At 49.5% G+C, this 54,764-nt stretch overlaps 1 protein-coding gene across 3 annotated transcripts; it reads left to right on the top strand.

Moving 5' to 3' along the window:
• Positions 1–9,275: 9,275 nt before the first annotated feature.
• Positions 9,276–51,031, top strand: THOC1 (THO complex 1). 3 transcript variants are annotated; one of them, XM_029066509.1, is made up of 21 exons: positions 9,276–9,393; positions 12,938–13,011; positions 13,107–13,167; positions 16,525–16,591; positions 18,912–19,030; positions 20,073–20,121; positions 20,907–21,002; positions 23,029–23,111; positions 24,086–24,159; positions 26,078–26,186; positions 28,075–28,206; positions 29,785–29,885; positions 36,650–36,716; positions 38,173–38,223; positions 38,314–38,384; positions 39,272–39,367; positions 39,948–40,013; positions 40,734–40,817; positions 42,535–42,682; positions 48,096–48,174; positions 50,520–51,031. In XM_029066509.1, the coding sequence occupies exons 1-21, from the start codon at positions 9,340–9,342 to the stop codon at positions 50,813–50,815; spliced, it is 1,977 nt and encodes a 658-aa protein (XP_028922342.1). In that variant the 5' UTR covers positions 9,276–9,339; the 3' UTR covers positions 50,816–51,031. The 3 variants fall into 3 exon arrangements, with proteins under 3 accessions (XP_028922342.1, XP_028922343.1, XP_028922344.1); XM_029066510.1 differs by lacking the exon at positions 38,173–38,223; XM_029066511.1 differs by lacking the exons at positions 36,650–36,716; positions 38,173–38,223; positions 38,314–38,384.
• The last annotated feature ends 3,733 nt before the right edge of the window (positions 51,032–54,764 follow it).

Genomic DNA, 54,764 nt, shown 5'->3' with positions numbered 1-54,764 from the left:
ACGGTCCAGAGGGGAAGATAATCAACGTCTCCTGGAGGAAACGTCGTTTTAGGAGAGTTTTGAAGGTGGGGAGAGGGATGGACTGTTAGATACGAAGGAGGAGGTGATTCGCTGCCATTATTCAGTCGGCCCTAAATCCTCCCCGACGCTTGCTGTCCACCCAAACAGCCAACCCATCTAGTGCAGGGACTTGGCATATCCCGGTTCGATTGCCGAATCCACCTCCTCACTAGTCTCCGGTCCTCTAGGCCTCCAGGATCTCTCCCCTCGAGTCCATATCATTTCACCCCGCTACCCGAACCATTTTTCCATAACAACATTCTGCCTACGTCTCGGAAAGCAGCAGGGCGTAGTGGATAGAGCCCCAGCCTGGGAGTCAGAAGGTCATGGGTTCTAATCCCGGCCTCCGCCGCTTGTCGGCTGTGTGACCTTGGCAAGTTGCTTTACTTCTCTGTGCCCCGGTTACCTCGTCTGTCAAATTCATTCGTTCGGTCGTATCTATTGAGCGCTTACCGTGTGCAGGACACTGTCAAATAGGGATTGGGACTGTGAGCCCCACGTGGGACGGGGACCGTGTCCAGCCCGATTTGCTCGGGTCCGCCCCCGCACTTAGTACCGAGCCTGGCACATAGTAAGTCCTTAACAAATACCACAATTCATTAATAATAATGATGATGTTGGTATTCGTTAAGCGCTTCCCATGTGCCGAGCACTGTTCTAAGCGCCGGGGTGGACACGGGGGGAATCAGGATGTCCCACGTGGGGCTCACGGTCTTAATCCCCATTTTACAGATGAGGGAACTGAGGCACAGAGAAGTTAAGGGACTTGCCCACAGTCACACAGCTGACAAGCGTTCATTCGTTAATATCTCCCCGCTCCTCAAAATCCTCCAGTGGTAAGCCGGGTCTTCTCCATGTCAAACAAAACCTCCACGTAAATCAATCCCTTCAAGTGGGTGGGGGACGATCGGATGGGGGGCCCGGGCCTATCTGCGATCGAATCTAACGCAGTTTAGGCAAATTACACCCCTCTCGCATACACCCCTCAAACATACCCCTCTCGATTATTGACTTTAAAGCAGTCCACCGGCCCTCTCTCCCTTCCTTAACCACTGTCTTCTTCTACGCTCCAGTCGGCATCCTCTGCTCCTCTCAAACCAACCTACTCACTGTGTCTCCATCCACAGCGGCACGCGAAGCAGCGTGGCGCGGTGGGTAGAGCGCGGGCCTGGGAGACAGAAGGTCTTGGGTTCCAATTCCGACTCCGCCGCTTGTCTGCCGCGTGACCCCGGGCAGGGCGCTTCACTTCTCTGGGCCTCGGTTCCCTCATCTGTAAAAGGGGGATTGAGATTCTGAGCCCCACCCGGGGTCAGGGACCGTGATCGAGCCGATTACTGGCGTAATGATGCCGGTGTTCGTTAAGCGCTTACTGTGTGCCGAGCCCTGTTCTAAGCGCTGAGGTAGGTACAGGGTAATCAAGTCGTCCCACGTGAGGCTCACAGTTAATCCCCATTTTACAGATGAGGGAACTTGGGCCCAGAGAAGTTAATAATAATGCCGGTATTTGTTAAGCGCTTACTATGTGCCGAGCACTGTTCTAAGCGCTGGGATAATACAGGGTAATCAGGTTGTCCCACATGAGGCTGACCGTCTTCATCCCCATTTGACAGATGAGGTCACTGAGGCCCAGAGAAGTGAAGTGACTCGCCCACAGTCACCCAGCTGACAAGCGGCGGAGCTGGGGTTCGAACCCCTGACCTCTGACTCCCAAGCTTGGGCTCTTTCCACCGAGCCACGGGCATCCACCCCGGGGCTCAGTACAGCGTCCGGCACATAGTAAGCGCTTAACAGATACCACAGTCATCATTATTATTATCTTGTCTCTGCTGCCTCTAACCCTTTGCTCACACCCTCTCTCCTGTCTGAAACTCCCTCCCTCTTCAAAGCTTCTAGATGACAGCTCTCCCCATCTTCAAAGTTCTTCTGAAATCACATCTCCAGGTGGCCTTGAGCGATTAATTACTTTTGTCCCCCCTTCATATTATCCTATCATCTCTGCATTTCTGTTCCAACTATCATTCCAACAATTGTACTTACTGAGCACTTACCGGGTACGGAGAGCCCTTGGGAGAGTGCGATATAACGATAAAACAGACACATTCCCTGCCCATAATCTAGTTTACGGTCTGAAAGGGGAGGTGGACATAAATATAAATTAATAAATTATGGATATGTACATAAGCGCTGCGGGGCCGGGAATGGGGGTGAATAAAGGGAGGAAGGGCGACACGGAAGGGAATGGAAGAAGAGGAGAGGAGGGCTTAGTCGGGGAAGGCCTCTTGGAGGAGATGGGCCTTCACCGAGGCTTTGAAGCCGAGGAGAACGATTGTCTGTTGGAAATGAAGAGGGAGGGGGTTCCAGGCCAGAAGTGAGACGTGGGTGAGAGATGGGTGGCGAGATAGATAAGATCTAGGTACGGTGAAAAGGTTGGCAGCAGAGGAGAGACGTGAGAGGGTTGGGTTGTAGCGGGAGATCAGCCATGTCAGGTAATAATAATAATAATAATGTTGGTATCTGTTAAGCGCTTACTAGGTGCGGAGCACTATTCCAAGCGCTGGGGTAGATACGGGGTCATCAGGTTGTCCCACGCGAGGCTCACGGTCTTCATCCCCATTTTACAGATGAGGTAACTGAGGCACCGAGAAGTCACACAGCTGACAAGTGGCAGAGCCGGGGTTCGAACCCGTGACCTTTCATTCAATAGTATTTATTGAGCGCTTACTATGTGCAGAGCACTGTACTAAGCCCTCGGAACGAACAAGTCGGCAACAGACAGAGACGGTCCCTGCCGTTTGACGGGCTCACGGTCGAATCGGGGGAGACGGGCAGACGAGGACGATGGCGATAAATAGAGTCGAGGGGAAGAACGTCTCGTAAAAACAATGGCGACTAAATAGAATCGAGGCGACGTACATTTCACTGACAAAATAACGGGGACCTCTGACTCCCAAGCCCGTGGTCAAGCGGCGGGCCGATCGAATGCTTTAAAACCGATGGCAAGGAGTTTCTGCCTGATGTTGGGGTAGATGGGCAACCCACAGTTCGTGGGCAAACACGGACTGAATGGTTTTTGGAGAAAAATGACCCGAGCAGCAGAGTGAAGTATGAACTGGAGTGGGGAGAGACAGGAGGCGGGGAGGTCATCAAGGAGGCTGATACGGTCAGCGAGGCGGGAGAGGAGAAATGATTGGATCGACGAGGTAACAGTTTGGATGGAGAAGAAAGGGTGGAGCTTAGCAACCACGTGAATGTTGGACCGACAGGCCAGGGTGACAGACCGAATACGTGGGTCGGACGAGAAAGATGAGTGGAGGATAACACGGAGATTACGGGCTTGTGAAGCCGGAAGGATGGGAGTGATGTCTACAGCGATGGGAAAATCAGGGGACGACAAGGTTTCTGTGGGAGGATGAGGAGTTCCATACAGCTATGCACTTACACGAGCCCATGGAACGTACGTATATATTGGCTCATGAACCCTACTAGTGAAACGTTTCTCTGCCTCGTACCCATTTTTCCTTTCTCTTCTATCCGCAAATTAAGTTGTAGCTGTTTCCCCCACTGTACTGTAAGCTCCTTGAGAGTAATAACAATGGCGGCATTTGTTAAGCGCAAACTATTCGTTCCATAGTGTTTATTGAGCGCTTAGTATGTGCAGAGCGCTGTACTAAGCCCTTGGAATGGACAACTCGGTAACAGATAGAGACGGTCCCTGCCCTTGGCCGGGCTTACGGTCTAAGCGGGGGAGACGGGCAGGCAAGAACAAGGGCAGTAAATAGAATCGAGGGGAAGAACATCTCATTAAAACAGTGGCAAATAAATAGAATCAAACTATATGCAAAGCACTGTTCTAAGCACTGGGCCGGGGGGGGATACAAGGTGATCAGGTTGTCCCACTTGGAGCGCCCAGTCTTCATCCCCATTTGACAGATGAGGTCACTGAGGCCCAGAGAAGTGAAGTGACTCGCCCATAGTCACACAGCTGACAAGCGGTGGAGCCGGGATTAGAACCCATCACCTCTGACTCCCAAACCCGGGCTCTTTCCACTGAGCCACGCACAATAATAAAAATAAGAATCAAAATAATGGTATTTGATAAGTGCAAGCTTACTGTGCTTATCGTGCTGCCTCTGTGCAAGCACTGTACTGAGACTCGAGATCCAAAGGGTTTCGTTCTGAGATGCAGCAAGGCGTAGTGGATAGAGCACGGGCCTGGGAGGCAGAAGGGCGTGGGTTCTAGTCCCGGCTCCCCCACTCTTCTGCCGTGTGACCTTGAGCAAGTCACTTCACTTCTCTGGGCCTCAGTTATCTCATCTGGAAAATGGCAATGGAGACTGTGAGCCCCATGTGGAAGCAGCGTGGCTCAGTGGAAAAAGCCCGGGCTCTGGAGTCAGAGGTCATGAGTTCAAATCCCAGCTCTGCCGCTTGTCAGCCGTGTGACTGTGGGCAAGTCACTTCACTTCTCTGGGCCTCAGTGACCTCATCTATAAAATGGGGATTAAGACTGTGAGCCCCACGTGGGACAACCCGATTCCCCTGTGTCTACCCCAGCGCTTAGAACAGTGCTCTGCACATAGTAAGCGCTTAACAGATACCAACATTATTATTATTATTATTATTATTCTTAACCGGGCCTGTTTCCAACGTGATTTGCTTGTATCCACCCCAGCAGTTAGTACAGTGCCTCACACATAGTAAGTGCTTAACAAATACCTTAATTATTATTACTAAGCCATGGGGTTGACGTAGATAATCAGGTTGGGCGCAGTATCTGCCCCACGTGGGGCTCACAGTCTAAGAGGAAGAACCGGTATCGAATCACCATTTAGCCCGGGTTTGGGAGTCAGGGGTCACGGGTTCGAAACCCAGCTCTGCCGCTTGTCAGCTGGGCGACTGTGGGCAAGTCACTTCACTTCTCTGGGCCTCAGTGACCCCATCTGGAAGATGGGGATTAAGACCGTGAGCCTCACGTGGGACCCCCTGATTACCCCGTATCTCCCCCAGCGCTTAGAACGGTGCTCTGCACCTAGTAAGCGCTTAACAAATACAAATACCATTATTACCATTAGTATTGTTATTTTACAAATGAGGAAATTGAGGTACAGAGAAGTTAAGTGACTTGCCCAAGGTCACACAGAAGGCAAGTGGGTATCATTTTTTCTCACTCTACTGCACTCTCCCAAACGCTTAGTATAGTCCTCCGCACACAGTAAGCGCTGAGTAAATACTATTGACAGATCGATGATTACGTGGCTTAGTGGAGAGAGCGTGGGGTTGGGAGTCAGAAGTCGTGGGTTCTAATCCCACCTTTGCCACCCGACAGCTGTGTTCCTTTGGACAAGTCACTTAACTTCTCTGTGCTTCAGTTAACTCATCTGTTCAATGGGGATTAAGACTGTGAGCCCCACGTGGGACAACCCGATTGCCTTGTATCCACCCCAGTGCTTAGAACAGTGCTTGGCACGTAGGAAGTGCTTAACACATACCATCGTCAACATCATTACTATTATCGTTATTGGTACAGATAAACTTTAGTTAATCTAGGACACGGGCTATTTTGTTAACAGTCAGGACTAGTTTCTAAACACTCTCCTAAACGGTTCGAGAGCTATTTTTCGATTAATTTCCGTTTGGGGGCTTCAGAGTAAAGTGATTTTCTATGAAAGGGCTGTCCTCTAGTGGTACGTGAAATAAGCATCACCAGGCTGGTTTTTCCAGGAGTTTAACCAAATGAAACGTCAGCGGCGTTAAAACCAATAATGGAAGAATGGGCAGGGATAAATAAAATGCTACATTCATTCATTCATTCATTCAATAGTATTTATTGAGCGCTTACTATGTGCAGAGCACCGTACTAAGCGCTTGGAATGGACAAATCGGCCACAGATAGAGACGATCCCTGCCCAACGACGGGCTCACAGTCTAATCGGGGGAGACGGACGGACAAAAACAAGACAACTTAATCAAGATAAATAGAATCAAGGGGATGGACACCACATTAACAAAATCAATAGGGTCCAGAGGAGTTTCCTTAAAAGCTGACGTACCATGTCAGAACGGAAGGTTGGACTGGTGAGAATCATGCCCATTCCAAGCGCTTAGTACAGTGCTCTGCACAAAGTAAGCGCTCAGTAATACTATCGAATGAATGAATGAACGCCCCCTGAGGTTACGGTCCGGCCTAGAGAAATCCTACAAAAATCAGAGCTGGGCAATCCTACTGAATTCTGTGATAGAGGCCCTCGAGCTAGTTGATGTCAAGAGAGAAAACCGAATCAAGAAGACCAGCACGTCCTTGTGAGACTGGCTGTGTTGGTGGTGGTGGTGATGATGGTGATGGCCCCAGTTGTACTTTCCCAGGGCTTAGTACAGCGCTCTGCACACAGTAGGTGCTCAGGACCAGCGGCGTGGCTCAGTGGAAAGAGCCCGGGCTTGGGAGCCCTATTTATTTTGTTAATGAGATGTACATCACCTTGATTCTATTTATTTGCTATTGTTTTAATGAGACGTTCATCCCCTCGATTCTACTTATTGCCATCGCTCTCGTCCGTCCGTCTCCCCCGATTAGACCGTAAGCCCGTCAGAGGGCAGGGACCGTCTCTATCTGTTACCCGTTTGTACATTCCAAGCGCTTAGTACGGTGCTCTGCACATAGTAAGCGCTCAATGGATACTATTGAATGAATGAATGAATGGAGTCCGAGGTCATGGGTTCGAATCCCAGCTCTGCCACTCGTCAGCTGCGTGACGGTGGACAATAATAATACTAACGTGGGTATCTGTTAAGCGCTTACTATGTGCAGAGCACTGTTCTAAGCGCTGGGGTAGACACAGGGTAATCGGGTTGTCCCACGTGGGGCTCACGGTTTTAATGCCCATTTTACAGATGAACTTGAACAAATCACTGGACCTGCCTGTGCCTCGGTTTCCTCATCTGTAAAATACCCCTTTTGCGCCATCTTAGATTGCGAGCCTCATCCGGGACAGAGTCTGTGTCTGTTCTGATTAGATTTGCCCCAAGCACAGTGGGGGGCCATAGTAACAGATTCTATCATTATTATTGGCCTGGAGCCTCGTACACTGAATCGTCAACATTCAGTCAATTCCGGTGACAGTACTGGTGCGGAACCCATGGAGCGGAGAGAAGCGTTTAGTACGGCGCTCCGCACCTAGTAAGCGCTCAATAAATACTATTGAATGAATGAATGAGGTGAAGGACTGAGTGGTCACTGTAGTAGATGACGTGGCTGACACGGGTGGCAGTTCTAAGACGGTGGCAGGAGTGAAGCTTACAGCTTTGATGGCCCCTTTCCCTCTGCTCCCCCTCCCCAGCCTTCCCTCTGCTCCTCTCCCTTCCCTTCCCCTCAGTAATAACAGTAATAATAATAATAATGTCGATATTTGTTAAGCGCTTACTATGTGCAGAGCACTAAGTGCTCGGGGAGATACAGCGTCATCAGGTTGTCCCACGTGAGGCTCACAGTCTTAACAATAATAATAATAATATTGCTGGTATTTGTTAAGCGCTTACTAAATGGTGGTATTTGTTAAGCGCTTACTATGTGCACAGCACTGTTCTAAGCGCTGGGGGATACAAGGTGATCAGGTTGTCCCACGTGGGGCTCACAGTTTTAATCCCCATTTTACAGATGAGGGAACCGAAGGACCGAGAAGTGAAGTGACTTGCCCAAAGTCACACAGCTGGCCAGCGGTGGAGCCGGGATTCGAACCCCTGAACTCTGACTCCCAAGCCCGGGCTCTTTCCGCTGTGCCACGTTCCTTCTCTATGTGCAGAGCACTGTGCTAAGCGCTGGGGGAGATACAGGGTCATCAGGTTGTCCCACGTGAGGCTCACAGTCTTAATAATAATAATAATAATGCCGGTATTTGTTAAGCGCTTACTATGTGCAGAGCACTGTTCTAAGCGCTGGGGGAGATACAGGGTCATCAGGCTGTCCCACGGGAGGCTCGCAGTTAATCCCCCTTTTTGCAGATGAGGGAACTGAGGCCCAGAGAAGTGAAGTGACTCGCCCACGGTCACCCAGCTGACGAGTGGCAGAGCCGGGGTTCGAACTCATGACCTCTGACTCCCAAGCCCGGCCTCTTTCCCCCGAGCCAGGCTGCTTCTCTACTGTCCTCACTTGCGTATATTATTACCCTATTGATTTTATTAATGAGGTGCATCTCTCCTTGATCCTATTGATCACGATGCTGTTGTCTCGTTTTGTTTTGTTTGGCTCTGCTGCCCGTCTCCCCCATTTAATAATGTTGGTATTTGTTCGGCCCCCCCGTGCAGAGCACCGTTCCAAGCGCTGGGGGAGATACGGGGGTCAGCGGGTGGTCCCACGTGGGGCTCCCAGTCTTCGTCCCCATTTGACGGAGGAGGTGACCGAGGCCCAGAGAAGTGACTTGCCCAGGGGGATCGGAACCCAGGACCTCCGAGTCCCCGGGCCGGGCGCTTTCCACTGAGCCCCGCTGCTTCTCTTGCCAGCTGGGTGACTTTGGGCAAGTCACTTCACTTCTCTGCGCCTCAGGTACCCCATCTGTCAAATGGGGATGAAGACTGGGAGCCCCACGTGGCACCACCTGATCACCTTGTATCCCCCCCCCCAGGGCTTAGAAAGGTGCTTTGCACAGAGTAAGCGCTTAACAGATACCAACCCTTATTTCTCTTTAGCCCCTGGGCCCGTCACGGGGCAGGGACGGTGTCTAACTGTTGCCCAACCGGTCCCTTCCGAGCGCTTGGCGCGGGGCCCTGCGCCTCGTAAGCGCTCCAGAAATAGGATCGAGGGAATGAATGAATGAATGAATGAATGAATGAATGAATGAATGAATGAATGAATGAATGAATGAATGAATGAATGAATGAATGAATGAATGAATGAATGACGGGCGGGGGCCCCGCCCCTCGCCCGCCTGGCAGGTCCCGGGCGGAAGCGGCTTTCGTGTCGTCATCAAGCTGCGCCCGGAGGCGTCGCCCGCCTGGCAGGTCCCGGGCGGAAGCGGCTTCGTGTTGTCATCAAACTGCGCCCGGAGGCGTCGCCCGCCTGGCAGGTCCCGGGCGGAAGCGGCTTCGTGTCGTCATCAAGCTGCGCCCGGAGGCGTCGCCCGCCTGGCAGGTCCCGGGCGGAAGCGGCTTCGTGTCGTCATCAAGCTGCGCCCGGAAGCGTCGCCCGCGCCGCCGCCGCCTCCTCCGCCTCCTCCGCCTCCTCCTCCTCCTGCTCCTCCTGCATCGGCTGCTCCCGCTGCACCTCCTCTTGCTGCACCGCCCCGGGCCGCCATGTCTCCGTCCCCGCCGCTCTTTAGTTTGCCCGAAGCGCGGACCAGATTCACGGTGGGGACGGGCGGGGGGCGGGGGGACGGGGGGAGGGGGGAGGGGAGGGGAGGAGAAGGGGAGGCAAGGGGGAGGGAAGGAGGGCAGGGAAGAAAGGAGAAGGGGGGAGGGAAGGAGGAGAAGGGGGGAGGGAGAGGAGACAGAGGAGAAGGGGGGAGGGAGGGGAGGGAAGGGAGGAGGGGGGGAGGGAAGGAGGAGAAGGTGGAGAAGGGGGGAGGGAAGGGGGCAGAAGGGGAAGAAGGGAGGAGGGAGGAGAAGGGGGGAGGGAAGGGGGTGAAAGGGGGGAGGGGGAGGAGACAGAGGAGAAGGGGGGAGGGGGGGAAGGAAGGGAGGAGGGGGGAAGGGAAGGGGGAGAGGGGAGGGAATGGGGGAGGGAACATTATTATGTTGGTATTTGTAAAGTGCTTACTATGTGCAGAGCACTGTCCTAAGCGCTGGGGGAGATCCAGAGCCGTCAGGTGGTCCCCCGTGAGGCTCACACTCAATCCCCATTTTCCAGATGAGGTCACTGAGGCCCAGAGAAGTGAAGTGACTTGCCCACAGTCATACAGCTGAGAAGGGGGGGGTGAGGGAAGGAGAAAGAGTGGGGAGAGAAGGAAGGAGGAGGGGGGGGGGATCCGGTGGGAGGGGGAGGGAAGGAGAGAGCGGGGGGAGGATGGGGGGGGTAGAAAGGGAAGATAATAATGTTAATAATGTTGGTATGCGTTAAGCAGTTACTATGTGCTGAGCGCTGGGGGAGATACAGGGTCATCAGGATGTCCCCCGGGGGCTCACACTCTTCATCCCCATTTTACAGATGCGGTCACTGAGGCACAGTGAAGTGACTTGCCCTCAGCTACCCAGCTGACAAGTGGCAGAGCTGGAATTCGAACCCACGACCTCTGACTCCCCAGCCCGGGCTCTTGCCACAGAGCCACGCTGCTTCTCCGGGGGGAGGGGGCGGGGGCCTCTCCCTACTGGCAGCCAAGCCCCCAGCCCCGCATGGTCATCCGTTCAGTCAGATTTATTGAGCGCTTACTATGTGCAGAGCACTGGACTGAGCGCTTGGAATGGACAGTTTGGCAACAGATAGAGACCATCCCTGCCCCGTGACCGCCTCACAGTCTAATCGGGGGAGACAGATGGACAAAAACAAGACAACGTAATCACGATAAATAGAATCAAGAGGATGTACACCGCATTAGCAAAATAAATAGGGTAATAAAATCTATACAGATGAGCGGAGAGCTGAGGGGAAGGGAGAGGGGGAGGAGCAGGGGGAAAGGGGGCTCAGCTGAGGGGAGGTGAAGGGGGGAAGGGGGAGGGAGCAGAGGGCAGAGAGGGAGCAGAGGGAAAAGGGGAAGCTCAGTGTGGGAAGGCCTCTTGGAGGAGGTGAGCTCTCAGTAGGGCTCTGAAGAGGGGAAGGGAGTTAGTTCTGCTCTGCGCAGAGCACTGTCCTGAGCCCTCGGAAGGGACAGGTCGGCCACGGCGAGAGGCCATCCCTGCCCCGTCACGGGCTCGCAGTCTAGAAGGGGGAGACGGGCGGAGAAACGAAACGGAGAGTCAGGCGTCGATATCATCCGAATAGATTCATTCGGTCGTATTTGGTGAGCGCCTGCTAGGTGCAGAGCGCTCCGCCGAGCACTTGGAATGGACCGGTCGGCCACGGAGAGAGGCGATCCCTGCCCGACGACGGGCCCGCGGTCCGAAAGGGGGAGACGGACCGCAGAACGAAACAAGTAGGCGTCAGTGCCGTCCAGATAGATCAGTGAACAAGGAGTCGGGCATCAGTACCATCCAAATAGATCGATAGGATCACAGATACATACCCATCGTTAATAAAATCAATAGAGTAATATATGCAGATATACACAAGTGCCGTGGGGAGGGGAAGGGGGTAGAGCAGAGGAAGGGAGCCGGGGCGATGGGCAGGGGAGGCGGAGCAGAGGGAAAGGGAGGGCTCAGGCTGGGAAGGCCTCCCGGAGGAGGTGAGCTCTCAGTAGATCGACCGACCGACCGACGGCTGCCCGTCGTGTCCCCCTCGCCGCTGGCCGCGGGGTAGCTTCTCCGTTGATCCTTTCATTCATTCGATCGTATTCATTAACATCGTATAATGGCATTTGTTAAGCCCTTACTATGTGTCAAGCACTCTTCTAAGCACTGGGGTAGATGCAAGGTGATCAGTTTGGACGCAGTCCCCCTTCTCCATCCCCCCCCTCCCCCCCCGCTCCCAACCCTCTCCCCTACTCTCCCTTCTCTCCCTGCGGTATCCTCAGAGGAGATCTCCTCCCTCCTCGCAAGCGCCACCCCCTCCACCTGTCCTTCTGACCCCGTTCCCGCTCACCTCATTAAAAACCATCGCCCCTTCCCTCCTCCCTTCCTCAACTTCCATCTTTAACCGCTCACTCTCCAACGGCTTCTTCCCCTCTGCCTTCAGACGTGCCCACGTCTCCCCCATCCTAAAAAAAAACAAAAAACAAACCCGTCCCACGTGGAGCTCACGGTCTTAATCCCCATTTTCCAGATGAGGGAACTGAGGCCCAGAGAAGTGAAGCGATTGGCCCAAGGTCACACGGATGGCAGAGCCGGGAGTAGAACCCACGACCTTCCGACTCCCAGGCCCGGGCTCTATCCGCTACGCCGTGCTGGAGGATCAGCGTCTTGCGCGAGCGCCACTCACGCTCTCGTCCCTCTGCCAGTCGTGTTCAAGCGCTTCGTACGGTGCTTCGCACGCAGTTAGCGCTCGATAAATACGGTCGAATGAACGAATGTTCCTACGGGGGCCCAGAGTGCGACGTGCGAGTGGGAGGGCTGGAGTGTGGTACGTTGTGAAGAACCTACGTGGTCTTTGCCACAGCGAGATGGTAGGTCTTCTAGGAGCCTCTCGACTGTGAGCTCGTCGTGGGCCGGGAACGTGTCCGTTTACTATCAAACTGTACTCTCCCAAATGCTCAGGACAGGGCTTGGCGCACAGTAAGTGCTCAATAACTACGAATGAATGAACGAAAGAGCCTTCTCACCGACCTCCTCTATACTCTGAACCCATCCGGACTCTGCCCCCTTGTCAGCTGTGTGACTGTGGGCAAGTCACTTCACTTCTCTGTGCCTCAGTTCCCTCATCTGTAAAATGGGGATGAAGACTGTGAGCCTCACGTGGGACAACCTCATTCCCCTGTATCTCCCCCAGCGCTCAGAACGGTGCTCTGCACGTAGTTAGTGCTTAACAAATACCAACGTTATTATTATCACTGTGGGCCGCAAACGTGCCTACCGACGGTTATATTGCCCTCTCCCAAGCACTCGGTACTGTGTTCTGCACACACCGAGCGCTCGATAAATACGATTGATTGATGACTTGCTTCATCTGTCTGGGCTCTGGAACGGATAAGTCGCGGTCCAAACTGTCACCAGCCGTTTGCGGCCATCATTCGTCCTCTTACCTTTTCTCGTTTTCTGCAGATGAGCAACAGTTACCGTTATTCCTAACTGAAATATTTTTTTTAAAAATTGTCTGTCTTAAAAAGAACTACCCTTCTCTACTGACCTGTCAGATTGGTCTTCCTAGAATTCCGCCAGAGACGCCCTGTCGAACAAAAGCATCAAGCCTTTATTGAACACGTTCAGCCAGTTGCCTGGAAGGTAAGTACCTTCTCATTTCCAAGACGCGTGTTTGGGTGGTCACTCGCGACGTGGACTCGTTCCAAAATCCGAATGTCGTGTTTTCTTTCTAACAGTGAAAATGAGAAAAAATGTACCCTCGATCAAGCTTTCAGAGGCGTTTTAGAAGACCTGATTGTAAGTACTCCCTTAAGCTTTCCATTCCGATCGCAGAGCTGAAAACTCTGGGACAATAAATGCCATTCGGGAGGAAGTGGTGTAGATTTTTACAAGGGAAACCTCTTAAGCGATTAGGATTTACTGCAGCGGACTTGGGTCGGTTATAAAGCCGCCTTCCCCTTCACCACCACTGACTCTCTCACGTGGCCGCAACAGCTGCTAACTCAGACGACTCGTCGCCGTACGAGAGTTTAGGCCAGTAAGTGGCGTCGCCACCCGGTTGCCCGGCAGTAAGTGGTTAGCATCTCTGCACGCCTTTACGTTAAAGAAAACTCGTGGCGTTGTAAAAAGCGGCATGGCCTAGTGGATAGATCTTGGGCCCGGGAGTCAGAGGATCCGGGTTCTCATCTCATCTCCCCCGACTTGGCTCTGGGGAAGTCACTTCGCTTTTCTGCCTCAGTTCCCTCATCTGCAAAATGGGGATTAAGAGTGTGAGCCCCATGTAATAATAATAATAACGTTGGTATTTGTTAAGCGCTTACTATGTGCAGAGCGCTGTTCTAAGCGTTGGGGGGAGATCCAGGGTCATCAGGTTGTCCCCTGTGGGGCTCACCGTTTTAATCCCCCTTTAACAGATGAGGGAACTGAGGCACAGAGAAGTAAAGTGACTTGCCCAGAGTCGCACAGCTGGCACGCGGCGGAGCGGGGATTAGAACCCACGACCTCTGACTCCCAAGCCCGCGCTCTTTCCACTCAGCCACGCTGCTTGACAGGGACTGTGTCCGGCCTGATTTGCTGGTATCTATTATTATTTATTATTATTATTACTCCTCACCTGGTGGGCCTGATGGTACGTGCACATGATGATGATCATTACGGCATTTAAGCGCCTATCATATGACAGGCACCGTAATAAGCCCCGGGGTAGATACAGGCCAGTCGGGTTGGACGCGGTCCATGTCCCACGGGGGGCTCACAGTCTCAACCCCTGTTTTCCGGATGAGGGAACTGAGGCCCAGTGAAGTGGCTCGCCCAAGATGGCACAGCAGACGAGGGGCGGAGCCGGGATTAGAACCCGTGACCGCCCGACTCCCCGGCGTGTGCTCTACCCGCTTCGTCACAATGCTTCCCGTCGGTGTCCTCCGGCCAAGTTAATTGTAAAAATATATGAAAAGAGAGAACCTGCCCCACTGGCCGTGGCGCGGAGAGGATGGGGGTGAAGAATGGGTACCTCCCCCCTTCACGGTGCGAGCAGAAGGCCGTGAGGCTTAAAAGAAGAAGCGGTGTGGCCTAGAGGATCGAGCGTGGACCTGGAAGTCAGGGGATCCGGTCGCTGATCTTGGCTCCGCCGCCCGTCCGCTGCGTGACCTTGGGCGAGTCACTTCCCTTCTCTGGGCCTCAGTTACCTCATCTGTAAAAATAATAATAATGTTGGTATTTGTTAAGCGCTTACTATGTGCAGAGCGCTGTTCTAAGCGCTGGGGGAGATACGGGGTCATCAGGTTGTCCCACGTGAGCCTCACAGTCTTAAACCCCGTTTTAGAGATGAGGTAACCGAGGCACCGAGAAGCGAGGTGACTCGCCCACTGTCACACAGCTGACAGGTGGCGGAGCCGGGATTCGAACCCATGACCTCTGACTCCCAGGCCCGGGCTCTCTCCACCGAGTTACGCCGCTCCTCTGTAAACATGGGCGTCGAGTCCGTGAGCCCCACAGGGGACAGGGATGTGTCCGACTCAGTTTGCTTGCATCCACCCCAGCGCTTAGTTCAGTGCCTGGCACGTAGCGCTTACCAAATGCCATCATAATTACTATTATTGTTATTTATTATTACTAAGAGATAAGGAAAAGGGCGTCAGCCACTCTACTGGGTCAGGGGCACCGTTGTCCCGCCCTCGGTCTACAGCAAGCAAACCGGGTCACTTCCAAAACACCCCCGTAGGCCGCCACCCGAGAAGCAGCGTGGCCTCGTGGATGGAGCCCCGACCTGGGATTCGGAGAGGTCTGGGTTCTAATCCGGCTCTGCCGCGTGTTGGCCGTGTCGTCTGGGGCAGGTCGCTTCATTTCTCTGGGCCTCAGTTATCTCATCTGTTAAATGGAGGTTAAGACTGTGAGCCCCACATGGGACAGGGACTGTGTCCAGAACCATTTGCCTATAGCCACCCCAGCGCTTAATACAGTTCCCAGCACGTAGTAAGCGCTTAACAGATACGGTTATGATTACTATTCTGTTGGGATTTGGCAGGGCTTGATGGGGTAGCCAGCTGCCCTCACACTGTCATTTATTCATCCTACTCCGTGCCCCTGGTTCTTTTGGGGGGGGCTCTGCTCCCCAAGTCCCTCCTACCCCTTTCTGACCAATCACCAGGAAATGGAGGTAAGGAATCCGTAGCACTAATCCCAGAAAATGGTCCGGAACCCAAGGATGGGGGCGGAAAACGGAAGCTACTGACGATGGGAGAAGCCTGGGAGAGAGAGCTGTGGGCAAGGGCGGGGGGGGGACCCCAAAAACTAAGCCCCGCCGTTCATGAGATGAGCAATCAGTCGAGCGTATTTACTGAGCACTTTGTGCAGAGCACTGTACTAAATGCTCGGGAGAATACAATATAATGCTATAACGGACACATTCCCTGCCCACAGTGTGTTAACGGTCTAGAGGAGAGGGGTGAGACTCGAGTGTCGTCAATTGGGCCGCTTTTGAGAGGTCCCAGCTGCTCAGAAAGTGCAGTTACATTCGTTCATCCATTCAGTGGTATTCATTGAGTGCTTATTATCTGCAAAGCACTGTACTAAGCGCTTGGGAGAGTACACTATAACAACGAACAGACACATTCCCTGTCCTCAACATGCTCACAATCTAGAGGGGACCAGTCTAGAGGTGAATGAAAGAGCACGGTGGGACAAGGACCTCCACGTTGGTTCTTGGGGCCTTCTCCAGGTCTCAGCCGATCGACTCTGGCATGGGATTAGAAGAAATAATAACCCACCAATAAGAAGCTACAATAAAGATTTGCAAATTTCACCTTCTCCCCACCACGTTCAAACGGTAGAAAAGCCATTCAGGAAGAGCGGAGGAACTGAGTAGAGCTAGAGATATGGGTCTCATCTGCAAACTTCATAAATTTTTAAGTGGCGCGGATATCGGCTCATATATAAACTTCATAAATATTTAAATAATGGGGATACGGGCGAGTTGGATAAAGAATTTCCCCTGCTTCCATCGGAAGATTAAAAGCTTCATGATTACAGCGGGGCTTTGACCAAAGACAGTCGAGACTCGATGCCTCTCCAAGTGCCGTGATGTATTTGATGGGAAGCGGTTATTTGCTGCCACTGATCTTTCCCTTTTGTGTGTGTGTGTGTGCGTGTGAACAGATAAACCAAGCATCCTGTGAAAATGTTTTGGCTATTATCTCCCTTGCTATTGGTGGAGTCACTGAAGGTAAATATTTCTCATGAAGCCCTCTAATCCGAGAAGTGGGTTTCCTGACGTGAACCTGTTTTTAACATTCCCCATCTGCATTTTTAGTTCTTTAGGTGAAGAAGGCATTTTCCTTCTAGAATTCGATGATTTACAAGAAAAAAAACCACCTTCAGCCATAAAGGCGAATTAAATGTGTGAACTTACGCAGGACTCTATTTTTGGTCTTAAAAACCTGAAATTGAGTTCTTCGTTTTGCCAACTTACTGCTTCGCCAGAGTATTGTTAAAAGAATGATAATCGATTTCAGAACGTGCGTCGGGTTGGGGACGGCGGGGAGGTGATGACGAAGTCTCCCGTCCTAAACAACGGACCAGCCTCGGGCCAGTCGTGAACGCTCTGGGACCGAAAAATGTGCGTGGACGGATTTGATTACGGGGCCGGTGGGGCCGTGCCGCGGTTGCCGGCGGCAACCTCTCGACCCTCCCTTCCCGCGTTGGCAGTGGGTTCCTTCCACAAGCAAGAAGACGGGCAGGGGCGCAGCTCACTGCGAAGGACCCCCCAGACCCAGTTCGCCCTCCTCACCCAGCTCTAGCTCAAGTGACCACAGGCCTGTGCCTCAGCACCCTGTAATAATAATAATACTTGCGATATTTAAGCGCTTACTAAGTGCCGGGGCAGGTACAAGCAAACCGGGTTAGACATAGTCCCCGTCCCACGCGGGGCTCACAGGATCAATCTCTGTTTTACAGATGAGGTAACTGAGACACAGAGAAGTGAAGTGCTTTGTGCAAGTCACACAGCAGCCAAGTGGCGGAGCCGGGATTAGAACCCGCGACCTCCTAACCCCCAGGCCCGTGCTCTACCCGCTACGCCGTGCTGCTTCTCTGAAAAACAGCTAACCGTCTCCAGGATAGTCGACTCAGTCACCGCCGTGGTCACTGCCCACTTTTGCTGGCTATTTTTAAGATTCCTCTTTCAGGCCGTCCTCCATGCTAAGCACCCTAAGTGCTTCCTCAGTCAGAAACCAAAGGAATTTCCCTTCTTCTGGCCTGTTGGCTCCCCTTTTCCCCTCCCCACCCTCCAACCGGTGTGATGTTAATCCATCCATAATATTTTGAAGTCATTTTTTTTAAATGGCATTTATTAAGCGCCTACTCTGTGCTAGGCACTCTCCTAAGCACTCGAGGAGTTACAAGTCCTGAGTGCCGTACTAAACTGTAAAGCTCGTTGTGAGCAGGGCATGTGTACCGACTCTGTTGTATCTTCCCCTTCCAAGTGCTTAGTACAGTGCTGTCCACACAGTTAGCACTCAACAAATACCCCTGATCCATTGGTACGTTGTCAGGCTTGGATGTGGGGGGGAAAGGTAAAGATGGGTTGGTAAAACCCAGAAGTGTGGTAAGACGCGGTGAATGGAGCGCGGACACGGGAGTCAGAAGGTCATGGGTTCTAATGTCGGCTCCACCGCGCGTCTCCTGCGTGACCTCGGACGAGTCACTTCACTCCTCTGTGCCTCAGTTATCTGTAAAATGGGGATGAAGACAGTGAGCCCTAGGTGGGACAGGACTGTTTCCTACCTTGTATACACTCCAGCGCTTCGTACAGTGCCTGGCACATAGTATAAGGCCTTAAAAAGTACCGTAGTAATCAGTAATCATTATTAAAATATTGTGGGGTTAATCATATTTGCACTTAACCTGCTGAGGTTATGCCCAGACTCGCTTTAGGAAGGATTTCTTGACTGTCAAAGTGCTAAAATCCCGGGACCGGTAACCAAGCGGGAGATGGTTCTGTTGTCCTTCATCTCACAGCAGGGTTCTGGGCTAAATGACCTCTCTCTTATGTTCCAATTCTGCCATTCTTTTCTTCTCTCATTAGTTATACAGCGATCTGTCAGTAGAATTGACTTCTATTTTTGGTAGACTTGTAATCGAAAAGAAACGCATCCTTTTGAGAGAAAACATCATGTGGCATTGAACGCATTTTCAAAGTGCTTGGTAACCGTTAACTATGGTAATTGGGTTTTTCTGCGGGTGATATATTAGTTATTTTTAGAAGGTGAGAATAGGCTTAATAACCAGTTTGAGCCTCCGGATGCACTGTTGGCCTAAAGGAAGTGCTCTAGAAAATGCTCATTTTTCCTTTATTGCCAATTTTTAGTAGCAGTAATAGAATTTAGAAAGCTTCCCCCCATATTTTAAATGAGGATTTTCTGGATTGTTCTCTTTCTGACTCTTAAAATGGCCATTTGTTTGGAACCTTTTTTTTTTTTTTTAACATGTATAAGCATTTACAATTGGTAAATTCCCTTTTAACCAGTATGTGCTTCCGTTCAAAGGTATTTGCACAGCTTCCACACCCTTTGTGCTCTTGGGAGATGTCTTGGATTGCCTTCCTTTGGATCAGTGTGACACAATTTTCACCTTTGTGGAAAAAAATGTTGCTACTTGGAAATCGGTGAATTTCTTTTTCCTTAAGTTCTCCCCTTGTCCCCCCAACAGACATTTAAGTCTTTTTTTTTTTTAAGCGGTCTGCTCATCATTCACAAGAATGCCTTTCATTTTTTTACTCCTCCCTTAAGCTTAAAGTTCACCAGTTACAGAAAAAATGCCTCATTCAATTAATGGTATTTATTGAACACCTACTGTGTGCAGAGAACTGTGCTAAGCACTTAGGAGAGGACAATATAAGGAAGTCGGTAGAGACGGTCCGCCTCCTGGGTGTGTTTCCCAGTTTGTCTCCGACATCACTTTCCTCTTGGCTTTCTCTTGGGCCTCTCGGATCTCACGGGAGAAAGTTCCCAAAGAGGCCCTTGGATCTCCACAGGAAGAGCTATTTCAGGAGTTTGAGGTATCCATTAATGGCGCTTCTGAAAATGGGGACCTGATTCTGTCTGTTGCAAAGCAGACTGAAGGGAAAGGCATGAGGAAAATAAAGTATTAGATATTTTAGTATTTTATACTTTATCATTGGCTCGGATATGACTAAAGAAGTTAGAGAGATTCCCCACCCCCAAATTGCTTTTGGTAGCAAACTGAGTAGAAAAATGGGATCGAACTGTGACGACCACATTGGATTCGAGGCAGATAGGGTGATTTGTGGATGCGCTTGGCATCCCCCTTGGAGAGTGGCTCTCTCCGCTCTCTTCCCCACAGAGCCAGGCTGATGGGGAGATGAGAGGTCACGGGTTCTAATCCTGGCTCCGCCCCCTAGTCAGCTGTGTGACCTGGGGCAAGTCACTTAACTTCTCTGTGCCTCAGTTACTTCATCTGTCAAATGGGAATTAAAACTGTGAGCCTCACATGGGACAACCTGATTAGCTTGTATCCCCCAGTGCTTAGAACAGTGCTTTGCACATAGTAAGCGCTTAACAAATACTACAATTTATTTATAAGACTGACTTATAAACAGAATCATTATAAAAATGAAATAAGGGAGCAGAGCGGGTCCCTGAAGGAATTCCTAAGTTGTAATGCTACATTTATCTTTTTTTTTCCAGAATACCTTTTATTCTGCCGGAAAGAACTATTTACTGCGCATGTGCAATGGTAAGGTGTTGGGGATCGGGCTATCTGGAGTGTGAATTTTGATGTTTTGAAATTCAGCCAAGAATAATTAGCTGACCCGCAAGAACTCATTCCGAGAAAAGCCAAGGAAGTTCAAGAAGAAAGTACCAAAGTCGATCAGTAAATCAGTCATATTTATTGAGCGCTTACGGTGTGTGGAGCACTACTAAGCATTTGGGAGAGTTCAATATAACAGTATAACAGAGTTGGAAGTCACATTCCTTGCCCACAATGAGCTAGGATTCACCTACCCTTTTTCAAGCACTAATTAATCATGTTGACTGCCCCCCAGTTTCCATCCGTGAAGGAGGGAAAACAGTTGATCCGGATATGTGAAAGCTAAATCTCTATTCCAACATACAAATCGTGGGAATGAATTGTGTTCTGTGGTCATCAACCGTTGGCCTGCCATTTGCTGAATTTAATGGTGTGATTATTTCACTGGGTATAAGTGTTGTCTCTTTTGGGGGACTAGTTGAAATGAGGCGATTAAAACTCCGCTTTTACTGCTCTGAAAAGAGATAGATCCTAAGCAAGTAAAATAATCCCAGTCTGATTACCAGCCAGGTGAATAGATGAGGAGGAATTCTTCATTAAAATGAGGCCCAGGAGTCTTTATATGGCATCAGAAATGTCTTCTTATGAGGGCCAAGTGTCTGATTCCTGAGAAAATATAACGAATCTTTCAACATAAGAGAATTTCACCTCTAATAGAAAAAGCAGAAGTTGGTTTTATCGACGTTTCCCTTTTCTTTTCACACGCTTAGATCTCCTAAGACGATTGTCCAAGTCCCAGAATACTGTTTTCTGTGGAAGAATTCAGCTCTTCTTAGCCAGGCTTTTCCCATTGTCAGAGAAATCAGGTGAGCTTGTCAGGTACTGCAATAAGCATTGAACCCGTTACAACTGGGATATGGATTAAAGGCTGCCAAACAGATGATCACGACTCATTAAGGGTAATCATGCACGGATGGTCGAAAACGATCATTCCCTTTTTTTCTAGAGGAACAGGAGGATTAATTTGACCCAGAGTGGTGTTCCGGCTTTAAATTATCGAGCTCAGAAGTTTATCAGCGGCGTGGCCTAATGGATAGAGCCCGGGCCTGAGAGTCCGAGGGACCTGGGTTCTATCCCAACTCCGCCACTCGTCTGCTGTGTCACCTTGGGCGAGTCATTTTACATCTCCATGCTTCAGGCAGCTCATCTGTAAATTGGGGATTAAAACTGTGAGCCCCTTGTGGAAAATGGACTGTTTCCAACCGATTAACCCAGAGCTGGATTTGGAACCCAGGTCCATCTGACTCCCAAGCCCAGGCTCTATCCTCTGGGCCACCTTGCTTCTCTTGTAAATTTTAAATTGCTAAAACGCCCTCCTGTTTGCTGAGCGACTTTATCAATCTACTGTGTTTCATTGCCCAAGCTAGTTGTATTTAAGTACAAGTGGTTAATTCAGCCTGCAAAAGAATGGAGCCAACGATTCCAGAAACAGAAATTTGAGGATGATGAACAAATAATTTTGGGAAAATGCCATCTCCTTGATAAAAGAATTTCAAAAACTCTTCCATATACACATCCTAGTTTTATTTCTAGCTCACTGAGATATTGACAGCGTGATATTTTACCTAATAGTTTTAAAAAATAATAGTTCAATTTAGTAGAATTTATTGAGCGCTTACTTTGTGCAGAGCACCGTAGTAATCGCTTGGGAGAGTACAACAACAAACAGATACGTTCCCTGCCCACAACGAGTTTACAGTCTAGAGGGGGAGACAGACATAAAGAAATTACAGAACTGTACGTAAGTGCCGTGGGGCTGGGAGGGGGTTTGAAAAAAGGGAGCAAGTCAGGGTGACGCGGTGGGAGTTGGAGAAGAGGACAGGGGAACTTAGGGAAGGCCTCTTGGAGGAGATGGGCCTTCAGTAAGGCTTTGAAGGAGGGGAGAGCCGTTGTCTGTCGGATCTGAGGAAGGAGGGTGTTCCAGGCCGGAGGTAGGGCGTGGGCGAGGGGTGGGTGGCGAGATAGACCAGAAGAAGGTACAGTGAGAAGGTGCACCAGAGAGCGAAGTGTGCAGGCTGAGTTGTAGTAGGAGAGTAGTGAGGTGAGATAAGAGGGGGCGAGGGAATTGACTGCTTTGAAGCCAATGGTGAGGAGTTTCTGTTAGATGCAGAGGTGGATGGGCAGCCCCTGGAGTTTCTTCAGGAGAGGGGAAATGTGACCTGAACGTTTCCGTAGAAAAACGATCCAGGCAGCAGAGTGAAGTATGGCCTGGAGTGGGGAAAGACAAGGAGGCTGATACAGCAATCAAGGTGGTCAGCCCGTCAATGGGTAGGGACTGTCTGTTGCCGATTGGTACATTCCAAGCGCTTAGTACAGTGCTCTGCACATAGTAAGCGCTCAATAAATACTATTGAATGAATAAGTGATTGGATTTACGTGCTAGCAGTTTGGATGGAGACGAAAGAGCGGCTCTTAGCGATGTTGTAAAGGTGGTGCTGACCTTTTAGTGATTTAGTGAGGGACTGGATATATAACAACTCATATACATCACTCTGAGTGCCTTGATTTTTACAACACATTCATTAGGTCACACTGAAAAGCAGTGTGGTCTAGTGGGAAGAGCGTGGGCCAGGAAGTCAGAGGGCTTGGGTTCTAATCTCTGACACCTTTGTGATCTTGGGCAGTTTACTTAACTTCTCTGTTCCTCAGTTCCAATATCTGCAAAATGGGGATTCAAAAACTGTTCTCCCCGCTTCTTAGACTGTGAACCCCACGTGGGACATGATTAGTCGGTGTCTACCCCAGCGCTTAGTACAGTGTTTGGCACATAGCTCCTAAATATTTTCTTGGTTTTGTGGTTTCTATTTTATAAACCATTTGCTTTCTTCATAGGTCTTAATTTGCAGAGCCAGTTTAATCTGGAAAATATCACTGTTTTCAATACCAATGAGCAAGAGAGTACCTTGGGTCAGAAGGTAAGAAGATAAGAATGCAGTATGAGTGTGAATATCAAGTAGATTATTTACTCCTAGGTACTCCTTTGTCTCATTTTCATGTTCACTGATAAAGTGTTTCTAATTTGATTATGAAATCCTTAGTGGGCCGGGACATCGTTCGGCGGGGGAACGGGTTGTGATGAAATTTAGTAGGAAGCCTGAACTTGGAATGTGAATTATTGAATAAAAGATATTTCAGCCTCCAGCAATAATTTTGGGAGTTATGTCAAATTCTGATTCATTTGGGATTATTTTCCATTTGAAAAGATGTGTGTTAGGAAGAAGCTGATAGAGCAAACAACTTTCCTACAGTTACTTAATCAACTGAGATGGTATGGGAAGGGTTCTGAATTAAGGCAAGTTCCTCTGCCTTAAATATATACAGTTCAGAGTGAGAGCATATTTTCACATCCACATTTATTTTACTGCCGGGTTATAAAAAGAGGCCAGCCCAAAAATAGAAAAAAGGAAATGGACCGGGGATGAAAAATTTCTAGGTCCAAATAAAATTTCAGAAAGAAATGGGGAAATTGTGCATATCTAACAGGATTTACATTAAGAGTAGCATTTATAAGGGAACAGAGAATAGGTATACACGTTAAAAGGTTTTGCTGTATGGTCAAAAGTGTATTCTAAAGAAAGCTGGGGAAAGCTTTGACGCATGGGGTACCCTGTGTGTTCTAGCGCTGTGATAAGACCCCCAGTAACCCACCTCCCCCTGGAGTGGGAAGGCTCATCATGGCAGCGCCTGAGGTGGTCTGTGACTTCTGTGAATTGTACTTTCCAAGCGCTTAGTACAGTGCTGGGCACATCATAGGCACTCAGTAAGTACGATTGAAAGAATGAATGAACTTCTAGGAGCTTCCAGTAGGATCAGCCTTATCAGCCTAATGACAGCCGTGTAACTGGAGATCATTACCTTCTGTTTTCCCTACTCTTCCTTTCCTTTCAAGCACGTTGAGGATAAAGAAGAAGGGATGGAAGTAGAAGAAGGTGAAATGGGAGATGACGAAGTTCCCACAAATTGGTACGGTTGGGGTTTTCAGTCAGTCGGTGCACTTGGGAAGAGTCCAGTTGAGTTAGTAGACACCATCCCTGCCCTTGAGGATTTTCTTGAACTCCACGATGATTTTGACCAGAAGCAGTGAAAGCTCAAGTAGCAAAATGAGGAAGCTGGGGAATCTCATCAGTTACTAACACCATGTAAATATAAAATGTCAGTCTTTTAAATGCTGATAGTACAGTGGCTGGCACATAGTGAACGCTCAACAGATACCATAAAAAAAAAAAAGATTGCTTTATGAAGGAGGCATAGGCCACCTCCTGGTAATCCGGCCCAGAGGACAACCCTCGGTCACCGTAGCTAGTCCGCCTGGCACCCTGGCAGGTTATCAGTCATTCAGTCGTATTTGTTGAGCGCTCCCGTATGCAGCGCACCTGTACTAAGCGCTTGGGAGAATACAATATAAACAGACTCATTCCCTGCCCACCACGAGCTTACAGCCTAGAGGGGAAGGCAGACATTAATAGAGATAAAATTACCGAGATGTACATACGCGCTGTGAGACTGGAAGGCAGAGCACCTGGGCTCTAATCTTGGCTCTGTCTCTTGCCTCCTGTGTGACCTTGAGAAGCAGTGTGGCTTAGTGGAAAGAGCCCCGGCTTGGGAGTCAGAGATCGTGGGGCCTAATCCCGGCTCCTCCACTTGTCAGCTTCAGGCAAATCACTTCATTTCTCTGTGCCTCTTAACTCATCTGTAAAATGGGGATTAAGACAACCTGATTACCTTTTATCTACCCCAGCGCCTAGAGCAGTTCTTGGGACATAGTAAGCGCTTAACAAAGACCATCATCATCATTATTATTGTCACTTAAATTCTCTCTGCCTCAGTTTCCTCCTCTATAAAATGGGAATTCGGGACTTGTTCACCCTCCTACGTAGACTGTGAGCCCCGTGTGGAACGAGGATTGCAGCCAAACCGATTGCCTTGTCACTACCGCAGGGCTTAGTACGGTGCCTGGCCCATCGCGATGGACTTTACGAATATCACTGTTATTATTACAGATCCTGCAGTTTATTCCTCCAAGTTGTGTCATATATCTTGCCTCTTCTGTGGCCTTAGAACTGGACAACTCATTATTTCCCTGACTCTGTATGTCTTCTCTTTAGTGCAGGTGCTGGGTGACGAGCTATCCAAATATGTCACCAAATCCATTTTCCCAGATCCTGTTTTGAATTCCTAACAGTCGTTTGTGACAGTTCTGGGGATAAATGTTAAAAAAAAAAAAAAAAAAAAAAGTACAGGGCCCTGCCCTGGAGGAGTTTTCCGAATGTGAGAGCAGACAAAATAATAATCATGGTATGTGCCAAGCACCGTTCTAAGCTTTGCAAGATAATCAGGTTGGACACAGTCCCCTATATGGAGCTCACAGTTTAAGCAGGAGGGAGTAGGACTTAATGCCCATTTTACAGATGAGGTCACCGAGACACAGAGAAGTGAAGCGACTGACCCAAGGTCACACAGCAAAGCCGGGATTAGACTCCAGGGCCTGTGACTCACAGGCCCGTGCTCTTTCCACTAGGCTACACTCCTTGTATGACACGTACAAAGAGTTAGCGTATATCTATGTGTAGCTTTGTGGATGGATGGCAACAGTTTCCCAGAGTCCTGGGCTGGCAGTGGAAATGAAGAGAGCTTGTTGTGGGCAAGGATTGTCACTCTTTATTGTTGTATTGTATTTTCCCAAGCGCTCAGTACAGTGCTCTGCACATAGTAAGGGCTTAATACTATTGAATGAATGAATGAAAGAGCGGTCGGGGGGGGTTTTGAGGCAGAAGTGGGAGGACTATTTCCATGCCCTGCCTTGAGTTTCATTTGCCCAAAGCTTCTCCAAGAAAAGGCGAATTATTTCTGAATAAACTGCTTTTTTTTTTTTCCCTCTCAGCTCCATTCCAATAGACTACAACCTTTATAGAAAATTCTGGTCACTTCAAGATTACTTCCGAAACCCGGTGCAGTGCTATGAGAAGGTTTCTTGGAAGACTTTCCTGAAGGTAAATGTCTCATTGATCACTACATTTTGTGGTTTGTGAAAGTTGAAATTCCGGTGCCATTGTAAATCCTTGGGAGTAAAAGGATGACCTTGCTTTGTGATTTAGTGGTATTTATTGAGCGCTTAGTGTGTACAGAGCACTGTACTAAGCACTTGGGAGAGTATAACATAACAATAGACATATTCTCTGCCCACACTGACCTTACAGTCTAGAGACAAGCCTTCAATCTAGAGACTAGACTAGAGTTAGACGTTGGTTTTTCTCTTACGGTTCTGGACCCCGGTCTCCTTTTACTACTTGCATCGGGCTTCCCTTTGCTCGGCCTTTTCTCGGAAGGTTTCTGCAGGATGCGGCGAAGGCCACTTGGGATTGGACATGTGAGCTTTCCCGTGTGCCAGAGGGGACCAGACTACGACTCCTGAGGCACGTGTGTCTCTCTTGCTCCCTAGCCAGATGGCTCTTGCATTTGTGCCATTCCGTTGAGAAGCAGCGTGGCGGAATGGAGAGAGCGAGAGCCTGGGAATCAGAAGGACACGGGTTCTAATTCCGGCTCCGCCACCTGTCTGCTGGGTGACCTTGGACAAGTCACTTAGCTTCTCTGAGCCTCAGTTACCTCATCTGTAAAATGGGGATTGAGACCGTGAGCCCCACGTGGGACAGGGACTGTGTCCAACTCGAATGACTTGTATGCCCCCCCAGTGCTTAGTACAGGACCTGGCATATAGTAAGTGCTTTACAAATTCCACAATTATTAGTATTGTTATATTGCCTTTTTTTAGTAGTGTTTGTTAAGCACTTACCATGTGTCAAACCCTGTTAGAAGCAGTAGGGTAGGTTCAGGTTAATCAGGTCGTAGCTCCCGTCCTACGTGGAGCTCACAGTCTAAGTAGGAGGAAGAATAGGTATGAACTGAGGCCCAGAATAGTTAAGTAACTTGCCCAGTGTCACACAGCAATCAAGTGGCAGAACAGGATCAGAACCCAAGTCCTCTGACTCCCTGGCCCTTGTTTTTTCCACCTGGCCATTCCATTGCCCTGGCAGGCGGCCGTGGGCTGCTGTCTTCTATCCTCTAGACCGTAAGCTTGTTGTGGGCAAGGAATGTGTCTGTTTATTGTTGTGTGGTACTCTCCCAAGCGCTTAGTACAGTGCTCTGCACACGGAAAGCTCTCAATAAGTATGATTGAATGGATGAATGTTACAGCTTCAGGCCTCTCGCTTGGACTCAGCGCCGGTCCCGGCTGTCTCCGGCTCATCACCCGCCGTTCTCGGCCTCCCTTCCCACCTCAGAACGTCTGATCTCCACTTCCCCCCGCCCTCTCGGAGCACCTGCTCACCCGTCCAAAAAAAATCCCTTTAATCAGATCCGTGGCTCTCGGCCATGTCACGTTTTTGGTTTGCAGCTCTTCAGTTCACGAGGCTTGGCCGGCCCTGCTGTATACGAACACGATTTCAGCCTTCCTTTCAAAAGCCATTTCTAAATTTAATTTCCTTGTTTATTACTTCAAACGGGAGAGTTACCTTCTCCCATTCCAGCGCAGTCTGACAGTAGCCTTCACAATACCAGCAATGCCGCACTCTTTCAAATTGATGATTCGAGTATCAGAAATACTTGATACTTTCTTAAATTGAGCGTGATTTGTAGTCACCGTTCTTTGACTTTGAAAGAAAGTGATTATCTTGTCCCTTCGTGGAGAAGGATATTTTTCTTCTACTCTTCCAATACGGGGCAAACTGATGTAAAATTAAAACTTCTTTTATTCCTTCTCTGAGCTTCAATTTCCTGTTCTTGGTCTGATATGATTAAATAATGTATGAAGCAGGGAGCTTCATCTTTCTAAATCAAAAGCAGTACAAATGGGGAATTTTTACTTCTGTCTTTCCTCTGCAGTATTCGGAAGAGGTCTTAGCCGTTTTTCGAAGTTACAAACTGGATGATACTCAGGCCTCAAGAAAGAAGTTGGAAGAGTTGAAAGCAGGAGGGGAACATGTATATTTTGCCAAATTCCTAACCAGTGAAAAGGTATCACATTGCCCTTTCCCAGAACTGGAGCCGGCAAAAGTATCACTTACTGTTCGCTAGCTCGGTCCCCTGGCCCCTTACGGCTGAGATGGCCATGTTAGGTTAGCCTAGAGATGGAGAAGAAAAACCTAGAAGTTTTGGCAGGGTGGCTTACTCCTGCGGACTCCCTTACAGGGTCAGGGTTGGTCGGCATCGTTGGCAACCGCTGGCGTGGCGGTTCCACCTAGGGCCCGGCCAGGGGAGGATTGGCAAAAGGAGGCGGGCGCCGGCCGGGCGTCCGAGCCCTCGTACAACTGGCGATTTGGGCTCGTTTTGGTCAGAGGAAGCACGCTTGCTGGGAAGTGAATGTTGCAGATGCACCCTTCTTCCAGAAACTTCTAAGTTCCTCTCCCCGGCCCCCGGACCTGGGCTAGCTGAACGTGGCCATCACACTGGCTAAGTCCAGTTTGACTGAGGGGCTTTGCCCTTTGAATCGAAAAGCCGCTCCCTGGTGATTTGTAAACCACCTCATCTTCGTATTTAAACCAACAGCTGCTTCTTTTCTGTGAATTTCAGGAAGAGCTTTGTAAATATTAGTGGTGATGGCATGCTGTACTCTGTTTTCCTTCACAGATAGTTTTCCAATCAGTTTGGGAGGAACTAATCCGCATTGTGCCCTACTTAGAAGCAGCTTTGTAATAACAGTCTCTTGGGTTTTATATATGCCCCTACATTGTTCCCAGTGAAGGGCTAAGCCTTCTCCAAACAAATTATTTTGATTCTGTTATGCTCTCAGTCATCAAGAAATGTGATTTTAAAAATTGAAATAATGCAAAGGGGCCACCTATAATTTGTTCATTTCCCTCCGAAACATACATCTTCCACTGCACTCTCTGCTGTCGGTAAAACATTCCATCACATCCCGTAGTTTTGAAACCTTAGGGAATTGGGAGAAGGCTATTTCCCAAACAGATTATAGTGTATCATTGAGCTCATCTTGCTTCAAGTGAGCACTATGTACCATAACAATAATCGTTTATATTTAATTTTACAATACTAGTGGAGAGAGCACGGGCCTGGGAGTCCAGAGGACCAGGATTCTAATCCCGGCACTGTCAATTGCTTGCCGTGTGAGTCACTTTTCTGTGCCTCAGTTTCCTCAGCTGTAAAGAGGGGATTATCCGTTCTCATACTTAGACCGTGAACCCAATGCGGGCTGGGGACTGTGTCCGACCTAATTAATTTGTACCTATCCCAGGGCTTAGAACAGTGTTTGACGCGTAGTAAGCGTTTACCAAATACCTTATAAAAAAAAAAATTCCCTAAGCACTTACTATGTGCCGAGAGCTTGGATAGGTACGTGGTTATGCTGTCGGACACGATCCACAATCTCATCCCATTTTTCATTTGAAGAAAACAAGGTCCAGAGAAATGAAATCACCCTCCCAGAGAGGGTCAGAAATGACAGAAGAGTGACAGAAAGGGGTCTCAAACCGGGTCTGCCTTGATTCCCAGTCCCGTGGTCTTTCCATTTGGTTTGAAATGTAGTAATGCCGAGCTTAATGAGCTTTGTCTCCCCCCCCCCATGCTTTTTTTAAGCTGATGGATTTACAGCTCAGCGACAGTAATTTCCGTCGTCACATCTTGCTGCAGTATCTCATTTTATTTCAGTATCTTAAGGGGCAGGTCAAATTCAAAAGGTGAGTAAAATAGTTAAATTTAGACATATATTTAATTATATATGTCTGTATTGTATATCACTGTCTTTGGTGTGTGGAGAAGATGCCAGTGACAGAAAATTTCACTGTCGGAGTGTGGGGGTTAGTGTGTGTGTCCATGTCCATTAAGTCGCTGAACTTCCCGGTGCTTCAGTTACCTCATCTGTAAAATGGGGATTAGGTCTGTGAGCTTCACGTGAGACAATCTTCCCCAGTGCTTAGAACAGTGCTGGGCACAAATACCGACGTTATTATTATTATTATTGCTATCAGAAGAGGCCAATTCAGGGTCCACAGTCCCAACCACATCAAACCCACACAAAACCTGTCCGTTGTTGTGCTGTCACGTTGTAGTTACAGGGTTCTGGTGCCAATTTCGTTTTCCTCTCCTTGTATCTCTACCGTTGTGAGGCTTTTGCTCAAGCGGCTTAGGTAGAGCACGGTGGCCCTGGGAGTCGGAAGGACCTGGGTTCTAATTCTGGCTCCGCCACTAGTCTGCTGTGTGATCTTGGGCAAGTCGCTTAACTTTTCTGTGCCTCAGTTAATCTCATCTGTAAAATGGGGATTAAGACAGTGAGCCCCATGCGGGATGTGGACTGTGTGCAACCTGATTATCTTAAATCTACCTCCAGTGCTTAGTACAGTGCCTGGCGTATAGTTCTGCTTGACAGTACCATTAAAAAAAGTTTCTCATTTCTTAATTATAATGATCTATCTCTGGGCTCCCCGCGTCCAGCTGGGATTCAGCACCCCCTGAACAGCCATTAGATTGGGCGCCAATGAGAACTTCGTTTTAGAAAATTAGGCTTTTTCAGAAGGCCTAAACTTGGTCTAGAAACTTGCCTTTTCATTGTATAACGTTCATTAAAAGTGTCCTTCGTTGCTTGTCTCAAGATGAGAGGCAGCGTGGCTCAGTGGAAAGAGAACGGGCTTGGGTGTCAGAGGTCGAGGGTTCTAATTCTGGCTCCGCCACATATCGGCTGTGTGACTTTGGGCAAGTCACTTAACTTCTCTGTGCCTCAGTTCCCTCATCTGTAAAATGGGAATTAAGACTGTGAGCCCCACATGGGACAGGCTTGTATCTACCCCAGCACTGAGAACAGTGCTTTGCACATAGTACGTGCTTAACAAATACCGTCGTATTTTTTTTTTTATTCCAAGCTGAGCTGTGGGGGTTTTTTTCCCCTTATAATAAAAGGCTCGTACAACAAATTTCAGGCAAAAGTACCACCTGAATATTATGACCGAACTCTCGAGCAACCGCACACCTAACCAGGAGTAGGCCTAGAAAGGGAAGGCCGGAAGGACCGGACTCAAGGATTACCGATACTCTTATCTCCACCCTTGGAAGCTTGAGCCAGCGGACCAGTGAGAACAGTGTGGAGATTTCTTACACAAATTCTGAATCGCTAACTGCAGCAAAGCAAGAATAGATTTCCCGGTGGCCCACAGGAGCAGAGTTTTTTAAGTGGTGCTCCTTTTGTTCAGGAATGAAGATGTTCTGTACTAAGGGTTGGCAGCCCGTTATGCGGAGAACCACAGAACGTGAAGTCTTTGGACAGTTAGTGTGCAGAGAGCCAATCGAACGGGCCCCAGAAGAGAGAAAAATGATGGGGAAAGAAAAAGGAGGGAAGGAAGAAAAAAAGGAAGGGAGGGAAGAAGGAGAGGAGAAGGAAGGAAGGAAAGAAAGAAGGAAAGAAGAACGTGTTCCTCGTTCAGTGGGGAGGGTGGAGAACAGGATCAAAAAGTGTCTCCTCCCCTCCCTCCTCCTGGGCCTCTACCGCTGCTCTGGACTTAATAATGGTATTTGTTAAGCACTTTCTAAGGACCAGGCACTGTACTAAACACTGGGGTGGATACAGGTGTAGTCCCTGTCCCACGTGGGGCTCACCGTCTTAATCGCCATTTTACAGATGAGATAACTGAGGCACAGAGAAGTGAAGCGACTGGCACAGGACCACACAACAGACGAGTGGTGGACCCGGGGTTAGGACCCATGACCTTCTGACTCCCAGGCCCGTGCTCCGTCCGCTACGCAGGGAATGCCCCAGTACGTGTAGGGAAGCAGGGTGACCGGTCCTCCCACCGAACCCGACTGCCCTGCCTCTAGATCATCCCTACTGCGCTAGAGTGCGTGTCGCCCACCACCCATAGAGAGGTCAAGCTTGCCCCTTCCCTCCCAGCTCAACCGGTTGACCTCGGCACCGGTGCCGCCGTCTGCTCGGGCCGCCGGGTCAGGGGAGGGCAAGAACGGCTCCAACCTCCCCCCCCGGACGTTCAGCTGAGGACAGCGGGAACTTCGCCATTCACCGTTCCGTGAGCCGGGGCCTGGTTCCGCCACAGAGCCTGAGGGGGGGAGCCGCCATCTTGACTCGGTGTCGCTTTCGGCTCAAAGGAGCAGGCGACCTATTTCCTGTCTGAGAAGGGAGGAGGAGAGAGGGTCATGGCATCACCTCTGTGCCAGGTCTGCCCACCAAATTCATTTGGTCGTGTTTATTAAGTGTTTACTGTGCGCAGAGCACCGTCCTAAGCGCATAGACTCCAACGCTCCAAGAGCCAGGTGCGAATCGGGAACTTCTGGGTCCGTGCTAGGGAGCCAGAGCCAAAGCGTAGCCATTTTCAACAGCAGCGCCTACTTCATCCAGGACACTGTATTGGGGTGATGTCGACAAACACAGAAGTTAAAAGAGCATGAAAGCAGAGGCACGTAATAAACCCAGATACATGAATCAGTAGGTAATATCAGGGGGACAGCTGTTATTTTAAAATCGGATCAATCTCATTTAGAGCCGTAACTGCAGAGAGGTGAGCGAAGCAAGTCAGGTTGCCCATGGCTCTCCTTACTCACCTCACGTGCCGGATGTCGTCTCACCCTTGAAGAGGAAGGTCCCTTCACAAATAACCGCCATTTCCTTAAGTAATAAAAAACGTAGCTTTACAGCGAAAACAATACATCGGCTCTCTAAAGTTAGGGATGCAGCTCACCAGAAAATCAGAGAGCAGGGGTTCGTCCGCGCTGTTACCGCCGCACCTAACCGTGGGCCCCGAACCCACCGTATTTTGGTTTCTGGGGGATTTGCTCAGTCCGCCAAGAAAACAGATGGATCGCCGGTACCTATTGAGCGATTACTGCGTGCAGAACATTGTCCTAAGCACTTGAGAGAGAGTACAAGACGCTAGAGTTGGCGGACTCGTTCTTACCGGGTGAGGGGTTGTGCGCTTCCGGCCTCAGGGAAACCAACGCGGGTGGTACTGTCGCCATTCTATCCATTCAGCCGGTCGTATTTACTGAGCGCTTACTGTGTGCCGAGCACTGTACTAAGGCAACAGAGACGATCCCTGCCCAACAACGGGCTCACAGTCTCGGATGTGGGAAGCGGCGTGGCTCAGTGGAAAGAGCCCGGGTTTGAGAGTCAGGGGTCATGGGTTCGATTCCCGGCTCTGCCACTCGTCAGCTGTGTGACTGTGGGCAAGTCACTTACCTTCTCCGTACCTCAGTTACCTCATCTGTAAAATGGGGATTAAGACAGTGAGCCTCATGTGGGACAACCTGATTACCCTGTATCTCCCCCAGGGCTCAGAACAGTGCTCTGCACATAATAAGCCCTTAAATACCAACATTATTATGATTATCATTACGTGACTTAGCACCAGAGGCCGTCGGCCCCTACCCAGCATCTCAAGGTGGGTATGGGCGGCCTGGGTGGCGGGCTTGGTCCTCGGAGGTGGAGAGTTGGAGCCGGTCCCTGGAAAACGGGGAGAGTGGGAACCCTCCACCTATCTCCTTGTCCTAGTTCCCATCTCTTGAACAACTGGATTAAAATTCCGGGATTCCCAAAGCCTTTTTTTTGGTTTGTTTTTTTTAACTGGCGGCATCCCACGCTCACTCTTTCACCTGTTTTAGTGGCATCTCTCCCCTTGCGGTACAAGAGTAGGAAAAAGCGAATCAGTACGTAGACGGAGTACATAATTTGTTGCGTAAACAAGTGGCAAGGGGTGCCGGTGGGGTGGCTGAGGCCCGAGGCGGTGGGAGTGAGTTGGGGAAGGCCTCCCGGAGGAGGAGGGGGGCTTTCAGGAGGGCTTGGAAATCGGGGAAGGGGAAAGAACGTAACCAGTGGGCGGGAAACCGAAGTGAGAGAGAAGTACGGTAAGGCGGTTAGCTTTAGAAGAGTGGAGAGAGGGGATGTCTAAGGAGAGCTGATGGAGAGTAGCAACAAAAGACGCTTAAAGTAATTAGCAACCGCATAGGGTAGTGGATAGAGCATTCATTCATTCATTCAATAGTATTTATTGAGCGCTTACTATGTGCAGAGCACTGTACTGAGCGCTTGGAATGAACAGGTCGGCAACTGATGGAGACGGTCCCTGCCGTTCGACGGGCTCACGGTCTAATCGGGGGAGACGGACAGACGAGAACGATGGCAGCACAGGCCTGAGAGTCAGAAGGTCATGGGTCCTAATCCCGACTCTGCCACTTGGCTGCTGTGTGACCTTGGGAAAGTCACTTCACTTCTCTGGGCCTCAGTTACCTCATCTGTAGAATAGGGATTAAGACTGAACCCTACATGGGACACGGGCTGTGTCCAACCGGATTTCCTTGTATTCATTCAGACGGCTTTATCCAGCGCTTACTGAGCGCAGAGCACTGTAGTGAGTGCTTAACAAATACCACGGTTGCTATTCAGTCGTAATTACTGAGCGCTTACTGTGTGCAGAGCACTGTACTAAGAGCTTGGAAAGTACAATTCAGCAGTAAAGAGAGACAATCCCTGCCCACGCCGGACTCTCAGTCTAAACGTGGGGAGACAGACATCAAAACAAGTCTACAGGCATCAATAGCAACAATATTAAAGAAGCAGCACGCGTAACGGGTAGTACACCGGCATGGACGTCAGAAGGTCACGGGTTCTAATCCCAGCTCCGCCACTTGTCTGCTCTGTGACCTTGGGCAAGTGGCTTCGCTTCTCTGGGCCTCAGTTACCTCCTCTGTAAATTGGGAATTGAGACTCTGAGCCCCTCATGGGACAGGGACCGTGTCCAACTTGATTTGCTTTTATCCACCCCAGTGCTTAGTATAGTGCCTGGCACCTAGTAGGCACTTAACAAATGCCATTATTATTATTAAAAGCAGCCTGCACTTTCTGTTGAAGGGGACGCCGGTGAATATCGACATTTAGCTTAACAGAACAGTCCACAGCTATGCAAAGAGAAAGATCTGGCAAGTTCTGCTGAAGAGAACCACTGTCAGGTCATATAAGAAAAGCCCATATAATAATGTTGGTATTTGTTAAGCGCTTACTATGTGCAGAGCACTGTTCTAAGCGCTGGGGTAGACACAGGGGAATCGGGTTGTCCCACGTGGGGCTCACAGTCTTCATCCCCATTTTACAGATGAGGAAACTGAGGCACAGAGAAGCGAAGCGACTTGCCCACTGTCACACAGCTGACAAGTGGCAGAGCCGGGATTCGAACCCATGACCTCCGACTCCAAAGCCCGGGCTTTAGAGAAGCAGCGTGGCTCAGTGGAAAGAGCACGGGCTTCGGAGTCAGGGCTCATGAGTTCGAATCCCAGCTCTGCCACTTGTCGGCTGTGTGACTGTGGGCAAGTCACTTAACTTCTCCGTGCCTCAGTTCCCTCATCTGTAAAATGGGGATTAAGACTGTGAGCCCCACGTGGGACAACCTGATTCCCCTATGTCTACCCCAGCGCTTAGAACAGTGCTCGGCACATAGTAAGCGCTTAACAAATACCAACATTATTATTCTCCAGCGGCGACGTAAGATACCGTCGTATCGTAATCAGTGGTATTTATTGAGCTCTTACTGTGTGCAGGGCACTGTGCTGAGCGCTTGAGAGAGCACAGTCCAACAGAGTTGGTTGGCACGTTCCGTGCCCTATCCTAATTTTGGGGAGGGGGGTGGGGGTTACCTGCCTGCTGGCATTAGGCTCCCTTGTTTGCCTTGCCCCCCAGGCAAGATCGTTCTTAAACCTTCCTTCCCCTATCGACGCCTAACCTCTTAAAAAAAAAATCTCCTGCAAAGAAATTATAAAGTGCTAAGAGGGAGTTTCTCCTTCTGGCAAATTTAAACGTCTCCTGCTGCGGTTTGCCCATTCCTCCTGTCCTGTTGCGGAGGAAATGTAAATACCCGGATGACTCCTGGGTGACCTTGAGAAGCAGCGTGGCTCAGTGGAAAGAGCCCGGGCTTGGGAGTCGGAGGTCGTGGGTTCGACTCCCGGCTCTGCCACTTGTCAGCTGGGTGACTGTGCCTCAGTTACCTCATCTGTAAAATGGGGATTAACCGCGAGCCTCACGTGGGACAACCTGATTACCCCGTGTCTACCCCAGCGCTTGAGAAGTACCAACGTTATTATTACCTTCCTTCTGCCACCTCATGTCTAGCCTTCCCTGAGATTTGGTTTCAGGTTTTCATTCTGCCTTTGTCCATTTTAAGAGCAGTCGTAACGGGATTCTTCATCTCTTCCCCGACGGTACATAGCGTGCAGGAGTGTGGCATAGTTACACCTCCATAGTAGATAAAGTTTGGTGTATAAAAGCGTAACGGATCCGGAAGGTCCCCTAGGGTGGGCGATGGCACTGTTTGTGATCCTCGCGATAGTTGTTCCTTGTTAAAAGTCTTAGCGTCGTAGTCTGAGCTTCCTGCTGTTGTCTGTGAAGCAGACGGGCAGCGAATCTGATGGTGGATGATAGTGTTTGAGACTGGACTTTCCTTACTCTGCTTTGTAGTTCTAACTACGTGCTAACTGACGAGCAGTCCCTCTGGATTGAAGATACAACCAAATCGGTCTATCAAGTAAGTAGAGTGGAAGGCAGCTCGTTTACAGACAGAGAAGGGAATCGACAGCTTGATCGAAAAGATTTTGATATCTCAGCTCCTGAATGGGGTGACGGGTTTCAGCGGTTTGCTCGATCCTGGAAGCGTGTTATCTTCCGGAGGAGGGTTGAGAGGAATAGGGGGAGATGGGATGACTGGATTTAACAGGACTGGTCTTTTACAGACCCAGTGCCCTCAAATTGAGAAGCAGCGTGGCCCAGTGGAAAGAGCACAGGCCTGGGGGTCAGAGGGCCTGCATTCTAATCCCGGCTCTGCCGACTGCTGTGTAACCTTGGGCAAATCACTTAACTTCTCTGAGCCTCAGTTTCCTCATCTGTAAAACGGGGATTAATTCCTACTCCCTCCTACTTTGACTGTGAGCCTCATGTGGGACAGGGACTGTGTCCCACCTATCTTTGTTTATTGTTTTGCTGTACCCTCCCAAGGACTTAGGACATGCTCCGAACACAGTAAGCGCTCAATAAATGCAAATGAATGAATGAATTGTATCATTCCATAAATACAGTTTGAACAAATGAATGAATCTTATCCACTGAAATTGTGAGTCCCATGTTTGGACAGGGATTGTGTCCACCCTATCTTTGTTTAATGTTATATTGTACTCTTCTAGGGGCTGAGAAGCATCCTGGTGTCGTGGATAGAGTTAAGGGCCTGAGAATCAGCGGGTCATGGGTTCTAATCCCGGCACCACCACGGGTCTTCTGTGTGGCCTTGGGCAAGTCATTTCACTTCTGTGTCTGTAATCTGTAAAATGAGGATTGAGGCCGTGACATGGGTCAGGGACTGTGTCCAAACCTGATTTGCTTATCGCTACCCCAGCGCTTAGTACGGTGCCTGGCACACAGTAAGCGCTTAACAAATGCCGAAATTATTATAACTATTATTATTATTATTATTCTTATTGCAGTGCTCTGTGCCCAGGAAGCACTCAGTAAATAAAGTTGAATGAGTGAATAGCTTAGAACAGTGCTTGAGGCATAATTAAAAAAAAAATTGTCGGTGTTTGTTAAGCGCTTACTATGTGCAGAACACTGTTCTAAGCGCTGGGGTAGATACGGGGTAATCAGGTCGTCCCACGTGAGGCTCACACTTAATCCCCATTTTACAGATGAGGTAACTGAGGCACAGAGAAGTTAAGTGACTTGCCCACAGTCCCACCGCTCACAAGTGGCAGAGCCGGGTTTCGAACCCATGACTTCTGACTCCCAAGCCCGGGCTCTTTTCACTGAGCCATGCTGCTTCTCTATAAAGCAAATACCGTCATCATCCATATTAAAAGAAATCCAAGGATAAAGTTAGCTTAGAGTCAGAACAGCAGACATTTCTCTAGGTTTATTGCTTCTAAATTGTTGCACGGTCCCTAACGTCGTTTGGAAAGAACACAATGCTGCATTCATTATTTTTTAAAACCCAGCTGCTGTCAGAAAACCCCCCGGATGGAGAAAGGTTTTCAAAAATGGTAGAGGTATGTATTGTGTTGTAATATTTTACCACTAAACTGAATTATGAATAGTGCTTTTTGTGTGGAGGCTAATCGTGTACTGGGTCTTTTCAGCATATTTTAAACACCGAAGAAAATTGGAACTCATGGAAAAATGAAGGGTGCCCAAGTTTTGTGAAAGAAAGGTAAAAAATCATCAGAGTAGAAAATACGAGGTCATCTCCGAATGTTCCCAAACCTTCTATTCCAACTGTATGTGTTCAGGTCCCGTGTGGAGTCTGAGAGAAACCGAGCTCTCTTTAAAAAAAAAAAAAAAAATCCTATACGGGAATGCAATCCCTTATATAATGTTAATCCTGATTTGAATGATTGCTTTAATCGATCAATCGTAAGGCCTTCCCAGACTGAGCCCTCCCTTTCCCTCTGCTCCTTCCCCTTCCCCTCAGCACTGTGCTCATTTGTATATATTATTTATTACCCCATTTATTTTGTTAATGAGGTGCATATCTCCTTGATTCTGTTGATCTCGATGATGTTGTCTTGTTTTGTTGTGTTGTGTTTTGCCTTGCTTTCTGTCTCCCCCGTTTAGACTGTAAGCCCATCATTGGGCAGGGATGGTCTCTATCTGTTGCCGAATTGTCCATTCCCAGTGCTTAGTACAGTGGTCTGCGCATAGTAAGCGCTCGATAAATACTATCGAATGAATGAATTGATTGAGCGCTTACCGTGTGCAAGGCACCGTACAAAGTGCTTGGGAGAATACAGTATAAAAGCGTCGGTAGACGCATTCCCTGCGTGCAGGGCGTTTACAGTCTTTGAGCCAGTTGAGGATTTTTTCCAACTTGGTTCTCTTCCGTGAGATTTGAAGCGCATTGACCTCGGCTAAATTGCCTCCCGGTTCAGTCACTTTGGATGCCTCGACGCCCCTCAGGTCAGAAAAGGACCCCGGCGTTGGGTTGGATGGACTGTCGAACTACTTCAGAGTGACATGAATCTCTCGGCGATGCACAGTGAAATCCCCCCCAGCCGTGCACAGAAATGATCCAGTGTGTGTGTTTTATACTTCCTACAGACCATCTGATCCCAAGCCCCCGAGGCTTGTTCGAAAGAGAACGGCTCCAGAGGATTTCCTAGGGAAAGGACCCAACAAAAAAATTCTGATGGGAAAGTAGGTTGATTTTTGCAGTTATTTGTATTTTTCCTTCTTGTAGCCGGCTTGACTCCTCCTAGAATCAATAGGCAAATTGGTGTGTATTCATCAAAGCATATTCACATATATCACAGGGGGTTTCCTCTCCCATTGATGATCTAGTGGACCTGTCTTCATTTTGGGCACTTCTTGTGGTTTCTTGCCTCCCAGAACTTTGGATTCCCCGTCTCCAACTGGGACTGCCTCATTTCCTTGTCTCTTCTCCGGCACTAAGCGCAGAGTAAGCACGGGATGACTGTCGCCGGCGTTATTACTTGCTGGCGTGTTCTCTCTGCCGCAGTGAACTGCTGGCTTCTAGGCTTGCGGGGCGGCTAATAGAAATAGCGCCGAGACGGTGAGAGGGATTTACCCTGCTCATTTTTTAGTATCATAACTAGTTGATGGGGTATTTCTGGGGCCCCCGATGACCCACTGTCATATGCCTTGGTTCCAAACCTTTTGGGCCAGCACGCCGTGTCCTTTTTCAAGTGAAAGTGTTGGCAGGGCTGGGTTTTACCATGGAACTACTCCTGTGTATTTGTTCTATTTCTTTTTGCAGTGAGGAATTAACAAGACTTTGGAATCTCTGTCCTGATAATATGGAAGCCTGTAAATCAGAAAGCAGGCAAGTCGGGGGGTAAATGAAATATTTAACTCTATTTGAACTGGCCAAAAACGTACTTGTTTCCTCCCATCCCCTCCCTGCCGTGCGCTCGTCTTATCGATAGACGGTGTTCTTTGAGCTCTTACTGGGTGCAGAGCACTGTACTAAGCAGTCGCAGTCGTATTTATTGAGCACTGTGTGCAGAGCACCGCATTAAGCGCTTGGGAAAGTCCAGTATAACACTAAAAAGACACATTCCCTGCTCACAGAAAGCTTACAGTCTAGAGGGGGAGACGGACATTAATATGAGTGAACAAATAAAGTTCGGTAAATATAAACGTATGAATAATATAGTTTATACAGATACATTTAGATATTAATGTAATATAATAACTGTAACAATCTAACAGACCCATTCCCTGTCCATAGTGGGAAAGTATAATGCAACAGAATTGGGTGATACATTTCCCGCCCGCGACGTGCTTACCGTCTAGAGGGGGAGATGGGCGTTAATATAAATAATTTATAGTTACGGTAGTGATCCTTCCCCAGTGAGAAACAAAAGGGTATGTCATCTGACCTCCCAGGAGACCCCATTTCATGAATAAATTGATAATAATAGAAGTTGCTCTTTTCACTGTTTCTAAAAAAAGCACCCCTGTGGAAAAGATCCAAAAATCGGACTGGGGCACAACTGTAAAGGAAAACAAACAAACCGTTCTCGTCTGATTCCTTCTTTAGGGAATACATGCCAACCCTGGAGGAGTTTTTCGAAGAAGCGATTGAACAGGCGGACCCTGAAAACATGGTTGAAAATGAATACAAGTGAGCTGCGGGACTAGTGAGGGGCAGTTCATCCCTTCACCGGTGGCGTGTTAAATGTTTTGTGTGCAGTGAGGCCAAAGGGTTGAAGTGGGAGACCAAGTCACTGTGAGGAAGATGTCTTCTTAAGGGTGGGCTTTCTGTACCAAGGTTGTGCGGTTGTGTGTGCCCAGTTGATTTGAAAAACCCCATTTTGGGTGAGGGTCAAAGGGCAGTGCCACATATATTTGGTTTGCAATACTGTCATTCCCCACAGTTAGCGTTCACCTCCTCCTCGCTTTACCTTTTTAAAGTTCTACGAGGGTTGCCCCCGCAGGTACAGATTTGCAAACGTAGATTGGGGCCGATGGGTCCGGCTGTGTCTTCAGGGGCGTTGAGGATTGCGGTGGGATTGGATTTGTACCTGATGCGTCACGGTTAGAAATGGCCAGGTGGGTGGTGTGGCATTTTATTAGAACTGTGATGCAAATGGAGGCCCTGCCTGAGGATTTCAGATGATCAAAGGTCACCCCCAAACCGGTTTCTCCTGCCCTCCTCATCCCCCAGGTCCCATCCTCCTCGCCCCTAACGCGGCTTCCGGGGCAGTTACTTCCTCTGATACCGCCAGTAGGGCTTTATTTTGGTTTTTGTTCTTTTTATGGTATTTGTTAAGCACTTACCATGTATCAAACACTAAGCGCTGGGGTAGGTACAAACTAACTATGTATGTTTACCGTCTAGAGGGGGAGACGGGCATTAATATAAATAAATCGTTTATAGTTACGGTAGTGATCCTTCCCCAGTGAGAAACAGTGAGATACACTTACTGTGTATCAAACACTAAGCGCTGGGGTGGGCCCCTGTCTCACATGGAGCTCACAGTAGTCTAAGTAGTCGGGAGAACAGCCATTTGATCCCCTTTTGACAGTTCAGGGAATGGAGGCAACAAAAGTTAAGTGACGGTCACATAGCAACCATTTGACCAAAACTGGGATTAAAACCCAGGTCCTCTGACTCCCAGGCCCCTGCTCTTTCCACCAGGCCGTGCTTCTCCGTGTCTTCTAGAAAGAAGTTTCTCTGAACTGTCTTTTAGATGTTCTAATCCCCGGCTCCACCACTTGTCTGCTGCGTGACCTTGGGCAAGTCAGTCAACTTCTCTGTGCTTCAGTTACCTCCTGTAAAATGGGGATTGAGACTGTGTGTCTCGTGTTCATTCAGTCGTATTTGTTGAGCGGTTACTGTGTGGGACAGGGGCTGTGTCCAACCGGATTAGCTTGTATCCACCTTTTAAATGTGAAATGAGTATATATATATATTGTATATATACATTTAGGGCATTTACATGTTTACAAACGTGTGATAGAGAGAGAGAGAGAGAGACACGCACATGTTTAGGGCATTTATGTCTCCAAGTGGGGCGGCCAATATGGCCGTGATCAAAATAACTCATAATATAAATTGCTCATGTTTTAAAATGCAAAAGATGTATTCTGGAAATTACAGCACACCCAAGACATCTGCTCTATAAGGCCGCTGGGATGGATTTTTTTGTGTTTCTAGCACACGCAGGATTGAAAGCACTGAGCGATATTTTGACTCTGGTCTTGGCACATTGTATGTGTGTGCGCGTGAACGTGTCGGTAGTCAACAAATAATAGCCCTACCGTTACCGCGTATGTGTGTGTCCATCCTTTCATTAGCCGGAAGCGGAGACCATGACCACGACATAATTGTTTTTCAGAGCTGTGAACAATTCCAATTACGGCTGGAGAGCCCTGAGGCTGCTAGCCCGCAGAAGTCCCCACTTTTTCCAGCCAACCAACCAGCAGTTTAAGAGTCTACCGGAGTATTTGGAAAACATGGTGATCAAACTAGCAAAGGAATTACCAGTAAGTCATTTAATCCGTTCATTATAGTGTTCAACTCTCTGCTCGTCGGCACTGTCGCTCATCACGTGAGAGGAGAATTGAATCTGCTCATTTGGTAGGGTTTTTTTCAATGCCGAGCTGGTATCTTCGACCAAAATCTCTCCTGCTTTCATTTCCTATGGGTTCCACCCGTTCGGTTGTCTGTGAACCTGGGAAGAATCGGATCAGCGTCCTTTCTTATTCAATTGCCCCAAAGCCCTCTGTTTTCCTCTCTGTCAGCCCTCTTGCTGTAACCTTTCCTCCTAGGATTGATTTTTTTTTTTCCCCCTTCCCCCAGTAACTTTCACCATCCTTCATCGAACGCTGTCCAGTACATCTTTTTGAGTGCAGACCCCACAGCCGACGGGAGTGCTCCTTTAGAGAAGCAGTGTGGCTCAGTGGCAAGAGCCCGGGCTTGGGAGTCAGAGGTCGTGGGTTCTAATCCCGGCTCTGCCCTTTGCCAGCTGTGTGACTTTGGGCAGGTCTCTTAACTTCTCTGTGCCTCGGTTACCTCATCTGTAAAATGGGGATTAAAACTGTGAGCCCCACGTGGGACAACCTGATCACCTTGTATCCTCCAGCGCTTAGAACAGTGCTTTGCACATAGTAAGCGCTTAACAAATACAAATACTACCATTTTTTCTACTGAGGGTGCAGAGAGCGGGTGTCTTTTGGCTCCGGTTCCTCTTTGGATGACTGCCTTCCAAAGTCTTCCCCGAGTGCCTGATCAGCCTGTCTCTAGCGTCAAATTGCAGGGTGGCTTTTGTTTCCAAGTGTACCAACTTACACCCCTACCAACTCATTGTCATCCTTTTTTTTCCCTGCCACTGTTTAAAAGGGCGTGGGTTCTAATCTCAGCTCCTCCATCTGTCTGCTGTGACACGTTGGGCAAGTCACTTAACTTCTCTGGGCCTCAGTTCCCTCATCCGTAAAATGGGGATTGAGCCGATGAGCCCCATGTGGGTCAGGGACCGTGTCCAACCCGATTACCTTGTATCTACCCCAGCACTTAGAACAGTGCTTGGCACATAGTAAGTGCTTAACGAATACCATATCGTTGTTATTATTACTATTTTTTAAAACTTACTAAAATAAATCTGTAATTTTTGTATTTTTAATGGTATCCGTTAAGTGCTTACCATGCTTAGTGGCCATGGGCAAGTCACTTAACTTCCCTCTGCCTCAGTTACCTCATCTGTAAAATGGAGTGAAGACTCTGAGCCCCACTTGGGACAACCTGACTACCTTGTATCTCCCCCGGTGCTTAGAACAGTGCTTGGCACATAGTAAGCACTTAACAAACACCGGCAGTATTATGTGTCGGGTTGGATGTAGTCCCTGTCCCACGTGGGGCTCGGAGTTTGAGGAGGGGGAACAGGTGACGAATTTCTGTTTTGCAGATGAGAAAATCGGGGCACAGAGAAGTTAAGTGACTTGTCCACGCAAGCGATCGGCAGGGTCGGGAATAGAATCCAGGTCCTCTGACTCCGAAGCCCGGACTCTTTCCACTAGACCACAGGGCTGCTCACTGGGAATAGAACCCAGGTCCTCTGACTCTGAAGCCCGACTCCGTGCTGCCCACTACTTCTTCTCTTCAGAGCCATTTCTGACCTGGCCCACTTAGTAATGGTGTGGCTTTGATGAATTCCTTCATTCAGACCATCCCGGGCAGGGATCGTGTCCACCACCTCTGTGTTACTGATCAGTCAATAAATGGTATTTATTGAGCCCTTACTGGACGCGGAGCACAGTAGCGAGCACTTGAGAGAATACAATATTCATTCATTCATTCAACAGTATTTATTGAGCGCTTACTATGTGCAGAGCACTGTACTAAGCGCTTAGGATGTACAAGTCGGCAACAGATAGAGACAGCCCCTGCCCTTTGACGGGCTTACGGTCTAATCGGGGGAGATGGGCAGACGAGAACGATGGCAATAAATAGAGTCAAGGAGAAGAATAGACTATGAGCCCGTCAAAGAGCAGGGACTGTCTCCATCTGGTACGGATTTGTACATTCCAAGCGCTTAGTACAGTGCTCTGCACATAGCAAGCGCTCAATAAATACGATTGAATGAACAATACAACAGAGTTGGTAGACACATTCCCTGCCCACAGTGTCCACTCCCAATCGCTTAATACAGTGCTCAGTGAATACTGTTGGTTGATTATGAAAGTTTTCGACTGGTTCTGGTCCCCGAGTTGAACCCTGGGGGCACCTCCTCTCCCCATTGATTGTATACTGTTTTTGGAGAAGGGTCTGTGTAACAAATCCTCTCCCGGGCACATAGTACAGTGCTCTGCCTACAAAAAGCACTCAAGAAATACCATTGATCGTTTGCCGGTATTCTTCACAAACTTCCTTTTAGTACCTTACGATCAGTCAGTGGTATTTCTTGAGCTCACGGTGTAGATGGGGGGAGACAGACATCAAAACAAGTAAACAGGCATCAGTAGCATCAGTGTAAATAAGTAATAATAATAATAATGGTGGTATTTGTTAAGCGCTTACTATGTGCCGAGCACTGTTCTAAGCGCTGGGGTAGACATAGGGGAATCAGGTTGTCCCACGTGGGGCTCACAGTCTTAATCCCCATTTTACAGATGAGGGAACTGAGGCACAGAGAAGTTAAGTGACTTCTCTGGTCCTTAAGTAGATTCGCGAGGCTCACGGTCTTAATCCCCATTTTGCCGACGAGGTGACGGAGACACAGAGAAGTGTGACTTGCCCATGGTCACGCAGCGGACGGGCGGCAGAGCTGGGATTAGAACCCAGGTCCTCCTGATCCCCGGGGCCGTGGCTCTGTCCACTAGGCCATGTTGCTTCTCTGGATCTGCATAAATTTAGGGCCGTCCCAGGCCCAACTTCGAGGATGGAGGAGGAAAAACAGCCTGCTCTTGGATGCCTCATGGATGTATGGCCTTCTCAAGGATTTCTGTAGCTTCTGACCCAACTACACCCAGTAAGCGCTTCTAGACTGTAAATCTGGTGTGGGCAGGGATTGTCCCTTTATTGCTCAGTTGTACTTTCCAAGTGCTCAGTACAGTGCTCTCCACACATTAAGCACTCAATAAATACGACTGAATAAATGAATTTTGCTCAGTTGCAGAATAGGGATTAAATACCTGTTCTCCCTCCTATTTAGACCGTGAGCCCCGTACTGGACAAGGACTGTATCTGACCTAATTAACCTGCACTTCCTCCAGCACTTAGAACAGTGTTCGACACAGAGGAAGCGCTTAATAAATGCCCTTGAAAGGGAAGCGGGTGTCCGATTTGCTCTGACATCTCCCCTGCTCTCCGCTAACTGTGAGTTTATAATGAGGATTCCGTCCCCGGCCAAGATAAGAGATTTGGCCGAAGGAAACTATCCTTTTCTTCCTTGTCCAGGGGCGTCTACTGGCCTCCTTCTGTTTTCCGGGCTTTTGAGCTGAAATGAGCAGGTCAGAATGCCTCTCTGTCTTTCCCTGGTGACCTTTTTCTCTTTTGTGGTTTTTGTTAAGCACGTTCCGTGTCAGGCACTGTTCTAAGCACTGGGGTAGATCCATCATAATCAGTTTGGGCACAGTCCGTGTCCCACATGAGGCTCACAGTCTCAATGCCCATTTTACAAAAGAGATAACTAAGGCACAGAGAAGTGTAGTGCCATGCCCAGGGTCACACAGCAGACAAGTGGTGGAGCCAGACTGTAAGCCCGTCAGGGACTGTCTCTGTTGCCGATTTGTACGTTCCAAGCGCTTAGCGTTCCAAGCGCTTAGTACGGTGCTCTGCACATAGTAAGCGCTCAATAAATACTATCGAACGAATGAACCCGGGTCCTTCTGACTCCCAGGCCCATGCAGTACCCACTAGGACATGCTGTTTTCTCGATCGGCATATTCCCCCTGTAGACCGTTAGCTCGTTGTGACGGGGAATGTGTCTGTTTATTGTTACTTTGTACCCTCCCGAGTGCTTAATACGGTGGTGTGCACACAGTAAACACGGAATAAATACTATTGGGTGAATAGTATTGCTAACCTTCTCGCTGGGCCTCGTTTTCGCCTGTCCCACCGTTGACCCTTGGCCCACGTCCCACCTCTGGCCTGGAATACCCTCCCTCCTCACATCTGCCAAACTAGCACACTCAAAACCTTACTGAAAGCTCACCTCCTCCAGGAGGCCTTCCCAGACTGAGCCCTCTTTTCCTCTCCTCCTCCTCCCCTCCCCATCGCCCCAACTCCCTCCCTCCCCACCCACCCCACAGCCCTTGTGTATATATGTACATATTTTATTATTCTATTCATTTTATTAATGGTGTGTCTATATCTGGAGAAGCAGCGTGACTCAGTGGAAGGAGCCCGGGCCTGGGAGTCAGAGGTCGTGGGTTCGAATCCCGGCCCTGCCACTTGTCAGCGGTGTGACTGTGGGCAAGTCGCATCACTTCTCGGTGCCTCAGTTACCTCATCTGGAAAATGGGGATTAACTGTGAGCCTCACGTGGGACAACCTGACGACCCTGTATCTCCCCCAGCGCTTAGAACGGTGCTGCGCACATAGTAAGCGCTTAACAAATACCAACATTATTATCTATAATTCTCTTCATTTATATTGATGCTACTGATGCCTGTTTACTTGTTTTGATGTCTGTCACCCCGCTTCTTGACTGTGAGCCCATTGTCGGGTAGGGATGGTCTCTATCTGTTGCCGAATTGTACTTTCCAAGCGCTTAGTACAGTGCTGTGCACACAGTAAGCGCTCAGTAAGTACAATTGAATGAATACTAGGATCCCTGGCAGATTGCTACTTCAGTACCAAAGGCCAGGCCAACATTCTCCGTAATTCCGATTACATCGTACCTGTGGTCCTGGGCCCAGTCTTTTGGTTCCTCTTGTCTGTTTCCCGAGCCCCTTGCGGCGCGGAACCAACATTCCCGAGAGGGTGAGGGTTAGATTAATGTATTTCTGTCCCTCTGTCACCACCTTCGTTCACCCGCTCGTTCACTCGATACCGTGTGGAGAGCGTTCTGCTAAGCGCTTGGGAGAGGGCAGCTCAACAATAAACAGGCACTTTCCTTGCCCACAGTGAGCTTACGACGCAGAGTGGGGAAGACAGATGTCAATACAGATAAATCAAATAACAGATAGGTACGGAAGTGCTGTGGGGCCGAAAGGGGGGAAGGACAAAGGGAGCAAGTCAGGGTGATGCTGAAGGGAGAAGAGGACAGATTTGTACATTCCAAGCGCTTAGTACAGTGCTCTGCACATAGTAAGCGCTCAATAGATACTACTGAACGAATGAACGAAAGGCGGCTTGGTCTGCTTCTTCCATTCTCAGCCCCCTCGGAAGCATTGCAACCAAGAAAAATCCCCGCGTTCACCCTGCCCCTAAGCACTTGAATCGTTTCTCTCATTACAGCCTCCATCTGAAGAAATCAAAACGGGTGAGGATGAAGACGAGGAAGACAATGATGGTTTACTAAAGGAGAACAGTGAAAGTAAGAGTTTTTGTGCTATTTCACTGATGCAGTTAATTAATTCCCTAATTCCCTATTAGTTCGGGACTGGAAGTACTGCATCATTGCAACTCTTTTGCTTGCTTGCTCAAAGCTATGAGGCATCTGGGCCAGATTCTTTTCATTTTCCTTCCAGTTCTCCAGTCGCGGGTTAAATCTGTACGCGTGTGATGCCGAGCGCCTGGTCCGGTGTTCTGCGGACAGTGGGGGCTTATTAAAGAACGGGGATGGTCAGGCATATCGATTAGCTTCTGGCAGTATTCTGTCTGAAAAATTCTCCGTTTCTTAATCGTACCTTCGCCTGAGCGTCAAATAGGGCATGGTGGCGTGGGATTTCTGCATCTCTTTTTTGGGCGGTGTTAGAAGGTTCCAAAATGCAGGCTTGGCTGTGGTGTCTGACAGGCGACAGATTCCACGCTACAGATGTCCTCCTGCCCACCGCCCCCACCCAACCCCTCCATGCCTTGAGGCCAGTTCCCTTCTGGCCCAGCTCTGGGGTCAGTATAGCGAAAACCCGGTGATCCGGTCCCTCGCGATCCAGAAAGCTGGGCCCCCGTGGGCTTCTTTCTTCCCCGGTGGAAGAAGGAATTTACAGAGTTGTCACACACACACACCCCCCCAACAGATAGAAAGCCCCGCCACCCACCCCTCCCCGAGGCCCGCAGACTCTTTCGATCTAATTAGCAAGCAGTTTCCGTCAATAATAATAATTGTGAGAGCTCGTTGCGGGCAGGGAACGTGTCTGTTGTTTTATTGTACTCTCCTAAAAGCTTAGTACAGTCCTTTGGGCACGGTAAGCGCTCAATAAATACGACCGAATGAATATCTGTTTAGTGCTTACTCTGTGCCAAGCATTTTACTAAGCGTTGGTCAGACACAACCCTTGTCCCTCATGGAGCGCACAGTCTAGGGGAGGTGGAGAACGTATATGAATCCCCATTTTACAATCAGTCAGTCCATCAGTGGTATTTATCGAGCACTTTTGTGAGTAGAGAAATGTACTAAGTGCTTGGGGGAAGATAGTATAACAGAGCTGGTAGATGCTTAAAGAAGCAGTGCGGCTCAGTGGAAAGAGCACGGGCTTGGGAGTCAGAGGTCATGGGTTCAAATTCCGGCTCAGCTGCTCGGCAGCTGTGTGACTTTGGGCAAGTCACTTAACTTCTCTGTGCCTCAGTTACCTCATCAGTAAAATGGAGATTAAGACTGCGACCCCCACGTGGGACAACCTGATCACCTTGTATCCTCCCCAGTGCTTAGAACAGTGCTTTGCACATAATAAGCGCCATCAAATGCCATCATTATTATTTTGTGTTCCCTGCCCACAGTGAGTTTCCAGTCTAGAGGGAGAGGTGAGGAAACTGAGGCCCAGAGAAGTTAGGCTTTCTCAGTGGGATGAGCGTCCTTTGCTGGATGGCCCTTGCATTTTCCTTATCCGGCACCCACCCTTTGTCACCATTCCAAAGAATCCCACATATCTAAGCTCTACCAGCTCTACAGATGAGGAAACTGAGGCCCGGGGAAGTGAAGTGACTTGCCCGAGGTCACGTAGAAGACAAGTGGCGGAGCCAGGATTAAAACACTGGGCTCTGGTGAGCCCGTCGGGTAGGGATCGTCTCTATCCGTTGCCGAATTGTACTTTCCAAGCGCTTAGTACAGTGCCCTGCACACGGTAAGCGCTCAGTAACTGCGATTGAATGAACGAACGGTCTGTCGACTAGGCGACGCTGTGCCGTCGCTTGTGCCTGCTTCGTGACCTTGCGCGAGTTAGCCTCTCAGTGCCTCAGTTTTCTCATCTGCTCGTTGGGCAGGAAACGTGTCTGCCAACTCTGTTAGATTGTACTCTCCCAAGCGCTTAGCACAGTGCTCCGCACCCGTAAGCTGTCCGTGAATACGATTGATGGCAAAATGGGGATTCACTATTCTCCCGTCTGCTTACAGTGCGAGCCCCACGTGGGGCAGGGACTGTGTCCAACCTGATTACCCTGTATCTACCCCAGTGCTTAGAACAGTGTTTGACACGCAGTAAGCGCTGAGTGAGTACCACTTTAAAAAATGAAACAAACTTCAGTACGGATTACCTCGCACCCCAGGTGCTAACCGCCGTTCCTCACTTTACGCTGAGAAGCACGGCCGGATGAGAACGTGCGGAAAATCTAAGTCTGTTCACGAAGCTCGCCGCGGGCGGGGAACCTGTCTGCCGATTCCGTTGCACCGCACTCTCCCAAACGCTTAGCACGGCGCTCTGCGTATAGTGAGCGCTCGATAATTGATGATGACGACGAAGCTCAAGGTGCAAACTCATGTTCCCCGTGCTTCCGTCTCTCCAGGCCCCGACGCCCGGCGCGACAAACCGGTCACGGGGGAGCAGATCGAGCTGTTTGCTAACAAGCTTGGAGAACAGTGGAAAATCTTGGCTCCGTTTTTAGAAATGAAAGACCCTGACATAAGGCAGATAGAATCCGACAGCGAGGACGTGAAGATGAGAGCTAAGCAACTGCTTGTTGCCTGGCAGGATCAAGAGGGAATACATGCCACACCTGAGAATCTCATTACCGCGCTGAACAAATCTGGATTAAGCGACCTTGCCGAAAGTCTAACCAATGACTCCGAAGCGAGTAGTTAGCGTTCTTCTCCTTGTACTTTTCCATTAAAACTCTGATAGGATTTTGTTACCGAGCGGAATTTGATAGAGATCTCTCTCTCTCTCTCTCTCTCTTTTTTTCTTGCCGTTTGTTGTATAATCGCGGAGGGTTTCAAGGACATAGCGGTAGCAGAGCGGGGCATTGGGTTTTGCACTCTTCGAGGGAGAAGGAGAATAAAATACGACTCCGAAGGTGTCGCTTCTGACTTGACTCGGTTATTTCTGGCCCGATTCGCCCGATCGGTGAGCGTGAAGGAGAGCGAAACGGTCGACAAAAGAAAACCCTCTTCAGAGGCATCCGAGAGCGTGGGGTGGAGTGGGTGGAGCACCGGCCCGGGAGCCAGGAGGACCTGGGTTCTAATCCCGGCACCGCCCCTCGTCCGCTGAGTCGCTTCCCTCCTGCTCCCTCCGGCGCAGCAGCGCGGCTCAGTGGGAAGAGCCTGGGCTTCGGCGTCAGAGGTCAGGGGTTCGACTCCCGGCTCTGCCGCTTATCAGCTGTGTGACCGTGGGCGAGTCATTTCACTTCTCTGTGCCTCAGTTACCTCATCTGTAAAATGGGGATTAAGTGTGAGCCTCACGTGGGACGACCTGATGACCCTGTATCTCCCCCAGCGCTTAGAACGGTGCCCTGCACATAGTAAGCGCTTAACAAATACCGATATTATTATCATTCCCTTCTCTGTGCTTCAGTTACCTCCTCTCTAATATGGGGGTTGAGACTCTGAATCCCGTGTGGGACAGGGACTGTGTGCAAGCTGAGAATCTGGTATCTACCCCAGTGCCAGAACAGTGCTCGGCACGTAATAAGCGCTTAACAGATGCCATCGTTAATATTTCCGGGTGGGCTTCAATCGGTATAGACGTAGGTGAAATATTATTTAGAGGGAGAGGGGAAACTTCAGACCATGGGACGGAATAGTGAAATTCAAAATCGATTTTAGTGAGCAAAATTGACTGTAAGCCCGTCAGTGGGCAGGGATCGTCTCTATCTGTTGCCGAATTGTCCATTCCAAGCGCTCAGTACAGTGCTCTGCACGTAGTGAGCGCTCCATAAATACTATTGATTGAATGAATGAATGAATGAATGAATGAGCAAGTGAATTCCACTGCCCTGACGTCTGAGAGAGGAATGCCACGTTCTATTACACTCGGTCCTCCGTAACGGGAGGGGACGTTCTTAACGAGCCCCGGCAAGTAGGACATTTTGTATCTGTTCACGTGCTACTATCCCCAAGCGCTTGGTAGGGTGCTCTGCGTGTAGTAAGCGCTCAATAAATGCCCTCGATTGTCAGTACAATGAGCCTCTCCTCTCGCCCAGCTGATCTATCGGGGGAGAATCGGGCTTTTGGAAATCCCAGCCCCGTGGTCGCCATCTCCGTCCCAGGTCCGGAAGCCCTTTCACCGAACGATGTCTAGTCCCTTTAAGCACTTGATATTCACCCCCCTCGACACAGCCCCACACCACTTAACGTACATAACCATAATAACTATAATGATGGCGTTTTTTAAGCGCATATTAAGTGTCGAGCATTGTTCGGAGCACCGTGGAAGATAAAGGATAATCGAGTTGGACACGGTCCCTGTCCCACATGGGCCTCCCAGCCTTAATCCCATTTTACAGATGAGGTCACCGAGGCAGAGCGAAGCTCCACGGCTTGCCCAAGATCCCGTAATCTCTTCTGATGGCTGTCCCCCTCTAGACTGTAAGCTCCTAGCGGGCAGGGAACATTTCTAATAATAATGTCGGGATTTGTTAAGCGCTTACTGTGTGCCGAGCACTGTCCTAAGCGCTGGGGGAGATACGGGGTCATCAGGTTGTCCCACGTGAGGCTCACAGTCTTAATCTCCATTTTACAGATGAGGTAACTGAGGCACAGAGGAGTAAAGTGACTTGCCCACAGTCAGCTGACGAGTGGCAGAGCCGGGATTGGAACCCATGACCCCCGACTCCCAATCCCGGCCTCTTTCCACTGAGCCGCGCCGTTGTGCTGCTGTGCTCTCCCAAGCGCTGAGCACGGTGCTCTGCCCACCGTACGTGCTCGATATCTACCGACTGGACCAATAGCATGTGTACAGACCCACGCGCTGCATCGCACCACGCCCAGCTAGACGCGTTGGCGGAAGAACGTCGCCCCCGCCCTCGGACAGCTTTTGGTCCGAGACGCGATGGGGAAAAGAGGGGTCGTGGGAGGGTGAGAGCACCCCGAGCTTCCGCCCCGGGGACGATCGGGAGGCAGGTGCCGGCCTTTCCGACCCAACTCAACACCCAGTAAGTGCTTCTAGACTGTAAGCCGATGTGGGCGGGGATCGTCTCTCTCTCTTCCTCAATTGTACTTTCCAAACACTTAGTACAGCGCTCCGCACACGGTAAGCGCTCAATGCATATGATCGAATGAATCCGTGCCCCACTCTCAGCGCGGCTGGATGCCCGACGTGTGGGAAGACTGGGAGGGGGAAAGTGTTTCAGGGAAAAGAGATGTCCAGTCTTCTAGTTCCTCTTTCCCTCAACTCAACCCTCCAGAGAAGCAGCATGGGTTAGTGGAAAGAGCCCGGACTCGGGAGTCAGAGGTCGTGGGTTCCAATCCCGGCCCCGCCACTTGTCAGCTGGGTGACTTTGGGCAAGTCATTTCTCTGGGCCTCGGTGACCTCAGCTGTCAATTGGGGACGAAGACCGGGAGCCCCACGTGGGACAACCTGATGACCTCGTATCTACCCCAGCGCTTAGAACGGTGCTTGGCACATAGTAAGCGCTTAACAAATACCAACGTTATTATTATTACGACAGAGGGCGGGAAGGGGGAAGCGTAGGGACTGTGTGCTTTCTCTTTTCCTGGAAATGCCCCCCACATTGCGAGATTCCCGGTGGAAATACCAGTCCGGGGCCTGGGAGGAGTGGGAGATGGGGGCGGGGGGAGAAATCTGTAGAGGCGGAGGGACGGGGGGGGCCGAGACCCTGACCACAAGGGCCAAAGCCACAGAGGGTGAGGTGATCAGGAACCGGTCGGGGCAAGGCTGGAAGGAGCCACCCAGATGATGATAATAGTATCTGTTAAGTGCTTACTATGTGCCAGCCACTGTACTAAGCGCTGGGGTAGATACAAGATGCCTGTCGACTTGTTTTGCTCTGTTTTCTTGTCTGTCTCCCCGCCTCTAGACCGTGAGCCCGTTGTTGGGCAGAGATTGTTTCTATCTATTGCCGAATTGTCCTTGCCAAGCACTTAGTACAGTGCTCTGCACACAGGAAGCGCTCAATAAATACGAATGAATGAATAATAATAATAATGTTGGTATTTCTTAAGCGCTTACTACGGGCAGAGCACTGTTCTAAGCGCTGGGGTAGATACAGGGTCATCGGGTTGTCCCACGTGAGGCTCACCGTCTTCATCCCCATTTTACAGATGAGGCAGCTGAGGCACAGAGAAGGTAGGTGACTTGGCCACAGTCACACGGCTGCCAAATGGCAGAGCCGGGATTCGAACCCGTGATCTCTGACTCCCAAGCCCGGGCTCTTTCCACTGAGCCACGCTGCTTCTCAATGAATGATAGATGATTGTATTGAACGGAGTCCCTGTCCCACACAGGGCTCCCTGCCTCAATCCCCATTTACCTGATGAGGTAACTGAGACACAGGAAAGTGAAGTGACTGGCCCAAGGTCACACGGCAGACAGGTGGTAGAGCCGAGATTAGGACCCTGATGCTTCTGACTCTGAGCCCGTGCTCTATCTGCTAGGCCACACTGCTTCTCTTCCCACCCCGTGGCTGACTGTAGGGGCCTGCTCAGGGAAATGAGGCCAAGTAGTCAAAATAACTCTGGTATTTTAGCTAAGTGCTTACTATAATAATTTGGTATCTGTTAAGCGCTTACTATGTGCAGAGCACTGTTCTAAGCGCTGGGGTAGATACAGGGTCATCGGGTTGTCCCACGTGAGG

Source organism: Ornithorhynchus anatinus, chromosome 5, assembly GCF_004115215.2.
Source record: "Ornithorhynchus anatinus isolate Pmale09 chromosome 5, mOrnAna1.pri.v4, whole genome shotgun sequence".
NCBI classification, from domain to species: Eukaryota; Metazoa; Chordata; class Mammalia; order Monotremata; family Ornithorhynchidae; genus Ornithorhynchus; species Ornithorhynchus anatinus.
This window is presented reverse-complemented; position numbering and strand designations above follow the sequence as displayed.

What these genes read in the sequence shown, in the direction of transcription:
- THOC1 (XM_029066509.1), top strand. Translation starts at nt 9,340, where the DNA reads ATGTCTCCGTCCCCGCCGCTCTTTAGTTTGCCCGAAGCGCGGACCAGA. An exon ending in ATGTTGCTACTTGGAAATCG is followed by an intron (nt 19,031 to 20,072) that starts GTGAATTTCTTT and finishes TTTTTTTTCCAG; the next exon opens with AATACCTTTTATTCTGCCGG. An exon ending in GGGCAGGTCAAATTCAAAAG is followed by an intron (nt 29,886 to 36,649) that starts GTGAGTAAAATA and finishes TCTGCTTTGTAG; the next exon opens with TTCTAACTACGTGCTAACTG.